General features: G+C 33.7%; 1 protein-coding gene across 1 annotated transcript; it reads left to right on the top strand.

Moving 5' to 3' along the window:
* The first annotated feature begins 26,454 nt into the window (after window positions 1-26,454).
* LOC145686167 (minichromosome maintenance domain-containing protein 2-like) lies at window positions 26,455-70,895 on the top strand. The gene is made up of 11 exons (XM_081759180.1): window positions 26,455-26,513; window positions 30,482-30,705; window positions 39,883-40,150; window positions 42,231-42,466; window positions 45,198-45,511; window positions 48,274-48,526; window positions 52,581-52,764; window positions 54,496-54,628; window positions 55,739-55,881; window positions 61,762-61,936; window positions 69,459-70,895. Coding segments are annotated over exons 1-11 (2,028 nt in total). The 5' UTR covers window positions 26,455-26,511; the 3' UTR covers window positions 69,555-70,895.
* Window positions 70,896-72,089: the final 1,194 nt, after the last annotated feature.

Below are 72,089 nucleotides of genomic sequence, written 5' to 3'. Positions count from 1 at the left end.
TAGCTGTCTCTAAGTCGGTAGTTGTTATGTAATCTTCTCCCACCATTGAAATTTCCAGAATTAAATTCTCTCGGATATCTGTATCCTGCTTGCCTATAGCTCAAGAAGTCCGTCTGACAACTTGTGTTCACTTGCGTGGTCACTGGTTTGTAAACCTTGGCCTGCCTAGCGAAATACTTCCGAGGAGGAGGACGTGAGTCAAAACTCGGCTTAACTGATCCTAATGCAGCAATTCGCGAAGTCAATTCTGAGATATCTTGACACAAATGCGAAGCTATAGCTCTAGATTCCTCAGGTGGAAGGCAATTTGTTACCAGATCCACAACTTCAGCTTGATTCGGATTGTCGGAAATGCTATAGTATAACTCGATTATTCTCCACGAGAAATCAAGAAGAGATGAATATTTGTTTTTATCATAGCGCATAAACTGGAGTGCGCGTATTTGGGCCCGCTCTATACGATCACTGCAATATGTTTCTTTGAATAATACTACAAAGTCATTATATGTTTTAATTTTGTGCTTGTTGGCTTGAAACCAAGCAAAAGCATATGATGTTAATGATTGCTCTACTATGTGCAAACGTTCTTTATCAGAAAAGGGATACATAGACAAGCAATGTTCAAGATTTCTCAGAAAATGCTTCGGAATTCCTGACGAAGTGTTACCTTCAAACTTTGGAAATTTGTCAAAATCTCCTATTTTGACTTTCGAACACATATACGGTTCCATTGTTAGCTGATTATTCGCTAATGCGACTGTATTTGTTACTACAGGCGACATGATAGGACATCCAGCAGAAAGAGTTACAATAGGTCTACCAGTCCACGGCTCCCCAACAGGAGAGTTACCACTAAATTTAGGAATATTAGTTCCGAAATTGGCACTTCCGACCCCAGATGTCAAATTCCCAAACCAAGAGGAATTAAGTTCCCTGTTTGGAATATTATACCTATGTGGAGCTGAATATGATACACCCACACTTGACACAGTAGTTGTAACCGGGTTCAGTTTCGGAAAAGTATTCACAAAACTAGTAGTAATTACAGAATCTAAAACCGGCATGGAAAACGATATAGTATCTTCCACTGACTCTTCCCTTATTGTTTCCATATACGGTCGTTTCTTTGAAATACCGGCCAGCGGTTCAACACGGTAAGTAGAATCTTTTATTTTTGAAGAATGTATTTCGTCGCTAGTTTGGATATATGGTTCCTTGTTTTGGTTTTGTAACTCAACCAGTTGCTGCCTAATAGTATCGTTAACCTCATTCACAGATTGAATTTTCACCTCTAAATTGTCAATGGATTCTTTATGACTAAACAATACTTGTTCACACTTCGCTACCTTGCCTGAGACTGTGCATGTTGACTCCTCTAATACACTGACCTTTTCATTTAACACTTTATAATTATTATCCGTTGCATTCTTAATATGAATAACCTTTTGCTCTATCTGCTCTATCTGATCATCAATTTTTTTATTCACCCCAATTTCAAATTTCTGCATACGCTCCGACAACTCATCCACCCGCGTGGATACATTATTAATCTGTCCCGTTAAGTGTTCTACCTTTTTATCAATCCTATCTCCCAGTTCCGTCATATCATTTCTTACTTCCATCATATTAGCATTCATTTCCGTTTTCATTCCCATCATATTAGCATTCATTTCCGTCATCAACTCCATTAATAGCCTAAATTCTTTACTCATTGGCTCCTGCTTACTTCCATTATTGTCGTCAAGTCCATTGTTTTCGCGAATAGGAGACTTATCTCCGCCCTCACCACCATTTGCTATTCCTAAATTTACTCGAGTGGACTCGGCCACTATTTTCTGAGGATCAATTTCCTCTAATTGTTCGGATGATCTTATAGTTTGCGAATCCTCCAAACGAATTCGATACTTAGTGTCACATCGTGGACATTTCCATTCTGGATTTCCCTCTAAATCTTTGGCCCGCTCAGAATTATCTGTAATATTAACACATTCGAAATGATACCAACAATTGCAACTGGTACACTCTACTTTACGATGCGGACTAACACGAGTGTCATTGCACTGGACACACTTAGTGTCGTTACCATTTGCATTAGCTATAGATGCGTTTACTGACGCCATTTCCTAGAATTTACGCTTGAAGAAAAGAACAAAAAATATTTTACCAAACAAACAAATATTAATAACACTTATATATATATATCACAATTACCATGTGAGTGCCTCAGGTGTATGTAGCTTGCTATTTCTACAACTCTCTCCTTATTTTTCTTTCCCCTATTACTTTTTACTTAATGCACTTGAATACAATCTCAATGGAAACTCATGAAGCAATTTATCTTTCTCTATATACACGATGATATAGGAAATGCCTTCTCTCTTTCTGGGTTGTTCCTTTATGAAAACTTTTTTTTTTTTTACTCGATCGCCTAAAGTTTTCTGTTACCAAGCCACTATGATCAAAATTTTCTATTAATCAGTAGATATTTTCATCACTATAACAACAAAATCTTAAGTTACGGTCGCCGGAATTCTAGTAACTCAGTAGCGAACGAGACGGTAAGAAATCCTGTCACATGGTCGACAAAACTCTAACCCCATTTCCCATGTCATCTCCATAGCAACGATTTCAGAAGAAACCATAGGAGATATTAACCGTGTGTTGAATAAGGCGGGCACTTCACCGAAGAAAAGAGAAATAAAAACATTCCAAAGAAATTGAAATGTCTTTAAAATGAGATGACATGAGTATGGCCGTTAGACTAGGAAAGAAAGAAAGGAAAAGAAAGAAGAAGAAAAGAAGAAAAAGAAAAGAGAAGAAAAAAACAGTATCTAACCTGTCCACATAAAAGAATAACCATGAGAGAAAACATTAAAAAAAGTAACTCTGCAATTTAAATTATTTCACTATTTCCCTTTTTTTTTACCCAGTCACCGTTTCAACGATTACTCCATCTTCTTCTGTGCGATACAGCACTGAATATATGTGTATATATCTAGATCATATTTAGAGGAGTAATAAGGTGATATTACTTCATAATTTCGATTGATACTGTTTTCAGTGCATGCCTAAATTGGGTATTGATTTTACTCTCATATATATATATATATATATATATATGTATGTATATATTCATTCACTATTGAAATATTCTTTATAACCAAATCGGAGTAAATCCACACCATCACATCAACCTAAAATACATAAATACACAAATAAATTAAAATGTTACTAAACTACCATTAGTTGCTAGGATGCATTGGTCTACAAATTACAGAAAATAAAGAAACATTTTTCCAGCTGGAAGTTTTATTTACATTTAATAATTTGACATATTCAAATAAAAAAATTATTAAACTCCGAAATAAACACATTAATATTTTCCAAAATGGAAATACCTCCGTCCACAACGGAAGTAAACATGGAAATGGTTTTAGCAGTATTTCACATAAAATTGCCGTATCAAATGGTTTTCAAAACAGTTAGTGGTTAAACAAAAAAAATCTTTTATGGCTTTACTAGACAAAGAAAGTTTCATGAAATTTTTAAATAACATTGAGTAAAATTGCACAAAAAAAAAATTAGCACAAAATTTCTGAACTTTAATTCTCAGGAAAGTGTTCCATCGCATTAAATATGTTGAAGTTTTCCATATTCTTCCAAAGTTATTGCAGAACAATGTATATATCTTTAGGTCAACTATTTGCAAAGAAGATGGTGTATTTATGAATAAAATTTAGTAAATCACAGTTCCTGTAAATTATTAATTCCTTGCCACTACTTGTTTCACTGTAATTTGGGCATACTTAAATTCAAGGTGATTCATAATCTATATATCTTCTTAGTACATTATTCCTGTCTATCCAAATTAATATAGTAATTTATTTCCGAACTTTATTTTGATTCCGGCATATTGGGATATCTGCGTTAACCTGTCACTATTTGCACTTCCAGAATAAATTGGATGTGATTTCGCACTATGGCAACTCCAAATGAATAACTAGGGAAACACTGTTCTATAAAGATGAACGCACTAAATTGACGTAAATTAAACTTTCAATTTGGGTGTTGGAGTTTTCTTTTGGAATGGAATGATTATTACGGATTCTTCACTGATTACGAAAATTTTCATAGCTCCTGAAGGTACTCTCGCCCATACAGAGAAATCATATACAAAAATATTGACTTTACATGGCAACATCGAATATAAATGTTAATATTTTAATTTTCCATCAATTGATTTCGAATAGAGGTTAAAATTTTGCAACATAGATAATTTCAGAAAATGTCGTCAGTATACCCATCGCTGATTAAGTGAGACGACGCAGAAAATTGAAATTGAGGTGCAAATAAGCAATTTACAAAATATTTTCTTATTTAATTAAATAGAAGTCTTAAACATAGGTATTACGATATGAAAACAAAATTTCTAATAATTACATTCAACAACAGCTGTACAGTCTCGGTCTAGTGAAAGGGTATATTGGGTTAGTTACAAATTATTATAGTAAGAGCTGGTAAATTCGCAATAACAGAAGCTTGTATATCTATACAACAGTATTCTCGTATGGACGATAAATATTAAAATTTAAAAATAATACACAAAATAAAAAAAATATTTCCACAAATATCCAACCCAAGGTTGTTTTTTTTTAATCAATAAACAGCTTTTCTTACTCATCCAGGTATATTTACAAAATAAAAAAAAATCATGTTAATTGCGTACGCAGGTGATTAATATTCCTCCTTATTGGTGATTAGCTAGGCCTAGCTGATGTTAAGGATACTATTTTGCTATAACTGGCAGAAATATAATCTGTGGAACCACTATGAATATCGGATTTCAGGTATATTTAATGGAGACTAATTTCTCAGCAATATGGAAACGACTTCCAAGATCATGAACCTATTTCGGAACCAAAATCCCAGAACTTCAGTTATAAGTCCCCTTAAATGAAATATATATTGGTAACATGTCTGTTAGAGATGTCTCTATTATAAATATTAAAAAAAAAAGTACTTATATCAAGGAATATACAAATGGCAAAAAAAAAATCTAGTTCGAGGAAAGAGAGAAGAAAGAAAAAAAAATCAAAGAGCGAACATCGAATGCCTCCAAGCCGATAAAATATCAAGTAACATTAAAATTTATCCTTTCCCCATTCCAAATAACGCTAGCTTCTTAGATTTTGAATAATCGACGTCTTGGAGTCATCGTTGATCAGAGATACAAGGAAAAGAACCGAAGTAGCAAATGAAAAACCGAACAATTTTTAGGTCGTCGAAGATGATAAAACTTGCAACCATTTGTTGACTTAAACCGAAACAATTTAACATAAACCCCAAAACGTACGGTCCTCACAATACAGACCGATTTACTATCCTGAAACCCGCTAGAAGTCTGTGACCAAGCAGAGATACGAAGGAGGACTACCGTTAGAAAGTTCCCCCTTAGTACCTGCGCCCTAGTTATTCCGTCTCCGCTAGACGACCTTCAGAATTAGAATTTACAATAAAATTTCTATATAACAAACAATCTTCGTTACCACCAAAAGTCGGTTAAAAGCAAAGAAGACAATAGAAAGGAAAATTTTCCAAAAAAAAAAATCCCGTTCAATAAAAATGTAAGTAAATTAGTAATATAATCAAAAAATGAACTAAGTAAATATATTCTTTTTCTCTAAATCATCATTATCAATTCTTCATCCCGACATTTGACATTAGATTAGCATTATTGTCAAAACAGTCAGAATGTCAGCCGGCTTCAATAAGAGATAAATTACATGTCCGGAGGAAAGCTTGGAAAATAAATCGGATAGTTATAGTACAAGTCCATCGGTGATGTAAAATAATGTTAAACTGTCCCACTGTGAGCTCACACACATGTCCCCCACCTCACGACATCGCTCTGCCCCGAAGGAACCATGACAAATGCCATGAAGTATATAAGGAGATGAAAACTTCTCACATGAAAACAAAGTAGGAAGAAAGTGCTTAATTCGTATATTAAAAAAACTTATGGAACAAAAAAAAAAAACTGGAAAATACCGAAATAAAAAAAATCTATAGGATGTGTTAACCTGTATTACTTTTTCCTCACCGAATCTTCTTCGTTATTGGAAATATTATAAAAATATAGTATAATAACATTACAAAATAATATGCGTACGTATTAGGAAGTTTCGCAAGATATCAATACGCATCGATATTATGATACTATTCGCCTTCACTTCCACACCGAAGTGCGACTAAATTCCACTCCACCCAATCTTATGAATTAGCTTTCCGAAATTATAATATTTGACGATAGGTCTGGGAAACTACGATCGCATTCACACACTCACTCACTTAATCTAGTGGCCTGTCATATGTATATTCATTACTGGGCTTATATTTTTATATGTTGGGTTCCTATTATATTCATAATATTCATAATCACAAATCAACATATCTATATTCTCAAGTACTAGTCACTACGGAACACCACCCAATTTACAAAATAGCCCATAGACTCGATAATCCTATACTATAATATGCTTTTATAAATATATATATATGCCACTATTTGTATCGTAATAAAGGTTGTCATATGTAAACAATACCACCGGGGTATTGTATACATATAAAAAATATATATAAATACTCCACGAAAACTCCCGTTCCATTCATCTAAACTAATATTATTTATCATTCCTACTACTTTCAGCTGCTCACATTTTACCATATTACTTCGAAAATCGCTAATTAAATTTCTGGCTTACCTTCCAATAAACAACGCATTACAGATTTATTGCGAAAGCTAACCGATGCGCACACTATTCGGTAAAATATTCTGCTATTTCTATCAATAACTTCTGTTGAATATTCTTGTATTTACTATCTATTAATTTGCTCTGTATATCAACAATCAGCTTTGAATACGACGCTGCTAGCGCCACATCTACAACTACGAACGGATCCTAAACTATGCAAGCACAACGAAGCGATTTAATTACTGCAATAGTTAACTATTGAAAGTTAAATTTTACGTAATAACAGGTAAAATTTTTAATGACACGTTAAGCACTCTCGAATACCACATTGGCCAACGAAAATGAATATTCAATATACACACAATGACTCGTTATCAAAATTTTCAAACACCTGGATTCCCTCACTAAATTACAATGGTTCACATCCCTTCGCTATCACTAAATTATCCATGATGCAGTCTATCACCATCCCCACGAGACAAAGAAACATCGCACAGCGAAGAAACACGCATGGGAACTCACAGTACGAACCAGACTAAATATCTATATACGGAAGTTCGAATTCAGAGTGGTTACTAACACGAGAATAACCCGGCACTAAAATTTCAATACAGAAGTGACCATGTCAACGGGCTAATCATATATAAACAAAATAAATATGAGTCCATTATAATCACTAGTGTGTATCCCAACCAAAGCAATAATAAATATACACTACAAACTTATACACACATAAAAATATTATTAACCAAATAATTATTAATCTAAGATGGATGGTGGGATTAAAAATTCTTGCTATTGTAAAAAAATATTATATGACGAAGCCATCTTTTAATTGTTTTGAGTAAATGACAAACATGCGAAAATGGGGAGAGAGAGAGAGAGTGTAGGTTAAGGTCCTACTATTTCATAATGTTCTGATGTTAAGGAAACAACAACACAAAACTCACCTAGGAACTGAAGGTTCCTAAGGAGGAAATGAAAACTTAGCCAGCTACATTACACCCTTTTTGGCACTCAACACCCTCTTTAGCCCCGCATGGCTACGTGTTCAATTTTCAGATAAGCAATACGTCGTACCATTTTGAACTTGAGTCACATAAAAAAAATAATAATAATGTTTGCTTTCAGTTTTACATAAATCAAACGTGAGCGAGAGTAAAGGTAAACCAGAAGACTTTTATAGTTCAACAATTAGACATACTCAATAATTTCCAAATATGGCTGTCCTTATTTACTTAATGAAGTCTGAGTATTAGATCGCAAAACACTATTTCTGTCTATCTGTGAAATTTGATTATTCGAACATATTTGTTGTACTTATAGTTTCTTCACTTCCACACCGAATTGCGAATAAATTTTATGCCGGAAACTTTTAAACTAAAAAAAATTTGATAACCAAAAAGGGCTTGATATTTCCACCACGGTATATGAAGAAAAGACGCTTCTACATCTCTTCCTCCCAGCTTCTAGAAATCTGGAAGCTAAAATCTGACCAATGACATTTCTTCTATCCACCTGTGGCAGATGTTACGAAGGAAAAAAAAATATCCGCTAGCATTTGCTAGTAATTATTTAACTTATATTTATTCAATAAATATAAAGGATTCTGTAAATAATATTCTGTACTATTATGGTCCCAAAAAAAAAAGAAAATTCGATACTACAGATCTTTTACGTTTAATTATTAACTGAAATTTCTGTTTTCTTGGTAAAGCGCTGATGCTTAAGAAAGCACAAAAAATCTATATGAAAAAAAAATAAAGGAAAGAGTGGGGGGGGTATGAAAAGATTTTTTTTAAATCTCCAATCACTGTAAGGATGTTACAGTTCTCGGGCCTGACCGAAGAAAAATTTTGATGTTGATTTACCGAACAGCAAAATTTTTCTTATACAATAAATATCATAACCCTATTAATATACCCGCGAAAATTATCAAACATCTTACATAACATTGCATACACACTAAACTTATTCTACTTTTGTTGGGAAACACACTATAATGATTACTTTGGATAATCCTTAAGTAATTGTTCGAACTTTTCCTGCGTACAATTAAATGTTTTTAAATTTTGAAAATTATGTGTTCCAGCACTATTACCCTTCAAGGTGTGTAAAACAGCACAATTTCTCAAAATCTTATGGACTAAAAATGGACCAGTATATACTTTCATCCATTTTGCTGTTTCATGTTTTAGAAGAGATGATAATGGATGGGTTTTTAACATAACCAAAGTTCCTTCATGTAGCATGAGACCTGTTTTCTGCTTGCTATCAACTTCGTTATCTCCGCCGGACACTACTATGTATCTCTTATTATTGTCTATTTTCTCCAAACTCTTTGGCCACGGGAAAGAATTGCGAAACGTCTCCGTTGCAGAATAGCTCAGGAAACGTTCTGCCGGTGCACATTGAATACTGGTACAGTAGGAATTATTTAGGAGGTGCTGAACTTTCGTCAAATACCGGATCCAATTTGCTTGATCATCGTGACACCATAACCGAAACAGTCTATTTAGCTCTTTATGGCTCCTCTCTGTTATGCCGTTCGAGTTTGGCGCATAACTAGAAGTACGTTTATGGGTGATACTATGCTTATCACAATAGTCCTTCCACATTTTGGACATAAATTGAACTCCACGATCGGAGATGAATTCACGTGGATACGGTACTAAATGAAAATACCTCCTTTCTAAAACGGTAATAATTTCCTTAGTATTGGCCTTTCTTAAAGGAAAAAAGCTGACAAACCGAGAAAATATATCTATAATGGACAGAATATAGTAGTAGCCTTGACTTGATGGTAATTTACCAATAATATCCACCCCTAGTCTCTCATGCGCCGCATTTGCCTCAAGGTGACAAATTCGTTTTGTTATTACACGAGTCGCGAACTTAGTTTCAGCACAGTCAGTACAGTTATTTATGTACTGTTTAATACTAGTCTTTTGATTTTTCCAATAGAAAAGAGATCTACATAATCTAAAACATTTTTGTAATCCAAAGTGTCCTACTGAATGAATAATTTTAATTACATCATCAATACAGTTACGTGGTATTACCAAGAGCCACTTCATCACTGTAACAGGTTTTATGTATATTAAATCATTGTATACTGTAACTTTATCTGATTCGCTCCGATTATCATATTTTTCTTTCAATTTTTGACAAAATTCATCGTTGGCTTGCTGTTCTTTGATCTTGGAAAAATCTATGTTAGCATACTCGGACATATTAAGAAAATTTATGTAGTGCATCTCTGGTTCAGCCAATATCTCAGGCGGATTTCTACTTAAAGTATCGGCTACGAAATTCTTATCACCAGGACAGTGCTGAAAAATTAAATCAAACTTTTGCAATTTCAGTAGTATTCTCGTTGTTCGAGGATCTAGTCCCTTAAGCGTGAATGCATGTGTGACTGCAGCATTATCAGTATGGACGTAAGTGGTCCTTCCAATAATAAATTGCTCGAAATGTTCGCAAAGGAACAATACGGCCAATAACTCGAGTTGAAAAATTGATAATGACAACTCATGGCTTTTAACTCTTCGGCTAGCGTATCCTAGCACACGCGGTTCACTCTCTCCTGGAGGATATTGCGCTAACAGACCCGCTAAATTTCCCATGCAAGCATCACACTGTATGTGATATGGTAGAGAAAAGTCAGGTAAACCTAACGCTGGAGGGTTGCTTAATATCTCTCGCGTTCTATAAAATGCTTGAAGTGTTTCTTCATCGAAGATAAATTTACTATCTTTCTTAAGAAGGTTAAAGAGCTTTTCAGTCAAACTAGAGAAATTGCTTGCGAATTTCCGCCGCCAATTTATTAGTCCAAGATATCTTCGTAACATTTTACGAGTTTTCGGAACAGGGAAACATCTTATAGCTTCGTTTAAACGGGGATCAACTTTTATGCTATCTCCGCTCACTACATGGCCTAAAAATTTAACTTCGGGTAAAAAGAATTTACATTTCTTAAAATTCAATGAAAGGTTTGCCTTTTTGAAAATATTAAAGGCTATTTCTAAATGGCTAAGATGATCGTTTTGAGTTGGACTTTTCACCATTATATCATCCAAGTACAAAAGAATGTAGTCTCGAGTTTCTTCGGTAAAGAACTGATTCATGACATGTTGAAAAATTGACGGAGAAGCTTTAAGTCCCTGAGGAAGCGTAGTCAGTACATACTGACGGCCTTTATATACGAAACTCGTGCATGGGTAAGAATCCTCGTGTAAACTTATACCGTAGTAAGCAGAAGACGCATCAAAGGTTGAGAACCAATGGGACTGTGAAATTCTACTTAAAAGGTCATTAATAGGTTCTACTTGCACTTGTGGTGTAATAATTTTACTATTAATAGCTCTTAAATCCAAAACTGGTCGTACGCCACCAGAAACTTTTCTCACAACATGAACGGAATTACGATACGGTGACATCTGTTCTTTGGCAATGCCAAGGCGTAACCACCTTTTAAGTTCGATCTCGAAATCCGCTTGTAGAGCTTGCGGTACAGGATAACAAGGACCTACCACGGGTTCATTATCTCTAAGCTGTAATTTGTAAGGCGGAGCGTTTACCTTGCGAGGATTTTCAGAAAATAAAGTACGAAAAGTAAGTAGCAGCTTACGAAGTCCAAGTTTGATATTCTCCGGTAAGTCATTTCGAGTTTCAATGTATTCATTGACATCCGCTTCAGTGACATTGCAATCATCATCCGAGAACAACTCGATGTGATCAACTCTTTGAACTACCTCACTCGAAAGAGGAGCAACTGCATTAGCAGCTTGGCAAAAAACATTGGTATCAAATAGCGGCTGGGTATCCAATGGTCTCCCCGGTATACTGATCGCAACCTCATCCGGAGGGATTTTAATGAACATCACATTCGGTTGATCTGTTGAGACTAATACTACATTTCCCGAACTATCTTTTAATTTAAGTTGTTTTCTTTCAATATCTACTACTCCACAAAACTTAGATAAGAAGGGACAGCCTAGTATTAAGTCCGTTCTCAGATACTTGATTATAAAAATAGGAATTTCAAATATGTGGTCTTGTATATTAAGACAAAAATTTTGCACCCCTTGGACCGAAAATTTCTCTTTTCCCGCGAAAGCTCCTAAAGTGAGACCAGTATAAGGTTTTAATTTCGCAGATGGAAAGCGTTGTTTTAATCGTTTCCACACTTCCCAATCCATCAGACACAATTCTGAGCCACTATCAATGGTAGCTACTAATTCTAAACCACCAATGGTTCCTCGTACTACTGGGGAAGTAGAAAAATAACGATCTCCATCCTGATCATTGGGTTCTTCCTCAACCACGAATTTAATATTAAATTTCAAAAACGGATCTAATTTAGGATCATTACTTACTGATTTTGGATTAAAACATGTTCCACTTTCGTTTGTTGTATTTGAATCAGAAAGAATAATTTTAATGGGGTGTTCTGTTGTTCCGCAGCCATCTTCCCCCATTTGACAAGACAGCTGCGATCCTAGTTTGTTGTTTTTATAGCTGTCTCGTTGCCAGTATAGTTCGGTACCCTAATACTAAGGTCGCCTTCTTCTCTATTAGTTTCGGTCCGGTTACTGTCTCTATTGTTACTATTACTCACATTGTTGGCATTACCACGACCTCTTCGTCCGTTTCCTCGCCTATTATCACTACCTCGAGAATTTCTGTTATTGCCATTATTGCTATTATCATTATTATTATCATTCTGGTTCGATTCCCTATTAGGTCGGTTGTAAGGTTGATAGCTGTCTCTAAGTCGGTAGTTGTTATGTAATCTTCTCCCACCATTGAAATTTCCAGAATTAAATTCTCTCGGATATCTGTATCCTGCTTGCCTATAGCTCAAGAAGTCCGTCTGACAACTTGTGTTCACTTGCGTGGTCACTGGTTTGTAAACCTTGGCCTGCCTAGCGAAATACTTCCGAGGAGGAGGACGTGAGTCAAAACTCGGCTTAACTGATCCTAATGCAGCAATTCGCGAAGTCAATTCTGAGATATCTTGACACAAATGCGAAGCTATAGCTCTAGATTCCTCAGGTGGAAGGCAATTTGTTACCAGATCCACAACTTCAGCTTGATTCGGATTGTCGGAAATGCTATAGTATAACTCGATTATTCTCCACGAGAAATCAAGAAGAGATGAATATTTGTTTTTATCATAGCGCATAAACTGGAGTGCGCGTATTTGGGCCCGCTCTATACGATCACTGCAATATGTTTCTTTGAATAATACTACAAAGTCATTATATGTTTTAATTTTGTGCTTGTTGGCTTGAAACCAAGCAAAAGCATATGATGTTAATGATTGCTCTACTATGTGCAAACGTTCTTTATCAGAAAAGGGATACATAGACAAGCAATGTTCAAGATTTCTCAGAAAATGCTTCGGAATTCCTGACGAAGTGTTACCTTCAAACTTTGGAAATTTGTCAAAATCTCCTATTTTGACTTTCGAACACATATACGGTTCCATTGTTAGCTGATTATTCGCTAATGCGACTGTATTTGTTACTACAGGCGACATGATAGGACATCCAGCAGAAAGAGTTACAATAGGTCTACCAGTCCACGGCTCCCCAACAGGAGAGTTACCACTAAATTTAGGAATATTAGTTCCGAAATTGGCACTTCCGACCCCAGATGTCAAATTCCCAAACCAAGAGGAATTAAGTTCCCTGTTTGGAATATTATACCTATGTGGAGCTGAATATGATACACCCACACTTGACACAGTAGTTGTAACCGGGTTCAGTTTCGGAAAAGTATTCACAAAACTAGTAGTAATTACAGAATCTAAAACCGGCATGGAAAACGATATAGTATCTTCCACTGACTCTTCCCTTATTGTTTCCATATACGGTCGTTTCTTTGAAATACCGGCCAGCGGTTCAACACGGTAAGTAGAATCTTTTATTTTTGAAGAATGTATTTCGTCGCTAGTTTGGATATATGGTTCCTTGTTTTGGTTTTGTAACTCAACCAGTTGCTGCCTAATAGTATCGTTAACCTCATTCACAGATTGAATTTTCACCTCTAAATTGTCAATGGATTCTTTATGACTAAACAATACTTGTTCACACTTCGCTACCTTGCCTGAGACTGTGCATGTTGACTCCTCTAATACACTGACCTTTTCATTTAACACTTTATAATTATTATCCGTTGCATTCTTAATATGAATAACCTTTTGCTCTATCTGCTCTATCTGATCATCAATTTTTTTATTCACCCCAATTTCAAATTTCTGCATACGCTCCGACAACTCATCCACCCGCGTGGATACATTATTAATCTGTCCCGTTAAGTGTTCTACCTTTTTATCAATCCTATCTCCCAGTTCCGTCATATCATTTCTTACTTCCATCATATTAGCATTCATTTCCGTTTTCATTCCCATCATATTAGCATTCATTTCCGTCATCAACTCCATTAATAGCCTAAATTCTTTACTCATTGGCTCCTGCTTACTTCCATTATTGTCGTCAAGTCCATTGTTTTCGCGAATAGGAGACTTATCTCCGCCCTCACCACCATTTGCTATTCCTAAATTTACTCGAGTGGACTTGGCCACTATTTTCTGAGGATCAATTTCCTCTAATTGTTCGGATGATCTTATAGTTTGCGAATCCTCCAAACGAATTCGATACTTAGTGTCACATCGTGGACATTTCCATTCTGGATTTCCCTCTAAATCTTTGGCCCGCTCAGAATTATCTGTAATATTAACACATTCGAAATGATACCAACAATTGCAACTGGTACACTCTACTTTACGATGCGGACTAACACGAGTGTCATTGCACTGGACACACTTAGTGTCGTTACCATTTGCATTAGCTATAGATGCGTTTACTGACGCCATTTCCTAGAATTTACGCTTGAAGAAAAGAACAAAAAATATTTTACCAAACAAACAAATATTAATAACACTTATATATATATATCACAATTACCATGTGAGTGCCTCAGGTGTATGTAGCTTGCTATTTCTACAACTCTCTCCTTATTTTTCTTTCCCCTATTACTTTTTACTTAATGCACTTGAATACAATCTCAATGGAAACTCATGAAGCAATTTATCTTTCTCTATATACACGATGATATAGGAAATGCCTTCTCTCTTTCTGGGTTGTTCCTTTATGAAAACTTTTTTTTTTTTTTTACTCGATCGCCTAAAGTTTTCTGTTACCAAGCCACTATGATCAAAATTTTCTATTAATCAGTAGATATTTTCATCACTATAACAACAAAATCTTAAGTTACGGTCGCCGGAATTCTAGTAACTCAGTAGCGAACGAGACGGTAAGAAATCCTGTCACATGGTCGACAAAACTCTAACCCCATTTCCCATGTCATCTCCATAGCAACGATTTCAGAAGAAACCATAGGAGATATTAACCGTGTGTTGAATAAGGCGGGCACTTCACCGAAGAAAAGAGAAATTAAAACATTCCAAAGAAATTGAAATGTCTTTAAAATGAGATGACATGAGTATGGCCGTTAGACTAGGAAAGAAAGAAAGGAAAAGAAAGAAGAAGAAAAGAAGAAAAAGAAAAGAGAAGAAAAAAACAGTATCTAACCTGTCCACATAAAAGAATAACCATGAGAGAAAACATTAAAAAAAGTAACTCTGCAATTTAAATTATTTCACTATTTCCCTTTTTTTTTTTACCCAGTCACCGTTTCAACGATTACTCCATCTTCTTCTGTGCGATACAGCACTGAATATATGTGTATATATCTAGATCATATTTAGAGGAGTAATAAGGTGATATTACTTCATAATTTCGATTGATACTGTTTTCAGTGCATGCCTAAATTGGGTATTGATTTTACTCTCATATATATATATATATATATATATATGTATATATTCATTCACTATTGAAATATTCTTTATAACCAAATCGGAGTAAATCCACACCATCACATCAACCTAAAATACATAAATACACAAATAAATTAAAATGTTACTAAACTACCATTAGTTGCTAGGATGCATTGGTCTACAAATTACAGAAAATAAAGAAACATTTTTCCAGCTGGAAGTTTTATTTACATTTAATAATTTGACATATTCAAATAAAAAAATTATTAAACTCCGAAATAAACACATTAATATTTTCCAAAATGGAAATACCTCCGTCCACAACGGAAGTAAACATGGAAATGGTTTTAGCAGTATTTCACATAAAATTGCCGTATCAAATGGTTTTCAAAACAGTTAGTGGTTAAACAAAAAAAAATCTTTTATGGCTTTACTAGACAAAGAAAGTTTCATGAAATTTTTAAATAACATTGAGTAAAATTGCACAAAAAAAAATTAGCACAAAATTTCTGAACTTTAATTCTCAGGAAAGTGTTCCATCGCATTAAATATGTTGAAGTTTTCCATATTCTTCCAAAGTTATTGCAGAACAATGTATATATCTTTAGGTCAACTATTTGCAAAGAAGATGGTGTATTTATGAATAAAATTTAGTAAATCACAGTTCCTGTAAATTATTAATTCCTTGCCACTACTTGTTTCACTGTAATTTGGGCATACTTAAATTCAAGGTGATTCATAATCTATATATCTTCTTAGTACATTATTCCTGTCTATCCAAATTAATATAGTAATTTATTTCCGAACTTTATTTTGATTCCGGCATATTGGGATATCTGCGTTAACCTGTCACTATTTGCACTTCCAGAATAAATTGGATGTGATTTCGCACTATGGCAACTCCAAATGAATAACTAGGGAAACACTGTTCTATAAAGATGAACGCACTAAATTGACGTAAATTAAACTTTCAATTTGGGTGTTGGAGTTTTCTTTTGGAATGGAATGATTATTACGGATTCTTCACTGATTACGAAAATTTTCATAGCTCCTGAAGGTACTCTCGCCCATACAGAGAAATCATATACAAAAATATTGACTTTACATGGCAACATCGAATATAAATGTTAATATTTTAATTTTCCAACAATTGATTTCGAATAGAGGTTAAAATTTTGCAACATAGATAATTTCAGAAAATGTCGTCAGTATACCCATCGCTGATTAAGTGAGACGACGCAGAAAATTGAAATTGAGGTGCAAATAAGCAATTTACAAAATATTTTCTTATTTAATTAAATAGAAGTCTTAAACATAGGTATTACGATATGAAAACAAAATTTCTAATAATTACATTCAACAACAGCTGTACAGTCTCGGTCTAGTGAAAGGGTATATTGAGTTAGTTACAAAATATTATAGTAAGAGCTGGTAAATTCGCAATAACAGAAGCTTGTATATCTATACAACAGTATTCTCGTATGGACGATAAATATTAAAATTTAAAAATAATACACAAAATAAAAAAAATATTTCCACAAATATCCAACCCAAGGTTGTTTTTTTTTTAATCAATAAACAGCTTTTCTTACTCATCCAGGTATATTTACAAAATAAAAAAAAAATCATGTTAATTGCGTACGCAGGTGATTAATATTCCTCCTTATTGGTGATTAGCTAGGCCTAGCTGATGTTAAGGATACTATTTTGCTATAACTGGCAGAAATATAATCTGTGGAACCACTATGAATATCGGATTTCAGGTATATTTAATGGAGACTAATTTCTCAGCAATATGGAAACGACTTCCAAGATCATGAACCTATTTCGGAACCAAAATCCCAGAACTTCAGTTATAAGTCCCCTTAAATGAAATATATATTGGTAACATGTCTGTTAGAGATGTCTCTATTATAAATATTAAAAAAAAAAGTACTTATATCAAGGAATATACAAATGGCAAAAAAAAAAATCTAGTTCGAGGAAAGAGAGAAGAAAGAAAAAAAAATCAAAGAGCGAACATCGAATGCCTCCAAGCCGATAAAATATCAAGTAACATTAAAATTTATCCTTTCCCCATTCCAAATAACGCTAGCTTCTTAGATTTTGAATAATCGACGTCTTGGAGTCATCGTTGATCAGAGATACAAGGAAAAGAACCGAAGTAGCAAATGAAAAACCGAACAATTTTTAGGTCGTCGAAGATGATAAAACTTGCAACCATTTGTTGACTTAAACCGAAACAATTTAACATAAACCCCAAAACGTACGGTCCTCACAATACAGACCGATTTACTATCCTGAAACCCGCTAGAAGTCTGTGACCAAGCAGAGATACGAAGGAGGACTACCGTTAGAAAGTTCCCCCTTAGTACCTGCGCCCTAGTTATTCCGTCTCCGCTAGACGACCTTCAGAATTAGAATTTACAATAAAATTTCTATATAACAAACAATCTTCGTTACCACCAAAAGTCGGTTAAAAGCAAAGAAGACAATAGAAAGGAAAATTTTCCAAAAAAAAAAAAAATCCCGTTCAATAAAAATGTAAGTAAATTAGTAATATAATCAAAAAATGAACTAAGTAAATATATTCTTTTTCTCTAAATCATCATTATCAATTCTTCATCCCGACATTTGACATTAGATTAGCATTATTGTCAAAACAGTCAGAATGTCAGCCGGCTTCAATAAGAGATAAATTACATGTCCGGAGGAAAGCTTGGAAAATAAATCGGATAGTTATAGTACAAGTCCATCGGTGATGTAAAATAATGTTAAACTGTCCCACTGTGAGCTCACACACATGTCCCCCACCTCACGACATCGCTCTGCCCCGAAGGAACCATGACAAATGCCATGAAGTATATAAGGAGATGAAAACTTCTCACATGAAAACAAAGTAGGAAGAAAGTGCTTAATTCGTATATTAAAAAAAACTTATGGAACAAAAAAAAAAAAAAAAAACTGGAAAATACCGAAATAAAAAAAATCTATAGGATGTGTTAACCTGTATTACTTTTTCCTCACCGAATCTTCTTCGTTATTGGAAATATTATAAAAATATAGTATAATAACATTACAAAATAATATGCGTACGTATTAGGAAGTTTCGCAAGATATCAATACGCATCGATATTATGATACTATTCGCCTTCACTTCCACACCGAAGTGCGACTAAATTCCACTCCACCCAATCTTATGAATTAGCTTTCCGAAATTATAATATTTGACGATAGGTCTGGGAAACTCCGATCGCATTCACACACTCACTCACTTAATCTAGTGGCCTGTCATATGTATATTCATTACTGGGCTTATATTTTTATATGTTGGGTTCCTATTATATTCATAATATTCATAATCACAAATCAACATATCTATATTCTCAAGTACTAGTCACTACGGAACACCACCCAATTTACAAAATAGCCCATAGACTCGATAATCCTATACTATAATATGCTTTTATAAATATATATATATGCCACTATTTGTATCGTAATAAAGGTTGTCATATGTAAACAATACCACCGGGGTATTGTATACATATAAAAAATATATATAAATACTCCACGAAAACTCCCGTTCCATTCATCTAAACTAATATTATTTATCATTCCTACTACTTTCAGCTGCTCACATTTTACCATATTACTTCGAAAATCGCTAATTAAATTTCTGGCTTACCTTCCAATAAACAACGCATTACAGATTTATTGCGAAAGCTAACCGATGCGCACACTATTCGGTAAAATATTCTGCTATTTCTATCAATAACTTCTGTTGAATATTCTTGTATTTACTATCTATTAATTTGCTCTGTATATCAACAATCAGCTTTGAATACGACGCTGCTAGCGCCACATCTACAACTACGAACGGATCCTAAACTATGCAAGCACAACGAAGCGATTTAATTACTGCAATAGTTAACTATTGAAAGTTAAATTTTACGTAATAACAGGTAAAATTTTTAATGACACGTTAAGCACTCTCGAATACCACATTGGCCAACGAAAATGAATATTCAATATACACACAATGACTCGTTATCAAAATTTTCAAACACCTGGATTCCCTCACTAAATTACAATGGTTCACATCCCTTCGCTATCACTAAATTATCCATGATGCAGTCTATCACCATCCCCACGAGACAAAGAAACATCGCACAGCGAAGAAACACGCATGGGAACTCACAGTACGAACCAGACTAAATATCTATATACGGAAGTTCGAATTCAGAGTGGTTACTAACACGAGAATAACCCGGCACTAAAATTTCAATACAGAAGTGACCATGTCAACGGGCTAATCATATATAAACAAAATAAATATGAGTCCATTATAATCACTAGTGTGTATCCCAACCAAAGCAATAATAAATATACACTACAAACTTATACACACATAAAAATATTATTAACCAAATAATTATTAATCTAAGATGGATGGTGGGATTAAAAATTCTTGCTATTGTAAAAAAATATTATATGACGAAGCCATCTTTTAATTGTTTTGAGTAAATGACAAACATGCGAAAATGGGGAGAGAGAGAGAGAGTGTAGGTTAAGGTCCTACTATTTCATAATGTTCTGATGTTAAGGAAACAACAACACAAAACTCACCTAGGAACTGAAGGTTCCTAAGGAGGAAATGAAAACTTAGCCAGCTACATTACACCCTTTTTGGCACTCAACACCCTCTTTAGCCCCGCATGGCTACGTGTTCAATTTTCAGATAAGCAATACGTCGTACCATTTTGAACTTGAGTCACATAAAAAAAATAATAATAATGTTTGCTTTCAGTTTTACATAAATCAAACGTGAGCGAGAGTAAAGGTAAACCAGAAGACTTTTATAGTTCAACAATTAGACATACTCAATAATTTCCAAATATGGCTGTCCTTATTTACTTAATGAAGTCTGAGTATTAGATCGCAAAACACTATTTCTGTCTATCTGTGAAATTTGATTATTCGAACATATTTGTTGTACTTATAGTTTCTTCACTTCCACACCGAATTGCGAATAAATTTTATGCCGGAAACTTTTAAACTAAAAAAAATTTGATAACCAAAAAGGGCTTGATATTTCCACCACGGTATATGAAGAAAAGACGCTTCTACATCTCTTCCTCCCAGCTTCTAGAAATCTGGAAGCTAAAATCTGACCAATGACATTTCTTCTATCCACCTGTGGCAGATGTTACGAAGGAAAAAAAAATATCCGCTAGCATTTGCTAGTAATTATTTAACTTATATTTATTCAATAAATATAAAGGATTCTGTAAATAATATTCTGTACTATTATGGTCCCAAAAAAAAAAGAAAATTCGATACTACAGATCTTTTACGTTTAATTATTAACTGAAATTTCTGTTTTCTTGGTAAAGCGCTGATGCTTAAGAAAGCACAAAAAATCTATATGAAAAAAAAATAAAGGAAAGAGTGGGGGGTATGAAAAGATTTTTTTTAAATCTCCAATCACTGTAAGGATGTTACATACTGGAATATATATTGGTTCGTTTAGAAAGGATTTCGTAACGGCGGGGGGAGGGAGGGGGGTGACATAAAATTCTCAAGGCCCAGGAGCTCGATTAATCTAAACTACTTTACTATCAACTTATATTGGTTTGTTAGCACGATAAAATGAGGATATGTTTGTAAGTATTTCAATAACAAACTGTGAAGAAACCTCGAGCAAAATAATATATAGGCCTATATATATATATATATATATATATATATATATATATATATATATATATATATATATATATATATATATTGAAAAAGATTATACAATATTTACGTCTTTCCTCTGTTTATTCAAATATAACACTTTTCCTTTCATTATGACCTCAACTATTATAAAAAGTACATATTCACTATTATAAGAAGTACATACTCAATAATGTCTTGTAAAATATTTTACAATAGTCTATCTGCGTTCCTTTCTTTGTTAAATCAAGTGTTAACAGAACTTTCGTTCCACATATTTTTTTGTTTTTATTATTCCGTCAACTACAGTCTGTTTTAAATGACAGGTTAAAGAAGCAGTAGAAAATTGTTTTTGAAATAACATGTTTGATACTGCAAGGATGCGATGACTTAAAATTATGATAAAAAAATGTCCACGCTATTACAGAACAGCACTATATGCTTTCCGAAGCTTGAAATCTTCCTGACTAGAAATTCTGAAAAATCGGTAACTTTTCTAGAAATTTCAAATTTCCTGACTCTTCCAGGATATCTCTCGCACTTCGCCACCATGTATTTCAAGTAATACAAATCTCCTCATAAGAAAAAGTAACCAAAAGCTTCATTATAGACCTTTTATATTTTTAACCTGTAGTTTATTTTTAACTCTGATCCTTCTTTTTCTCATTTCATTTCGTTTTATCCTTCCTTATTTTTTTTCATTTCTGGTCTCGAAAAGGGTGGGGGTCCGGACCCCCCGGACCTACGTGCCTGTAAAGGGGAAACGCAAGTGTAAAATTTTGATGGGGGGAAATCCCTTCCGTCCCCCCGGGGATTTCGCACCCTGTCCTTCAATGATGGGGGATTATTGTGGGGCCCTGTTAGAGAGTGCAACACTTCTTACAAAAGAAGAAAGCAGTGTAAAATTGTGTGACTCAATAGCAGTTTCATACATTTTGGTAGTTTTAATGACTTTTTCATGATTTTTTTGTATATTTATATTGTTGTTTATTGTATATTGTGATACATGTAAATTGCATTGTATTCTATTTTATGTCTGTGCTTGTGGCAATGAAGCAAATCGTTTTTTCCACTAAATCAAGAGATATAGAAGCATAGACATATAAATATGTTTCTTTATTTATCTAGACATAATAATGCGATTGTTCTAAAAGGTGGAAGGTTTATTGAGTATCAAGGTTTCTTTGGCTTAATTCTTGTGCTATTATTCGTAAGGGGACAAGAGCTTTGGTCATGAAATACTCGAAAAGGAAAATTTTGGGGGGAATTTCCAAAAAAATCCTCCGTTGCGGGAAAACTGTATGTGATGGAGAAAAACTGAATCCATATTCGAATTCAGCGCACAGAGCTCCTTCAAGATCAAGTGTTTTCTCTTGTGTTACAAAAACCTTGTTAACTATTGTAATCAGCAGAGGAAATGCTCCGACTGCAAAAATTCTTGTTAGGAGTGAGAGTGCATACAACTCCGACGTTGGTGTGGCAAGATAAGTATGTCAGATTTAAAAAAAAAACAGTCGGAGATATTAACCTTTCCATTATGTCATGTGGCATTCCTGTGAAAAAATAATATGTGATATCAGAAGATTGATTCAACTACATTTTGGAGCGGATTGACAGGATATTCCTTCGTTGAAATTCTGCATGGATATCAAATGTGATGATACTCTTAGAGAGGAAGAAGAAGCAAAAAATGATTATGCCGGAGGAAGAATGGAGGATTTGGAATATATACCATAAGTACAACGAGATGATAGTTTACACACGTAACATCTGAAAAAAAAAAATGGCAACTTACCAGATTACTATAGCACTGAATCACTTTGCACCGTTAAATCAGCTCTGTTGAAACATGGAATGGAGTCATAGAGCCAATGGAATTCGTGAATGGTAGCATGTGGAACATTATCCACGTCCAGTGCGTCGCTTAATTCCGTGAGAGAGAATGAAGAAGAAAATATGCGCTGGATTCATGTCTCGAAAACTGACTATATGTGATCAATTATTTTCATGTTTGCAAGGATTGGCTAGGTCAGGAGAGGTGCTCAACTTCATTCCGGCATTCTTCAAACACGCCGCAACAGCTTCAGCTTTGTATGTCCCTTATCATCCCAAAATACAACGTCATTGCCCGGAAACAAATATCTGAACCATAGGATGCACATGCTCCCGTAAAATGGTGGCATAGTCACGGACAACGACGAGATCGATAAGTGTCAGGACGTTACTAATCTAAAACCAGGATATTGCGACCCACAGCATCTCAGTCAGAGCCGCCACATGTTTCACTATTGAATTGATAATACGCTTCTTTGGATATCTACTACACAAACACAGCACATGGCTTGAAACAAGGTGAATGATGACTTATTCGATCATATCATGCGTGTTCATTTATCAGCGGTCCACGATGCATCTTTACGCCACCACCGGCGTCGTCCTAAACCTTTATAGCTCCTTATCAGCAGTTCTAAATGTGGAACCCGACATCGTATGTTCATGCCATATAACTAGCGGTGGTCTGTGATTGTCGACACAAGCTATAGGAGGTGCTGCTTGAGTTTCTTCGTCACTTGCACCGCAGTCCACGACGATTCTGAGTAACATTCCTCATTAATGCTCGCTGAGACTTGTCACTGAAGGTTTTCTTCCGATCACTTTTCTTTCTAGCTAGTATGGTTTTGCCATGAGTTTTATAGGCCGTCATCACCTTGAACACTGTTCCTCGCGACATACCCAACATACTTGAAATACGTTCCACTGTCATGTTCGCAACATATACTATATATAAACGAGCGCCAACAATTCACCCTCTTTGGAAATCATAGAGATGCCCCATTTGATTCTTTCATCGTCTGCTCAGTTCACTGCACATTGCCGTTCTATTGGTCTTCATGTAGTACGGATTTACCCTAACACACTACTACCAACAGCGCGGCGCCACAGTCGCCACCTGGCCGTTGCCAACCCAAACGTCTGACAATTTTAACTCCATGTGTCTCCATTTAATTGATATAAATAATAGGAGTCAAGGGCAATAGTGTTTCGAAGTTGCCGATTATTCGTAAGTTCTGATACCAAGTCTGCATTGACTTATATCTATAAAGATAATCAAGAAAGTTCTGTTGCTTTTTCTGGAGGTCTGTGTTCCATTGGCCCTCACACCGTGAGTTGAATCGGAATGAGATAAGGCGAAGGTCAGTTGTTGGTGTGAGCATATCCAACATACTACCTGGTTGTGCCAGTGGTTTTATAACACTCGACGGTGACGAAACACTCGAAGACGCACCACGTGGCGGAAGACCAACACATGTACAAAATGATCTGAGGTAGCAATTGAGGCAAACAGTGGCCAGATATGTGAGGAACTGGGACCACAATTCAGTGTGAGTGGAGAAACCATTCGGCAGCACTTCCATCAACTTGGGAAGGACTACAATTTGGGTCGATGGGTCTCACATGATTGGACTCCAGGCTAGAAGGAAACGCGACCATACACTTGTGTTTCTTTGTTATCTAGTCTGAGGAAGAAGCGATTTCTGGACGGGATGTTGACATGTGATGAGAAGTGGGTCCTGTACGAAGATCCACAGTGCCGTCATCATTGGTTAGCATCCCATGAACCAGTCCCAAAACAACCGAAACCAGCACTGCACCAGAAGCAGGTTCTCCTGTGTGTTTGGAGGACTGCTCGCGGCATCGTATATCGGGAATTGCTAGCAGCTAGTCAGAGCATCAATGTAACTGTGTGCTGTCAGCAGTTGAGCCGTGTTCAAGAAAAACTCAAAATTCTGGAGCCAACACTTCTGAATCGCAAAGGAGTCCTCCTGTTACAGAACAACGCTAAGCCCCACGTGACTAGGATGCCGAGACTCTGTGCCTTGGATGAGAAACACTATTGCATCCGCCATACACCCCGAAAATTGCACTGTCGGATTATCACCTGTTCCATTCCTTGGACAATCACCTTAGAGGACGCCAGTTTAAATCGCTAGTAGAGGTGCAAAATGCACTTGATAATTACCTTCTTCGCTTCACGGCCCACCAAGTTCTACCGCGATGAAATCCATGCCCTTCCAGAACGTTGACAGAAGGTCGTCGATGCTAACGGGGAATATTATTGATCTTCCAGGTACGTCTTATGGGGCGTTTACACTTGGTCGATTTAGTCGCACGACTAAATCGACTCGCTGCATTTGCCACTAAATCGAAGCAACTAGGCCGAATCAGATCGATGGATGTGTTCAATTATTTCAACCACAGAAAATAGAACGTCTTTCAATTGAGTTGCCAGTCGATTAGTCGCCTTCGATCAACAAGCGATTAAGTTGAAGTCCCGTTTACACGGTCGATTAAGTTGAAAGTGACGTCAATTCAACTGAATCGAACGCAAATCGACTAAGTGTAAACGCCCCATTAGGTGACATCAATGTTCGAAGGTGGTGGGTGAAAAAGCGACAGAAATTTCTTGGTTACATTTATACAAATACATTACGAACAGAAGAGAAATTATATAGTACTGGCCTTTTAATCAAACTCCTGTTTAATCTAACAATGTAAAATACTTGTACACTGTAAACATACACTAAAATACAGTAAATTCGAACAGTTTAATATTAGGACATTCAAATTATGTCCACTAGCTTACAATAATTATGTTATTATTGAGCTTTTTAATCCCGTGGAGACTGTTTTTTTGGTATAATAATAATAATTAATAATAATAATAATAATAATAATAATAATAATAATAATAATAATAATAATAATAATAATAATAATAATAATAATAATAATAATGCAGGGGATATAGTGTTGTTTAGGAACTGCTTTAAATAACCTAAATTTGAAACAGGTTTAATTTTATTGTGGAAACTAGTCTGAACTCATTTATTGTAGACATTATTTATTTTTTAAAATAAAAAATATTATGTAATTATTTATAATAGCACCATCTTAATTACGAAGAAAAATTGAGTATAAACGTAGAATTATTATTATTTGATATGCTGTGATAGAATTCTTCAGTATAAATTATTTTTAATGTTCGCTTTACGGGTGAGGAAAGTGGAAGAAAAACATACTATTGGAAATCGAATTAGAATTTGGCAACAGTGCTGTAGCATACCGTACAATTCGTCGACCCCTCTTTAACAGAGTTGGAGAGAAGTTAATTATACTAATGATAATATGTAATTATTAATATATCCTATATTTATATTACATGTATTTACCTTTATGTAATTATTTTAAAAATTTGTAATTTCATTTTCAATTTTACAGTCGAAGTGTTCTTTTCTATAATAAATGATTTGTAAATTCTGTTCTCTGTCTTATGTTTAGATTTAGTCACAACATGTTGTAACGTGACATTTACTCCAAATCGTTATAATTCTTGAGTGTTATTTGACTAAATATGAGTGATCGATAATACTACTTGCTTGGTAAAGTAGTTTAATATATATTTTGAATAATAATAATCGATTTAGAAAGTGACTGATTTGAATGTTTGACCGTTTTATGACAAATATTGAGGAAAAAAGGATAAAGTTATGTAAAATGAATCGTGTTACCTATTAAATGTTCGAATCAAGTTATACGAATTGTTCATTGGAATGCTACATGGAAGTTTTTAATCAAGTAGGAGTATTTATCAAGTATTTATCCAGTAAAGAACGAATATATCTTATTTCTTCAACAAAATATATGTTTTCATATCTGTTCGATACAATCAGTGGCATACACAAAAATTAATCAAGGGGATTCAAGCAGCCAAGCTCATATAGTTTCAGGACACGCGTAAATTTTGTGTCCATGTCAGTTAATGTTTATTTTTTGATATCTTTCTGAAGAGGGAGTTGAAACTGTCCGTCTTGAGGGTGATTCAAACCGTATTGAGAAGGCCAAGGGGGAGTTTGAGAAACATATGAATTTAATAAATTGCATACAAAAAAAAAAAAAAACGCTAAAATCTTATGAAGCTGGACAGTCTTTGCCCCCACCCTGGGAAAAATCTGAAATAACGCTACAGCCGTTTGCAAGTACACGCCACCGGATTCAATAGTACGTTCGACATTTTTTCTATCAGTAGCACATTTTAGGTTATAGGCTTATCTAACTTTTTCTATTAAGAATTTGGCTGTAGAAAAACTAAATAGCTATGATTTAAAACTAGCCTCTATCGTGGGACAATATTCTTTAAAACGTTGTAAGAAATAAATAAAACTTCTGTTCCTTACAATTTGATGGAAACGAAAAGTTTTATAGAAAAATAAGATGCATTTATGACCATAGAAAAATAATATGCATTTATGATCATAATATTACTAAAGTAAGATATTTTTGTGACAAAAAGCAAAATATAATTGTCTCTCCATGGAAGATCACATATACAGTAATTAAAGCTCACATGTCACCTCGGAAACCTGACATTTACGTTTAGGTACCTTGTATGCTCTCGAAAACACCAACCAATCCAGTACGGACTACACACCATATTACTAAAGATTGGCCGTAGAATTTACAAAATATCACGTACATTTTGATATTTTATAGCATCTGAAAATAAGGTGCATATATACGCTTTCAAAATGCAAGAGTCCAGCATAGCAAAATACAGGTTCATAAATGATATCTATATCTAGTTGTTTATAGCAATTATTTTAGCTTAACGTCCCAATGGTTATACTCTTTAGGCTAGCTAAAGGAAACGGGTGATTAATGAATGCGTATAAGCCTAATTCTGAAATTAAGCAAAAGGAAATTAGTTTTGATTGAACTTTTTAAAAATGATAAATTAAGCTGGATTCGAATAGCATTTAGCAACAATATGAGTGAGACATGAGCATATGTGTGATTTTGTTTTAAATAAAGACTAAGGTTCATTTCGTGGGTCTCGGATGTCAATTCCCCGTTGCATAAAGGGATTACGGATTCAGCACTTAAGAAAAAGAAAAGAAAAAAGCTCCATATAGACCTGCTTAGACAATATGTAGAATAACAAAATATTTATGTCATTACTTTTTCCCTACTTCACTTTTCATTATCATACTCGTTGATACATATACAAAACTTTTTAATTTTTTTTTATTTCATGACCAAAAAGAAAACAGTAAAATACGTAATGATTATACCAATAATATTTTCTTTTGTTACCGAAAATACCATGTATAGCGAGCATTTCTATGCAAGTTTCAATTTATTTAATGATTTATTATAAAAAATACTTAATTTTAAAATATACTCAAAATCATACATATATGGGCTGTTCATTTAATTCAGCACTCGCTAGTGTGTCGCGGGCGTACGTGAGTTGGAATTTCTGCCGAACAACTGATGGACCACTAGCCACTAGCCGTGGGCCGGGCTCGGACCTACAAAGCATGGATCACTTCGGGCTCGGACCTACAAAGCATGGATCACTTCGGGTTCGGGCCGAACTCGGGTGAACTTTGAAGATTTATGAAGTAAGCGTTATTTGGAAGCTGTATATAGTGTTTTTTTTTTTTTTTAACTAATTGAGTGATTTTCAATCTGTCCTAGCTCAGATCCCACACTTAATTAGTAATTTAAGATGCCATGGCATATTGATATAATTGGAAGGAAACCATTGCACATGTACTTATTATTATTATTATTATTATTATTATTATTATTATTATTATTATTATTATTATTATTATTATTATTATTATTATTATTATTATTATTATTATATTGGATGATATGTTGACAGCAAAATTAACTACTCTTGGCTGTTCAAGCTAGAATGTTAAACCTAAGGATGTTTCACTTGAATTCCAAACCCAAAAATAATTGAGAATCTGCGTTGTTAAGTATTTGCTATCTCTGTTTCCGCTGCATATCAGTGGGTTCTACATGGTACTAAAGTTAAACAAGAGCTTCATGGCATCAAAGTATATGAAGGACGTTTCACTTGAATTCCAAACCCAAAAATAATTGAGAATCTGCGTTGTTAAGTATTTGCTATCTCTGTTTCCGCTGCATATCAGTGGGTTCTACATGGTACTAAAGTTAAACAAGAGCTTCATGGCATCAAAGTATATGAAGGACTATTATTGGAGGTCTGTGTGGATATAAAAAATAGCATCCGCAATACTTTTATCCTTATCCGCAATACTTTGATCCACATCTGCTGGTAATGAAGTAACAAATACGTAAAAAGTTACTGTTGCATGGTAACTTAATTACAATTTCAAAAGCAGTTCTACCATAACAGCTCCTTTACAGTTTCGTGAATCCTATAATAATTCAAATTAATAATAATAATAATAATTTTTATTGTAAGTCAACTACGATAAATACAATGTAGTATAAATCATACAAATAGAAATACGATCATGCAAATAGAAACACAACAAATAGAAAACGTATCTACTTACTTAAGGTCCCCTCAAATGCAATTTCTGACAAGAATGTTATCAAGCTAGTAAAATTTTACGAGTGTGTGTGAATTAATTTTAGAGCAAATACTTTTTCCTTGTTTTTAAACTCACGAAACACGTGTCTTTGTTCAGAACGCAAAAGTAAAATGGAAATAAAAGACCATCCACAAAGAAGAATAACCCATCTCACACATATTGCCATAAAATCAGATAAGCACTTCACATTTGTTCTCGCGGTTATTTGTCCTGAAAATGTCACATTTTATTACAAGATGTAAATAGTTAGTAGTGTTTGGAAGAAAGATCAATAAAATTATCGCCTTTTCACGAATATCCACATTATTATCCACCATCCGCGCAGGAACTGGAAACATCTCCAAAAGCTGTAATGATGATATCTATATCCGCGCAAACCTCTAGTTATCGTCTAGGAGACTGCTTTCGGTTGAGTAATTTATGATCAGCAGATTGAATTCCATTACTATTATTTCTGGCTTTCTAGACCAGGATTGACTATCTGGGCTTTCCAATTGTCACATGATGTTAGGTCAATGTCAAAATTTATGTGTCCTCCAAGAAATCGAATCTAAAGCAAGCAGCACCAGATGAGATATATTCGAGCTCCTCTTCATACTACACAGTTGAAAATCGCTAATTTAGATATAGCTACCATATGAATTATTAGTTTCATGTAATATCTTTGGTTTGATTTGCTCAATGAATTGATGATTTTTATATATTTTTTTTTTTTTCAGGGAATCCAATTCTCAGACACATGATGGGACAAACACAAACACACCAATTCATTTGAAAGACGATATTGTAAGTTACTTCGATAAGTCAGGATGTCTAACAACACTGAAAAATGCATGTCAACGTTATCAATTGAAAATAAAAAAACGTAATAACAGTTCTGATCAACTTGTTCCTTTTAGATTTCCGTTAATCCTTGATTTCGTGAAGTTGGCGGATATTTCAGGTAGGAATCACATTATATGTTGTTCTTTTCCTATACATAAACTGTAGCAGTGGCGTAACTAAGGGCTTGGGGGCACCCTGCAGACAACCTGGAATGGGGCTCCTCTACGCCTTACTTCACGATCCGGGGGCCCCGTGATGGCTTGGGCCCTCCGTAATGCGGAGGTCTGCGGGGTCCTTATTTATGCCCCTGAACTGTAGTCTCTATTAAATTAAATGTAGTGGAGGATTGAGAGTGAAGCATTGCTGTACTTATAAAATAGTTTTCTAATTCGAGGGGCGATGAAGTCAATTTAAAAACAAAACAAAAATTAAAAAATAGTAAGCACTTCAAGTAGAGAAAATGGCATTTGTTTTCCCATAAAACTCCTTGTTAGAAGTAATGACTGGAAGGCTTTGGTATACTAAGGATTTTTTCACTACGTTTGAATCATTTTTGGACAGCCTGCTTCACTTTGTCACCACTGTGCAAACATTTCGACATATGTGATAATGCAATCCAGGATGTATTGGCCTTCCCCGCCTTAGCGATCCTGCAATACAGTGGAGACTTCAACTCATCTGAGCTGGCAAAAGAGCAAAGTTGTTTAGAAACCCAGAGTGCACTCACTTTTCGGAACAGCAAATGATCATGAGTTAGGGTAAAGGAACCTAATTTGGTGATAAATTTACATTTTTGTAAATAACCTATCTCTGAATGCTAATTGTTGGTGAAAAATTGGTGCGATGTTGAGTCTTTGATCCTAATCATTACTAATTAATTATACAGGAATGTGTGTGTGAGAGAGGATGTATATGCTTATATAAGACCATTGCTTTGTTACGGTACCTAAGTTGGTGATACGGGTTCTTAATTTGGCGATACATTAACACCGTACATAAATATTATAAATTGTTATATTATCACACACTTTTCATTACATATTTTAATTATAATGACATATGGGACATCGTACTCCAGTGGTTAGAGTGTTGGACTCGTCTGCTTGATCCCGAGGTCGATTCCTCGCCGGTGCTTGCCATTTTCGGCGTCCACCCAGCTTCGTAAGGCAACCTGGGGAGTCACGTGAAAACAAGACGTAACGGCCACTAGGTCTGGAATTCTCCTGATGTGTCGCAGCGCGCTGACCACGTGCTAGGTGCTAGGCTAGACGTAGTTCAGCCGGTCGCTAGCAGATGGCGCTGGAGCTGGCGTAGGCTCATAAATAGGCCAATACGCCGTTTTTTTTTTAATTATAATGACACATTATTTACAAAATAAGCCAAATCTAAATGTAACTAATTGAATTGGATTTTAGAAAATAATGAAGCTATAGAAATGTGTTTATTCCCATTTGTAACACCTTAGACAAATTGGAAATATGCCACATAAAATATGGAAATATAACAAATTCTCTTGGAAGGATTCTCATTACGATAATAAAGGTATAAACATTATAAAATAAGTTTCAAATATAGCTACATTCAAACACCCCTTATCATCTAAACTTATAAAATGAATAGAAAATATTTTCAAATGAGACATGTCCAACAATTCTAATAGATTCAGAAAGTTTCATTGGTTTAAGTAGACCTATAGAAATATGTAGTCCTAAATGCTTCTAACATTAATGATAGGGCGTGATATTGAACATAAGCTACGTTATTAAAAAGGATTAGGAATTAAATTTCTGGGCTGTCGACATTTAAGGCCATTTAGCCCACCACGTACATGAGGGATGACGTCCCTCGGCGAGCACACTATCTAGGGAAAGAGAAGAAAGAAAAAGTATTGGGGAAGGAAGAAAGCGGACTGGGACCATTATGTTAGGTACCATCCCGACATTTGCCTCGTGTGGATGAGGGAAACCCAGGAAAAACCTCACTCAAGATGGCTGGCCTGAAAAAGCTCTTACACTTTTTCGACCGAGTGGCCCCACTGGGAATCTAACCCGGGACCGCTTGCACCAAAGGTGAGAGCGTTAGCGAATACGCTGTATTTTTTCATAAAGTCGGGGAAAGGCACAGATATTTTCTGGAAGTGGGGAATTTCAACCCCGCGTTCCCTCTCACCTTTATCCCCTGGATCCAAGTTGATCAAAAACTGTGCTGCCTTTGGTTATTGACTGTGCAGTAGGCCTAGTTACTGACGGACGTGATCTGGCTATCATTTAGGCAGGGGTGCCCACAAAGGGGGGCTATGACGCAAACTGCGTCATTGAAATATTTGGGGGGGTTAAAAATCTAAATAAATATATTTGAGGGGTTGTAAAAATTAATCGAAAAGATTTTTTTAATGGTTTTTCTATCGATTGTCCTTGTTCTTGTGGACTTGTTTCTCACGTTCGGTAGTAGAAGCTTTAGGATAATATTTACTAGAGACGACGAAGTTCTGCTTTGTGAAGTTGATGGTTTTTCAATAATTAGCTTTAGTTCCGGATGCTCGGGTGTCTTAATAAGTAAGGTAGTTCCTGTGGATCCAGATGTTCGGATGTCCTCTCAAAAGTGGAGCTGCTGACTGTGGATTGGAATGTTGTCAGTATAAATGGAACGAGTTTTTTCTTGGGAATAACACGACCGTCAAGTGATATGATTCCATATGGCTTGAGAGCATTCTTTATATTTTGTGCTGAAAATGCTTTCACAAAAGGTATCTTAAAAATGCTGTGAAAAATCCGTTTTTCTATTTCTATGTTTTTGACCACATAAACTGAAAATTTTTCGCCAAACTGCTCTGACTGACAAATTAGAGATACAATCTTAAATGATACACCTAAATTGGTGATACAAATCTTGAGCGATACACCTAATTTGGTGATATCCTGTACGAGACTATAATCACTAAAAAAGGTTAATGGATGCCTGGTCTAACATTTTAATGCATTGGAAACTAAAATAAATAAATTTAAATGCATTCTTTAATTCTTCGAAATAATGTCTACCTGATAATTTTATAAATGTGTAGAAAAAGCTAATTTTTTTACTAGATTTCTAAGTCTATACAATGCATAATTATGAAGACTACACTACAAGGCAGTCTCCATATTATGTATACAAGCAAGCTTGTCTAACCTTAACCTTTCTTTAAATTGTTTCCGTATGTAAGCAAAAACATTATAATCTTCATTTGAACCAGTAAGTTTACATCTCTTATGAGCGTTTTCTTTCGCTTTAATTAATGAGATCAGATTCCTAGAGTACCAAGAAGGATATTTTCTAGATTTAGGTCTATTTAGAGGTATGTTCTTACTCGTACTGGATTTTATTAAATTTTCTACAACAATAACAACAGTATTAAGGTCGATTCAACAGAATATTAGTCCAGTCAGCTTCAAGAAGTTGTTCATAAAGGGCTAAATAATCGCTCTTATGATAAGCATAATGAGAAGATTTACCAACTAACGGAGTATTGAAATAAAAAGGAAACGCAATTTCAATAGGATAATGAAAGCTATCAGGCACCACAATCGGATGGACATTCTTGGAAGCACATAAATTAAAATTAGATATTACTAAATCTAAGTCAGATATGTTGTAATCAACATTGAGATTGAGATCATCCAGAAATGTAAATAAAATTTTAGCTTTACATTTAGCATAATAATGAATACCTGTTAAAATTGTTTCTTAGCTCAATCCACTTTAGGTACATTATAATCACCAACCATTAAAATGTCGTAATGTAGAATATCTATTTTATTAGAAAAGGCCTCAATGTTCTCCATAACTCAATGTTCTCCATGATGAGTCTATGTTTTCATTAATTTCTTCTATATTATTTGTAACATTTAATTTCTTTAGTTTTCCATAGAACGGACAAACTAAAATACCTTTAAGTCAAATTTCAGGATCACTTATAACATTATAATCAAACTCAGGGGCCTCAATATGAAATGAGGAATAAGAGTCATGTTTGGTTTTGAGTTTAGTACATTTGACAGATTTTACATAGGCCTATTCACTTAATGATTCTTCAAGATCATCAACGAAGGTGGATGGGCTAAATCTTGTAACAAACAAAACCTTTTTCCTTGCATTAGAAACCAATTCTATTTTACTATTACCACGACCAACATTCAGTTTGCGTAAGTTATTCTTTACTCCTATACCTACATTCGGATTTTGATTTAGGTTTACATTATCTTTATTAACAGGTTTACTTTTCATTTTCCTTTGATTTCTCGAAATTACTTCAACCCAACTTCCCTTGGAATCATCCTTCCGATTAGTCGTATCTGATGCTTGATTAACACTTACAAGCGGTGGAAAACTGTTTTCTTGATCTAATTCTTTAACCTGACTGCTTTGGTCATTTTGTAATTGCGATTTCATATTAGATACATGATCGGACATAATTACACTCTGTTGTAAAAGAGACCTCAACTCATAATTTTCATCACGTAAGGAAGTTATCTCAGTTTTGAGAGCTCTTATTTCTCTCAAGGAAATTTGAGTCATTTTATCTAAAGAATTATCAACTATCAAAGAAGGATTTTCATTTAGATTAAATTTACTCTGTTTATTCATTTCACTACTACTTTCAGTGTTATCATAGTCTTTTTGTTCCATACAATTTTCACATACTTAATTTCCTTCAGTTTCCACTGATATACATGACACATGACAATTAGTTGTACATTTCTTACATTTAACAGCTTTTTTTCTTCCGTAAACTGGGAGATCGCAATATGGATAATTTTCAGCTGAGGGTGGCATATTTTAAAAAATAACAAATAAAAACTACATTCATTAAAAATAAAAGAAAAGGTTGAACTCCGCTGGCCTAAGGAGCAAGACAAAGAAAAGGACCGTCCAAAACACGGACACAAAACACAAAATCGCTTCTCAGCACTGCCAGAGGATCTAAAAACAACAAGAAGACCTCACGACCCTTCCTACTCAGAAATATGAGGATGTAGATAACGAACAGATGGAAATGTCCCTCCTTAGCCGCTGAAGGCCCTGCAGCAACACACAGTCACTGCGGCATACTGTCACAGTACCGGTTGACTAACTGCCATCAGCGTTAACTAACCCCACTATAATAATAATAATAATAATAATAATAATAATAATAATAATAATAATAATAATAATAATAATAATAATAATAATAATAATAATAATAATAATAATAAATGTTCACATTCACAGTATAGTTGCATATTATTATTATTATTATTATTATTATTATTATTATTATTATTATTATTATTATTATTATTATTATTATTATTAGCATCAATTACCCGTTTCGTTGGGTTAAATTGAGAAAAAATAGTAATATGTTCTGTTACTCAGTCATTATTTAGAATTACTAAAGCGCTCTGATGTCGGTCATTTTCGATGAGTTTTATATATCCCCTCCCCACCCTATGTTGTGGGGCGCGGCATCTGCAGTGACATTGTTCATCTCAGCGAGACGGAAATCTATGAATTCGACACTGATATTGGTTATTTCGATCATTTTTATATGTCTCTCCTTACTCCAAGTTGCGGGGCCGAATTTGAATTTAAACAGCATCAGATGTGTCACTGTTAATCTCAGCGACTTAAAAAATTATAGATTCGCCACTAATACCGGTCATTTTTCGTTCTTTTTTAAATGTCGCTTCCCCTCGCCACCTCTTAAGTTACACCGTCAAAGTGATTCAAAGTGATATGACAGAAACCATCTCAGGTTCGAACTTCATCTAGGTTGGAAATTTGATCGAGATTGGTTTGGTGGTTCAAGAGTTTTTAAGTTATATATATATATATATATATATATATATATATATATATATATATATATATATATATATATATATACATCCCCCTCCCATTGCCCTCCCCAAATTCTCCCGTGAAAGTGAAATGATAAAAATCATCTCAGGTTCGAACCTCACATATGTTAAAAATTTGATCGAGATTGATTCTTTGTTTCACGAGTTACCAAGTTTTATTTAATCTTTTTAATTCCTCCCGCCCTCAACCATAAGTTATATCGTCAAAGTAAATAGATAAATACCATCTTAGGCCCGAACCTCATCTATGTTGAAAATATAATTGAGATCGATCAGGTGGTTCAAGAGTGATGAAGTCACAAAGACAGTCACTTTCACTTTCATTTTTTACATATATATATCTCCCTCTCCCCGGCCCCTACGTTTCACCGTCAAACTGAAATGATAAAAGTCGCCCCAGATCCGAACCTTATCTAAGTTGAAAGTTTGATAGAGATCGGTCTGGTGGTTCAAGAGTTATTACATTTCATTCCTTTTTATATATCAACCCTCCTCCTCTCCCGAAGTTCTACCGTTAAAATAAAATAATAAAAAAGCTTTACAGGCCCGAAACCTTATCAATGTTGAAAATTTGATCGAGATCGGTCGGGTGGTTCAAGAGATTACGAGCCACAAACATAGTTACTTTCAATTGTATAATATAGGTTATTATTATTATTATTATTATTATTATTATTATTATTATTATTATTATTATTATTATTATTTGCGTACCTTTGAACTTACACGGCGAAATTACTGCAAAATATGTTTTATTTCTCTATTTTTTCCCTGCATTGTATGTTTTTTCTTTATTAGTGGGCACTAATTTCTCTCTAGGCCGTCGAATAAATGAATTTCGTTGTGCACTTTGGTGCAAATAACGTTACAGAAAGAAGCCGGTTCGTTCCAAAGATCAGGGCTAAAGTAAGTAATATTTGGCTTGTAATTTCAGGTGGCATGATAGTGTAGGGGTAACTTAAAGGCCTTATGAATAGTACAGGTATCTAACAAAGGTTCAAGTCCTGTTCACGCCAAAGTTATTTTTTTTTATAAAGTGATTATGAAGAATCTACTAATCATACTGGACAAGCAATACGTAAGAATGTGGAAGAAAACACCTGTATCATGATAAAGACGATTTACGACTGTTGGTTGGGAAAGGGTAAGGGAATTACCAGAACATTCCAAAGACATCATTGATCTGCAGTATACACTTTTCGTATTAGCGTTCTCAGAAAGAACTACTACACCATTTGTTAAACAAAGTTTGGCTACAGCAATTGGTGGTGTAGTGGTAGCGTGCTAGACTTCCAAATGGAAAATCTTTGTTCAATTCTCCATCAAGTAGTACGATTTTTTCGCATAAAATAATGGTTGCAAACAGAGATTCATCTTCTGATGGAGAACATACAAAGCATCACTGGCGATAATTCGAGTGTGTGCGCTCGAGTGTGTGCGCTCTACATCATACACTGCAATGATAAGTATGTTTCATATTTATATTCGTCCCCCTCTCTTTTTTCTTGACGTTTTCCCTATCCTGTCTTTGCATCTTTCACTTCTCCCCCTCTCTCTCACACACACGCACGCACTTCCTGTTCCAAAGTTAAAACGGAGCAAGAGCGCGATATTCCTGGTCTGGAGAATCTAATTAACTGGGAACTTCGGCGTCGTCTTTTTCGTGCTCTGGCGATAACACCCCGTCCTGATCACCTCTGACATAAATACTGTTTAAACGCAAGGGAATAAGTAAATTCTCTTTTTTATCCCCTGGGTTATCGAGTCTCAGTCGAATTACCGGGTCACTACGGATTTCAATCCTCGACCCAGTGGTGGTCTATAACCTAACCAACATCATCCGACTGACACGATGATCCGTTTGAGCTTTTAGCGTGATCATTCTATCTGTGCAAATTACGTTATATCCGGAAGAGATTAAATCAATGCTAGATGTTCGGAACAGATACATCTTCGGAAAAGACTAGAAAATGGTAACCTCTTTAGTTATTTGAAAACAAAATTTTATTTATACTAGTTCGACACAAAATTTGTTTCCATCCTATAATTCAATGTGTTTTATTCACGATGAAATTTGAAACATGCTACATCTATGAGAAACATAAACTTTTTCTTTCGAACATTTGTAACTTTTCATTACGATGCAGTTTGGACTTTTAATATAGGGTATTTTTGATAGAAATTTAGCAGTAAAATAGCACTCTTCAATTTTCTCTTTCTTTCTTTTTTTCGTTTTGTTATTTTTTGTTATTATTTTTGTTTTTTTGTTCAGTTTGTATTACTAGTCTGAAATGGAGGATATGTCAACGCTATTCACTGAGTATATTAGAATGTATTTTGGATCAGTACGTACAATGAACACTACCGAATTTGCAATCGAACCACGCGGAAACAAAGCATGTGTGTTAAACTTTTGACATTATCCCAGATGTCTCGGTGATATACAGTTCTACTGGAAATTAAGTATGCTATCCATTATGAAAGTGACATCATAATGAATGTTTAAAGCATCCTCTATACATTCGAATAGTTCTGAAAAAATATGTAAAAACAAACGTTATTTCTATATTACGGTACTGTTGGATTTCTGGAAACGGAAGTTTATAATGTTAGTTTCTTTCCTTACTACGTTTGAATTCCACAGTTTTATCTGTTCTCCCTTTTCTTTCTCTTCTTCTCCTGTTCTCTTCTCTCTCTCTCTGCATCATTTTTGAATCTGTGTAATATACACCCATTAGTTTCAATTTTTCATTGTGTGTGTTTCAGTTTCTCCCTACATCAACCTATGAATCTTGTTTCGTCTCGGTTTTGTTATTTCATTTTATCAAAACTAATACATGTGTGGTTTGAAATTAGAATTGCGCTCATGTCATTAGAATTGTCAATTGAAAGGACGAGAAAGAGGGGGTCTCTTTACTTGACACGATTATGGGATAAGAATATGTATATTGGGTTGCCTAACTGCACGGCGTTAGCTGTCGCAATTTTTTTTATGCGGAATGTACATATTTTTGTATAGACCCTGTTAATTTGCTATTACATTTTATGTCAGTAGAATTTCTAATGATTATTTGTACTTATTCGTGTTTAACTTCAGATACTTAAAGGAGCTAATGCGTGAGCATTGTATGAAAATGTTGATTAATTATTATGGTTAAGGTAGTATTTTGATTATTTGTACATATTTACTTGTATTTGACTGTTACTATTAGGATTTATGCTAGTAGGATCTTATGGCCAATAGATTTATCAAATGCTAGAATTCAATAATTTGTGCTCATACTTCATATCCGCCACCTGGCTTAGTATAATCGTTAACTTCAAATATACTCGTAAATATGTAGTACGGTTGTGGCCAAATTAATTCTAGAAATAGCTTTAAAATATTTCCTTGTGTGTTGATTCTTTTACAGCTTCTCTTGCTTCGTTGATTTTAAATGAAACGCGAAAAGCTGAAGATCTCTTTGAGGAGACAATATATTGCATAATCACTGATAAAAACATAATACCTGAGTTGCGGCGATGCCAATTACAAGTACCTTTGAGATTTAAATATTCTCCAGTGCTTTTCGCACTATCTCTTTGGTCCAATGGGACTCATTTACGTCCGCTGGAAAATTGGCGAGGTCTCCTAAGTCTAAGAGGGGTACTCATCGCTAAAACTAAAGTAACCAAATACACGTAAGTCATTCTTCTCTCTCTCCTCTATTGTTTTTATGCAGTTTTGTTTTATATCTGTAAATATTAGGATACTAAAAGTAAAGAGAAATCAAGTAGTCGTTTAAGTTTCTAATTAGACTATTGAATATTTTTTTTGGTTTATTAAAATACAATTACAATTACGTTATTGGTATATTATCATCATGTCAAACATATTATGTAACAACATCAATGGCATAACTAACGGGCTCGCAGGTCCCGCAATGCCGAGGGGCTCACGGCAAAAGAGAACCTATTTAATCTTCAAGATTAACTTTATGATGTTCCACTTTTCAGGTTTCATATTATTTCACTTTTTTCATGTAGAATAGTGTCTTTTCATGTTAAATTGTTTAGCAACAGACATAGTATGTATATTAAACATCTCACCTTACCAATGTGATTTGTTATGAAAAATCATTTTCTCGCCACTCTTGATATACTCAACTTTCATTTTCTATTTTACATTTTTTCCCACTCATTTCACAAATGCAACGGACTCGTAAAACAAAATTAACATTTTTCAGAATGCTTGTCGTAGGATAAACATCTCACTATAATGGTCAATCATTCACTCCAGCAACTCAAAATACACAATTAATTAAAAAGTTGCACTCAAAACTTTAAACGTTATAGAACAGAATGCAGTATTGTTCTTACTAGTAATGAGCAGCGAAGCGAATATTAATCTGATTTTAAATCACACATTGTGTATGTAGTTACATTGCCGATTCCGTTGTTGCGTAGCTGTAATGAATAAATAAAGATTAAAAAAAATATTATCAGTAAAAAATAATATTAAATTAAATAAAAAATCCTAAAAACTTTGCAGCCCGCACAAAATGCCTTGGCAGGCCGCCATTTGAACAGTCCTGTTATACATGGAGTAAGAAAAATAAAGGTTCTGAAACAGACCGTTGAGATGTTCCAACATTGGTCACTCAAAGTTTAGAAATTACATTTTAAATGGAACCTAATTTAGTTGTTTCAATTGTGTAACGTGAAATGTATTAGATAGGTATTATTCAAATAATTAATAAGATTTGATTATAACATCTTATTCCTTGTTTGATTTCTAAAGTAGCACCTGATCAACATATTGTTTCTAGTGCTAGATTATTGCACGGATATAGGTTTCGATTATTTTACAATATCTATCAGCTTAATTTTTTTAAAAAAAAAAAAAACCTTAGTAAAAATCTCGTAAAGCAATAACAGGGAACATGGCCTGCTAGTTTAATTATATTATTGTGTAAATATGTAATGTTATCGGAGATGTTCTTACTCTGATGATATAGCATATATTTCATTCAAGATACATTTAAATTATAGTGATTGAACTAGAATTAAGCAATTCAAATTATATTGATTGTTTCGTTTCATTAGAATCATTCTTACTGTTTTAGAAAAATGTCTTAACAGTTCAGTAAGGAACTTAGTCTTTAAATTTAATATTATATTATATTATGTTATATTACTTGTCGTGTTCTTTATTCTGATATTACTCTATTTTCAAGGTATCTTGGTACTGTAAAAATGATGTAATTTTTCCTACAGCCAACTGATAATAATAATAAGTCACGTTTAATTTATTTTGTGTAATATAAATATAGAAATTGACTTCCGTTGTAACATAAATGTAGAAGGGTCACATTGATTATTTACGGGGATTTCAGATTAACACCAATACCTTTCAGACGAAATGCAATTTCAAATATACTGATTGATTCGTTTCATTAGAATCACTCTTACCGGTTTAGAAAAATGTCTTAACAGCCCAGTAAGGAACCTAGCCTGTAATTTTAATATTATTTTATATTATTTGTAGTGTTTGTTTTTATTTTAATATTACTCCATTTTCAAGCTATCTTGATACTATGAAAATGATGTAATTTTTCCTATAGTCAACTGATAAACAATAGTAATAATGGTAATAATAATCAAACACGTTTAATTTATTCTGTGTAATATAAAATAGAAATTGACTTCCATTGTAACATAAATGTAGAAGGATCACATTAATTATATATGGGCACTTAAAATTAGCATTGATGCCTTTCAGACGAAGTGCTCTTTATAAATGTACGTCATCAGACTGCGTTGGTGCCAAAGGTGTCAGAGTGGTGGGAAATGCCTATCGATCTCGACGATGCAAAATGTGTGGAGAACAAGTTAGCGAGGTGCCAAGGGCAAGAGATCTAGGGGATCAAATTGTTGGAATTCTGATAAATGTTGCAGCATTCGAGTTTTCCCGTCTTACTTTTGAAAGACATCAAGGAATACTTGTAAATTTCAGAGGTAAGATATTTCAAATTTATTTTAACCTGGCAATATACATATTTACAGTAACAAGGAGTTGAACACATTATCCTTGCTTTACTAGACTAGGAAATCTAACTAGCGTTGATACACAACTAGACTTGAACACTCACATTTCACAAATGTGTATTGAATATGGAAAATATTTTAAAAAATATATCTGAATAGGAGAATAGCAGTTTTCATTCAGTAAATGTTGCTCCGAGCTCAATTCCCTTTCAGGCTCAGTCTTCGTTATAGACTTTAGTTCATAAACCTGAAATACGGAATAAATATGCAATTACGTCAAGTGTGTGTGTTGATTATTATATCATATTTTACAAGATAATTTATTAATATTTAATTTATATATGATATTGCTGATATAATTTTGCTCCATTTTTTCTATTGTGTAGTAGTGTAGGTTGCTGTGAAATAATTTTTTCAATATTTATGTATTCTCTCCATAAAATAATCATAATCATTGTTCTATGCAATTTTTTACTTTTTATTACAATTTTTCTCTGTGTGTATGTTTGTAATTCGGCACCAAAAGACATTTAGGTTCTGAGCACATCGAATTTTTTTATTACACAATGTCAAGGAATTATATTATAATGGAATAGCATAAGTACTGTTACTATAATAAACAATAGTAAAGAAGTATATATTGTATTTAGTAAATTATCTAAATGAAGATTAGTGTTCTTACTTTTCAATCATTGTCTCGACTTAGAGACTCATGACCGGCTATAGCAACATTTTTTTCCAGTGCTTTCCTTCAGCTCCATCAGGGAAGAAATTGAGTACGGAATGGTGCCTTGAAGTATCCTCGATGACCAACTTCCTTCTTAAAGTTCCGTACTACTTCGTATTGTTAATGATTATAATATAAAATGGTCGTACGAATGCACTTGACATTTCCATAAATCTAACTACGTAATATATTAAAAAAACCGAAATAATAATGACTTGCTCATTACTTCGGAACCTCTTATCAAAATGAGATGAAATCTACTAGGATCATTATTTTTAACTCCTAATAGTTTCTAAAAATCTGTTTGTTTAAAACGAATTCTGTATATAAAATAAATAAAATATAAAGAAAATAGTAACTTTGCTTGATTAGAAGCATGGAGAAGTATAACCAGAACGAAATATTGTTGAGTTTCTATAAAAGACACAAATTTAAGTATTACTAAATGGCAAAATATTAAGCCGTAAAAAATTCACTTTATGCTAAAAATAGATTTGTTTGCAAATTACAAATAATTTTTTGCATCGTGCTTGCCTAGTTCTCAATCTCTAGAAACCGTAATTTAAATATTTCAGAAATGCAATCAACTGCTGTCTTATCACTGGAGATGTTAAACCTTTAAACAGACAAACTAGAATCTGAATTATTGACAAGATCAGTTAAGTAGAAAAATGTTATTGTCACCAATTTAAATTAGGCAATAGCTCTTCTGTTAATGTTTTTCAGTTTTTGTATGTCTACGACTCAAAAGGCTTGTAGCAAAACATTAAACCCAAAACCCGAAGACTTGCGCGAGTAAAAGGACGCTATTAAAAGGTTTTACTCTAAATTCGTAGATAATCAATTTCAAGAGATTGGTTCTGATTGGAGTGGTATAAATAGATACCATATCCAAACAAGGACTGTCAAATTTGAGAAACCAGTTATTGAATTAAGGGAATTGACACAGAGAAGAATCAATTGAAAGTTTTATATCATTCAAACATTCGACGTCGATCATTTCGTAACCGAGTGCCCCACAAGTTTATGTCTTCTGTAATTAATTGATTAATTTTATATTCATCTTACATAGTGGCTTCGACAATACAGATATTTTTATACATCAACAAGTAGTAGTGTTACGTGTACACCACGTGAAGGAGTTTGGTTTGCATGGCGTGATATTTTCTCAATTAATATTGAAACCTGAAGTAGTAGTAGATTCTGGTTATAATGAGAGATTAAAGTGGAAAATGAGACTTGGACGCTTGATTGCAGAAAACAGATTCTTTCTATCTATTACCGTTTTTACTCTATAGTGATCAACGTAAAAGCCGGAAATGGGATTTCTATCACTTCCGGTTTGACTATTTCATCTATCAACGAACTTGATTTCTAACTTTAGATCCTTTACATCCTGACCAAATTTGGTACTGATTCATCAAGTAGTTCTTTCGATTTTTTGTGTTCCGAACGGACGACGGACGAACATACGGACAAGGTAAACATATAAAGGAGTGTGGCAAACAACTCCTTAAAAATGTGTGAAGCAATAACTATTGAAGAACATTACAATTGATAGCCTATAAATAACATCAGGACACACCAACGTTTATTGTAGACATTATTGTACTTACTGTTAACTTAATCTCTAGCGGATTCAGCACTTAATTATTTCCCGAGCTCGAAGAACAGATTTCTTTATTTCACCACGTATTTTTAATCAGTTCAAATTAGAAATGATTTATGGATCACAACATAAAAATAAATAAATAAATTTAGAACGAAATAGGCTATAGTTCAAGAGGCAAAAAAAAATTCTTTATCAATATTCACGTGCTAAAGAACTTTCAAATCCTTTATTTTACTCATACGTAATGATGATATAAATTTCATTACATTTTTGAAAGTTTTATCTTTTGTTATATCATACTATATTTCCTGTCATTTCCTATTGCGAATGTTTCAATCGAATAATGTTTTATTTATCCATAGATGAACTTGCTTGTAATTTGGAACTTGGCCAAAGTTATACTGTGGCAGCCACCAGGGTGAACTTTTGTGCGAGTAGAAGTCAGGTTCATGAGTTGGATTGTCTTTCAGTGAATAAGTGGGAACCAGAAACTATTGTTAAGGCAAAAACATGTGGATCCCTTCTCACTCCTAATCTTCACTCACTCTACTGTAAGCTAAAATCTTCGCCATGTAGTTTTGTCATTGCGTTGGCTTCTCATTTATACTCTTCTTCTATACCAATACAAGCTTGCCTGCATTTAAAGCTTGGCATACTTCTCAGCCTTGCTTCTCAGGTAAGAGATATTTTTAGTTCTCAAGGTATTTTAAATTTATATCAGCTTTTGATATATCTAACATTAATGCATATCTCAAGTTTAATTTTTTTTATGAACAATGACTGATTGGATTGTTAAATGTTTCAGATATTGAACTGTTTGTTCTGATTAAATCTAAAAGTTTCTTGAGAAGAGTCATATCTAATAATATTTAATATTGTATTTTATTAAGTAAGACATTACAAAACGATATAAGATTGTTCTTATGTAATGTTATTTTATACTCCTACATCTACAAAGAATAGTCAGTTACTAACATAACAATTTGAAACAAATGTTTTAATTTTATTACAAAACTTATACAAAAAAAAAAAAAAGTTTCAAAACAAGAGTAAAATGCATATTGGACTTTACATATCGTGACGCGTAGGAGGAAAGATTCAAAATTTAATATGCCTTCTCACAATACAAATTTATATGAACAGTTGTATGTAATTATCATGACTCGAATTGTGTTGAGACAAAATCATTTTTGTCTTATTTTTGTTATTGTGATTATTTAGATCGTTATTATTATTATTAGTCCATTATTTTGTCGTATATGAGAAACCCTTTCAGTACACAAGAAAACTTAAGTGTAATTCTTTCAAAGGATAAGGCTCATTTCCCAAAGCTCAAACAAAGGCGCGAAAATTAAATTTGGAATTAGCATTAACGTCTATGAGAAAAGTACAAAAACAGGCACATATTTTTTTAAAACATTAATGTGTGGATTTTTATTATATATTTCAATAGTACCTAATAAGACCTTTAAAATGTGTGTAAACTCCTTGGGGAAATGTAACATTGGTGAGTTGTGGTCAATCAAAATATAAGTTTTGGACTTCAACCAGTTTCAATATGACTTAAATTGTTGTCTATGTTATACAAACAAAAGAACATAGTAATTTGTATAAAAATAAGTCTTTTACAACCACAAGTTCAAGACCTTTGGCATGCAGTCCAACTATGATGACCACTCGACATCTGTTTTATGTGATAAGCGCCAAGCTTTTATGTTTACAATATCATTTGGTCCAATTTTGATTGACCATGGTTCGCCTATGGTACATTTTCCTAAAGTAAATGTAGACTCATTTTAAAGGTCTTGCTAAGTTATATTGAAATATATATATAATAAAAACCCAAACATTGTGGTTTTTAAATAATGTTACACCTATTTTTGTATTTTTCCCATAGACGGTAATGTTAATTCCAAATTCTGTTTAACCGTTGCCCAAACTAATATGGTTTTTCGTATTAAATCACGTAGTAATTTAACATAAGTTTCATTGGATTATCTGCTGGGGACATGGCCTATGGGAAATAAACCTCATCCTTTGTTAATTTCAAAAATGTTAAAAAGTGAACTATGTATTACTTCCGAACATTTTTTTTAAAGTTTAACTTACGTGAGTTCAGTTTATTTTAAACACTTTCCAATTGTCTCCATTCACGTTAAACGTAATGTTACAAAATATAAGAAGTGTGGTAATAAATAACAGACGTTTATCTACTCAAGAAGATTTGCATATTGTTACGGTCACCTACTGCAGCTCAATATAAGGAATGAATTATTAATGTTACAACCTCTCTGAGACTTACTAGCGCATAATATTAAGATACTAATAAACAATGTATCCTCTTATATATTTTAAACCAGATGTAAAAATATACTTAAATGTGTAAAATAAAAATATAAACGTAAAATAAAAACATAAATATACCCTGACACGTAAAATAGAAATGTCACAAAGGCCATTTTTGCTATTTCTGTTTTAAATATCAGGGTACAAACTATAAAACAATTTTAATTAATTTTACGCCATATAAATATTATTTCTTTGAAAATTTTGTAATTTTTAGAGCATAGTTCTCGATGAAAGCAACATAAATGGATGTTTAAAGAGTTCTGAAAATTTTAGGATCAATTTTAAAGATTTTTAGCATATTTTCACATACTATTTTCTGTACTTTAAGGTAAAAAAAAATCAATGATTCGATTAAACAATGGAAAAAATTTGTTAAGCTCGTTAACAAAATACAAAACGCCTCAAAATTCTAAGCAATTTGAAAGATATACTTTGAATTGAAACTCATTAAAGTAACTACCAACCAGGTCTTTTAATGTTATTGAGTTTTTACGTGATGTTTAATGCAACTGACTATTACATTTTCTCTTAAAGTGAGATGAGTTTATTGTATGACCACCTCAAAAGACTGTTATTATTATTATTATTATTATTATTATTATTATTATTATTATTATTATTATTATTATTATTATTATTATTATTATTATTATTATTATTATTAATAATAATAATAATAATAATAATAATAATAATAATAATAATAATAATAATAATAGCTAAATAGAATAAGACTAAATAGAATTACTGAGTTGTTTCAGATGTAAAATTTAAGATTATTTTAAAATTTATGGTTCCACTATCTAAAACATACCAATAATGCCAACAAATCTTGGAAGAATTTTAAATTACCCTAATCTTAACTTGTTTTTGAGTAGAATTATTAGGGGGAAAGAGAGAATTACAGTAAAACCTGCCACTTGTTTGACTTTGTCTCATATCTCTGGAACTATGAAGATATGATATGTTGGTATTGCTTTATAATGCTGCAACTTGTATTAGCTGCAACTTGCTTTAGAGGGGATCAGCAGAATTGACAATGGTGAGCACAATAGTTTCACTGTTATGAAATAATCTTAATTTTTTCAGGGTCATCAACCTATACCGATTTTGGCAGTAGGTCAAGAACAAGATATAGCTCATCGCTTGATGAGTTATTGTTCTCTGTTTGCTAAAAGACATGTAACTCATAGCTCATTAAACTCCCTTCTGGGAATCATGAGGAGAGAGGAAGGTGCAACATGGCATGAAGCAGGGTCGCTTCTGCTCGCTTCCGGTGGGGTCTGCTATATAGGAGATTGGGCTAAATACAAGAGGGATGTTCATAACATTATTCTCCAAGGTAAGAGCAGTATAAACTGCAACAAGAGTGTAGTTAAGATAGCCATTTTCCTCCAATAGTTACACTAGATAACTGATATAGGCATCGTGGAGTTCAACGTTTCAGTATAGAAACTATGATATTTAACTGTACCATTCTTATTATAAGATACACAATAACTCAAATTATCCGAACTTTACTCATCCAGGCCGGTATGAGGAAATAGATATTTATATATATATATATATATATATATATATATATATATAATGAAATCTTTGAGTTTTACGTCCCACGGTTATGCCGGTTAGGCTAAAGGAGACGGTGATGATGAGTAATGTATGAAATGGTGGAATGAAGAAAGTGGGAGGAAACGGGAGAACCCCGAGAAAACCCACGCACATGGTGTTTGTCCACTACAAAGTTCACTTGGCGGGGGCTGGGATCGAACCCGGAATCCCAAGCACCAGAGGTGAACGCTCTACCACTGAGCCACCGTGGCCCCTATATATATATATATCAGGTCTCAAAATTTCCGGTCTCTAGTCGCCATTGGCGACTAGAAATTTAGAGCTGGCGACCAGTGTTCAGTAGGAATGATTTCTGCATAAACTCAAAAGGGCTGCGCAGTTTATGTTTCGCACAAAAATAATTGTCACTGAGTGGGAGGAAACGGAGTGTGAAGTCTTCACAACGGACATGGAAAGCAGTCTTCACAACGTTGTAATTCGCCCTTCCTTTCCCACGCTCAATTGAAATGGTCACATTTTGTGCAGTTTTTCCTGTGACTACTGCTTCATGTGAGAGAGACTTCAGCAGTCTCAACTGAGTTAAGACTGCATACAGGAATCCATTTAAGACTGACACACTGGACGATTTGCTCGCAATTTCCATCAGTGGCCCTTTACTTAAGGACTTTGATCCGAAAACTGCAATCGACAACCGGTACTTCTGTGCAGAGAGAGAGAGCGTTACACAAACGTGAAGTCTTAAGGTAAGATATTTTTTAACATGTATATGAGTTGTCCAATTCAAGTTGATTCTGTTTTTAAAATTTTATGTCCTGATGTAATTTCTTTCTTTGTCAAAGTAAAGGCCTAGGGGGGGGGGAAGGAAGGGGCTCTCATAATTTGTACGTGAGAGATATTGGCGACCATCATTTTTGGATTGGCGAGTGCGTCTGATTTTGAAATTTTGAGCCCTGATATATATGAAATTGAAATGCGAACTGTATGTATAGTTCGTAAAAATATGATTTACCTTAAATTTTTACTTAAACCAACGTTAAAATATTCACATTAGATTGGAATTTTCGAAATGTATATTGGGATAATACTAAGTCGGAATCTAACCAATTTCAGAGATGTATTTCTCTATTCTCACTTTCTAAGAAAATGAACTAATAGTAAATTTAGGTTTTAGAAAATTGAAACTGGAATTTCAAGTGAGAAACAGGCAGGGTTGAATATTAGGTCTACATTTTTATTTAAAAAAATGATTTTAGAGAAATTTTTATTTCATAACAACCGTTTTCTAATGATTGTCTCAATTATGTGGATTTCTGTATATCTGGATTTCATTCAGAACTCGTTAATCGGATAATTGAAGTTATACCGTATACAATGTCTGTATATGAGATAAGTTTATCATAACACTATCTCAAAAGGATAACAACAAAAATAATAACTTCAATTGCTAAACTAAACAGAATAATGAGTTGAGTAAAATGTAAAATTTAAGATTATCTCTAAAATTTATGTTTGGATATTCTTAAACATAAGTTGCTGATGTTCTCCAACTATTTGTAAAATATAACACGAATCTTAAACCTTTGAATAACTTAAAATTGCCCTAATTTTAATCACAAGTGCTTCCAATATTAAGTCTTACTTGTTAATTTATAAAGGCATTTTACAAATATCTCTTCATTTCTTTACTATTAGTCCATTTTCATTTCCTTTGGATATAGATACTTCCGATTTCCGTTATTATATTTTTATACATTGCAAAATCACATTTTTCTACATGGACATCACATTTCCTTTCTCTATTGTACTAGTTAAGGAAAGAATATTTTTGGTAACGTACCGGCACGGCTGGAGGCCCAGGTCTTAATTGCAGTCCAGTTGCGTATCTTTTCGTTCTCTCTGTATCATTGAATTCGCACCTAAAGAGAAATTTGTGTGTTATAAAATAGGTTATTTCCTCCATTCATCAATGTAGACGGTTCATATAATTAAACCGTCATAGGTGTTCTGTAATGTAGACAATGGATTTTCCAATCACAACAGGAGTCATGGCACAGTCCATGTGGTCTGAATGGCTGTGAGCACCAACTTCAAGAGTGATAGAATGTATGGTTGTTGAGGACGCGAATTGTGTAGCATAATACATACACGATTTTTTAAAAAGAAATTGCCATAAACATATGAAATAAATCTGTGAGTGGAAAAAGAACAATATTCCACACCACCTTGATTTTGGAAATCGAAAAAAAAAAAAAAATACCAGAATTACCGTTGCTTACACAATAAAGTATTCGTATTAGACATTTGTGGCGTATGTTAAGACCTTTCATTTCTTAAAATATCAAAAGTGTAATGAGATAGGATATTTATTTATACAGAAATTGCTGTTGTGAAATATTCTCTTTCTCCACTCAATGAAAATATTTGATAAAAGAAAAAAATACTAATACAGATAACACCAATATTTTATTGTATAAAATTATGTCAGAAACAGTTTAAAGGTATAAAATACCTCCTTAAACAGCAAACCTGCTTCGTTCTAGCGAATTTCCAAAATACCTTGTATACGATGTTATTTGATAATACATTAATACCAAAATGAACGACCATTATTTTTGAATCCAGATGACCAAGACAAACTTCTATCAAGGTCTCAGGTTTAAATCTTACAATGAAGTCTACCTCAATATCTCACTTTTTCCTATAGAAGAATATAGTAATAATATTATTTACATATTTTATGCTGTGCATCAAATTATCTTTCATGAACATTTGTTTTGGTAAGCTGAAATAAAAGATACTTAAAAAATGGTGAATGAAGACTGAATAATGTATTTGTGATTATGGAAATGCTCTATTTGTACATATTGTCTTTATGATCTATTCATTGTCATGACCACTGTTTGCAGCATTGGAAGTTGGCAATTGTATAACGTTATCATAAAACGCTTGAAACTCTTCAGACACAATGTTTCACTTCTGAGATGTCGAAGTTTTTTCGTGTTTATTGCCATTTTAGCCGTATGTGCTTTGTTTTCCTGGAAAAAACATTTCATCAGTTCCTTTTCTGCTTAATGTAAATTAAACTTACCTCTTTTCCTCATAGGCTCATAAGCAGGGACATTCATAGGGGTAGATGCTGGGGGTTCGAACTTTCCCCTCCGAAATCCCGACTTTTCTGCAAATTGAGTTTAATTTTAGGAGTGATTTTTACAAATTTTAATATAATTTATGCTGATATTAAAGCTGGACCACTCCTGAAATAAATTCCTGTGAATGTGCCTGCTCATAAGTATCATCTTCTGAAGAAAACATCCTTTACTTAGGTACATTACTAAATGTTTTAAGTAACTAATAATACAATAAGAAAATTAAACACAGCAGTGCCTGCTCATAAGTATCATCTTTTGAAAAAAACATCCTTTACTTAGGTATATTACTAAATGTTTTAAGCAACTAATAACACAATAAGAAAATTAAACACAGCAGTTATGGTTATAACAATCTACATTTTAGGTTATAACAATATAAACGAAATACAACTGTCTTTTCTGCATACTAACGACAAGCACGCACCAGTGGTCGAATCAAGGAACTAGATCGATTGAGTGAAAAAAAAGGAGAAATTCCTGGAATGTTATCTGTCTTTCACTCAACAAATACTTAAACCCACAATCTATCCTACTCTCAATAGATGTATCTACGGACACAGCACACAATGATTATTTCAATATTTTTTCTTAATTTTTGAAATATTCTCCTTTTTCCACTCACCGATTCAAATATAATAACTTTGGGTCTTAAATAATAATTATTTATCTTTTTAGCTGTTGAAAGTGGTCAAATTACCTTGGAATCCAGCACAGGTCAAGAGGATGTACCTGGCCCTGTTCCTGTATTACCAAGTTTCGCCTTAAAGTCTGCTGTATGGACTTATTGGAATTCCGAGTGTTCAAGTCGTCAGAAACGTGATCGACAGAAACTACTGTCTCAGATGAGACCAGTGATCAAGTAAATTTGCTCCCTACTTTTTAAACAACATTAATATTTTATTTTAGTTAAATTAAACATTAAATAAGATATTACATAATGGTGTCTATAGTGTCCCCTCTTTTTGGATAACACCACATTTTTATGTATTTCCTGTTAATTAGAAATGTTTCTGTTTGTAGAGCTGGGGAAGTATAAACAATCACGTCTTGCCGTGATGTTGCAGTGCAACAACAATCTAATATCATCGAAAAATGTATAAATGTGATATTTAATATACATTAAATATTATTAAAATAACAATGAAGGTTTCTCAAAGTTTAATATATAATAAAAAAAAGTATAGCAAGAAAAATCGCCAGTTGATCAAGTATCTGAGCATGATTTTTTTTTTATATTTCTCTATGAGAAAAAGTACAAATTAAATATATATATATATTTATTTCCTATTATTTACTATTCTTGTTCTGGCTTCTATCTGTACTTGAAATTTAAGAAACAACATACATTTTAAATACTTTTGTTTAAAATATACTGTATGTTGAAGTCAAACTATCTTCTTAGACATTTACTTATATGGACTTACGTATATGATATTTACATAGTTAAGCAACTTTAATATCTGTAATCAATATTCTCTTCAGTTTAACTAAATTGCATTTCTAGAAGTACATACGAGAAAAAATCAGAAACTAAGGTTACAAGACCGATATTTCTGGAGTTTCATCTGTTATAGATGAATGAGGGGTGTGTGGTAATTTTAATACATGGAGTTGGCAACCGAGCAGTTTCAGAAACCCGTCACCTGCGGCGCTATATGTAGATAAACACAAATGGCGACTCGTTTGGAAAATTGGTCTCATGAAGGAGTCCGCTCAGTTATTCGATTTCTGTGGAGGAAAGATGTAATCGCGGCTGAAATTCACCGGCAGCTGTAGAGGTTTACGGAAAGACTGTAATGTCTCGTCAAAATGTCGCAGAATGGTGTCGAAAGTTTGCGGCTGGTAGAAAAGCCCTTATCGATGAGGAGTGCAGTGGCTGATCCAGCACGGAATCAACATATTTGAACACAACTCGCATGGAGGAACTAATTCAGGACAACAGGAGGATCAAGTTACGGGACCTGATGGCAGAATTGGGAATATCGTTTGGATGCCTTCGTCACATTATGCGCGCTATTCTGCAGTACCGGGGGTGAAACACTTCGTGACAACTGGGTTGAACACGCAAGGACAGGATTTTTACCTGGAAGGAAGCTTCAAATTCATCCCACAATGCGAGAAGTGCTTCAACCGATAGGGAGACTATGTCGAAAAATAATCTAATGTATGTACTATCTGTTGGCTGCATTGGTTGTATGAAATAATATATACACGTTTCACTGCAGGCTTTGTAACCAAATTTTCTGACTACTTCTCGTATTTTATGATGAAGTTGTGTGATACGAATAAATGCTATAAGTCTGAATAAGAAAATGCTCTCTCTTCCACTAAACTTGTATTTGTTTGTAAGATTTAACCAAGAGTGTGAATGTCTACGATGATGTTTTTTTAAAGAATGAACACAGATTTTGATTTGAAAAACCGTTGAATTTGCATGAAATCGGAGCCATAGGAACTTCGTAACTTACACAACATCCTTATTGTAAGCCCATTATTATTATTATTATTATTATTATTATTATTATTATTATTATTATTATTATTATTATTATTATTATTATTATTATTATTATTATTATTATTATTACAGTGTTTTTGGAATGCCATATTTAGCAGACAATGAAGACACCTCATTATTGGAATCTCAAATTTTGTACAGTGCCACTAATGGAGGTCAAATAGAACACACGGGAAAAGTATTCTCAGATGAGGAATTGAGAGAGGTAACGTTTATAATTAATGAAAGTGATATAAATGATGAATTATTATTTTAATGTAATTGTAGTGACCAAGATGAAAATGAAAATTAAACATATACTACTCTATACATAGTACTACCACCTATAGGAAAGCTATCAATTCCCCAATATGTATTATAAAATTGAAAGTGACTATGTTTGTGACTCCTAATCTCTTGAAACACCCGACCGATCTCGATCAAATTTTTAACATAGATCAGGTTTCGGCCTGGTGTGGTTTTAGCCTATTCACTTTGACGGTAGAACTTAGAGGAGGAGGAGGGGTGGGAGATATAAAAAAAATAGATAAAACTTAATAACTCTTGAACCAACCGACCGATGTCGATCAAATTTTCAACATAGATGAGGTTTGGGCCTGGAATGATTTTTATCATTTTACTTTGACGGAGCAACATAGAGGAGAGGGAAGGGGGATATATATATATATATATAATGAAATGAAAGTGACTGTCTTTGTGACTTAATAAATCTTGAACTACCCGTCCAATCTCGATCAAATTTTCAACATAGATGAGGTTTGGATCTAGGATAATTTTTTCATCATATCACTTGGACGGTGCAACTTAGGGAAGCGGGAAGATATTAAAAATGATTGAAGATGATTGATATTAGTGTCGAGTCCATAGTTTTCGGGGTCGCTGAGTGAACAGTGACTCTTCCGATGCCATTTAAATTCAATTCAGCCATGCAACTTGGGGAAGGAGGAGATATATAAAAATGATCGAAAATGACCGATATTAGGATCGAATCCATAGTTTTCGGAGTTGCTGAGGTGAACAGTGATACTTCCGATGCCGTTTAAATCCATGCCACTAAAAACAAGAACAGCATATTCCATGGGTATCAACACATGAGTTAATATAAAGAGTTGTGCATTTAAAACTATTGTTTTAACTCAGCGAAGCGGGTAATCGATGTGTATAATTAAGATAATGTATAATTAAGATTTTACCCACATTGCTCCTTGCTACAAATTAATAATATAGATATGTTCTACGAAATTCTCAAATACAGAATTTTTCTAAAAGTTTTTAATTAAATAAATTGAATATAATTTTATTCTTCTTTCTTAAGTTCCTGATGGTGATCTCTACAAGGGATGTAATTTTAGGCAAGGAAGCTGAGAAACTGATACGGGAATATTTTGTAGCCTGCAGAAGAGCCCAAACCATAAATGGAGGAGATGACTGTTTACCAATAGGACAAATTCATACATTGTAAGGATATATTCTTCCGTTATTTATGAAACAAAAATTCTGTAAAATATTTCTGTCTCTTTATCTCTCTTATTTAGTTAGTTCTTCGGATAAAATCTGAAAAAAAAAAAAATGTTCACATAAAATGAGTTATGCAAACAAAATAGCAAAAAATGAAATATTAGAAGAATAGAGAAATGACTATGGATAGAGTTTTCATTAAACGGACAGAATTTTAACGAATGATTAAAATCAAGCCATTTTCTTTTCTAAAAAGTGTACTTTGCAACCTTGGCTATGTGTATCTATGGCGTTTCCAAATCTTTTCCAAGTCTAATTGGTTCTTTAAAATTACGAAACTAATAATTTATTTTTTAAAGAAGGTATCTCCTGCTGTAAGTTAAGTATATATTTTAAGAAAGGAAAAGAAACATATACATTTAAATGCTATACTTTTTTCTTTGCGGTAGCCCAATTTTAAGAAATCTTGTTCAGATACTGTTGTCGTATTAATGAATTATCTGTTTACGACCTGCTAGTTACTTGGTATTTCCTGATGTTGCACTATCACTAGCATATGAATATAGATACAGTATATCGAAAATTATTGAAGAATTTAGATTTAAAATATAAGAAATATTGTCATTTAGATTTAAAATATAAGAAGAAATCTGATTCTTACTGCGCTCTGTTGCAACTATATATTACATTTTTGGTGAAAAAGAATTATCGCGAGATATTCGAATTAACACTTGTGCATGTATTCATCATTTCATGGGAAGGGTTAAATTACTTAAATAGCTAAATGTTTATGTATTTAATTAGTTTTTTCGTAGATATTTCTATTGTGTTGGGTGAAGAAGTAATGTGAGAATTGCGTGCTAGAATGAAATTAAGGGTTAGATTGGTAGTAGATTGTTACCAAAGGACCGTTCAAGACTGATTGGATTAAAAGTATCCTGGGAGAACGCAGTTCTTCCTGCAATAAGTTGGTAGAAATCCTTGACATTGTACGTGAATTTTAAGCGTGGCCAGAGTGATGTTTTGGTGGAAACACTGTAGTATGGAAATCAAAGAGAAACTACCACATTGGTTTCTTAGATTGTCGGAAAAGAAAGAGAGTGAATTGTGTATAATGATAAAATTACGTGTGCATACCTCGGTAATTCTCACAGTTCGAAAGTTATATTGAAGCTATTAATATAATTCCATATGCTCCACTATAAACATTATCAGTAGTTCAAATGTGAAATATATTATCTGACTCGTTTTTAATTTCAATTCCTGAATAATACTTGAGCTTTCAGTCTTTCGACCCTACCCTTGAGCTTTTGTCATGGAGAAAGGGAAAGCCAAAATATTGAAAGAGGAAGGATTATTCAGAGATTGAAATTAAAAGTGATTGAAAAGATCGACATGATCTTATACTGACTAAAGAAAATACTAAGCGAGAATCAACAAGATGCACATACACATTCTACAATAGTGGTTTTCAGCATATCAAATAAGTGTGAAATGGTATTTCACAAGGCAAAATATTTCGGAGTTCAATAACATATCACCACTCCCAACCCCATTTATACTTCTTGGAGAAGAGTGTCTTCGACGAACTACTAGCTGAAAGAGTAACAAGTGGGAAAGATAGCTGGGGGAAAATGAAATCTTTTCTTTGATACGAATTTGTGAAATTAGAGAGAAGGGAAATCGGGAATTGCGAACGAAGAAAATAGGTTGTTCACTTAGATATATAAAAATCCGTTGTAATAGCACAGGAGCAATTTCGGATAACTGCTTGAAACGAAAATGTAATGTAAGTAGGATTTATTTATAATAGAGTTACGATAATAAGAATGATCTTGTGCCTCGTCGTAGCCGGATAAGTATTGCACGTGTGATCCCAGATCCAATTCGCGGTGCATTATTTGCATTGCATACAAACCTAAGATGTAGCTCGGATCCCACTTTAAACAGCAAGCCCCATCTCGTACAGCCTCGATGCTGGAAGGGAAGTATTAAACTCCAAAGAAGGATCTTGTGATGATATAGACATATATTCTGACCTCTGTACACACAACTGAAAAAATATAGGAAAATATGAGAAAAAAGAAGAAATCATAGATAGAAAGGATTTGTGACTACTTGTAATAAGAAAGAAGTGTTGTGAAAGAACAAAACGCTGTCGAGTTGGCAAATATGGGTTCAGTGGAAGGAATGAGAAAGGGGAGAGAAATTGACTAATTGTTGTAGATAGAACTGACCCCTAATTGAAAATATTTGGTTTCAACAATACAAGAGGAGAATGTTTATGAAGAAATGCAGAGAATAGGTGATAAATGGATAAAACAAATAGATTATATTATTATTCGGGGAAGATGTGAGAATGGTTTAAAGAATGGAAAACCTCTTCTAGGATCCGACAATTTCTCAGGTAATATGTGTATTTTGCTGGCTGAAGTGTAACTCAAACCTGAAGCAACAAGAAAAGAATGAAACAAGAAATTGGACACTGAAGAAGTGAAAAATGAGTAAGCGAGAAATCGAGGAAATATGCAAGGAAGTATTCAAATGTGGAGAAAGTAGACGCAGGTACTAACAGCCGGTGGAACATAACCTATTTAACTTTGCTCTCATCAATAGGAGTGGAGTGCCGCGAACAAAAACAATTAACAAGAAATGCTCCCAAACTGTAAAAAGGGGTTAAGAAAATCCGAAAAGTAGATTTAGCGGTCTCATGAAAGCATGACTTTGGAAGTTATAATACTAATTGCCAAAAGTTTTGAAGTTATGGAGCAATAAATTTTTGATAGTCATGAAGCCATACTATGATAATATTTTGAGATTAATTCAAATATCTTCAAATGAGCGTAACAATCAATTACCATAATACAAACTTAAAGGCTAGTTTATCACCAATGTCATAACTTTAAGTAATGTAGTGTTACCAACTCGGTGGAAATTTATGTTTTCAAATGCCACTTGGATGAGTTAAGTGATTTACGCTCTTAACCTAAGTACAAGAATCTAAAACTCACATTTTCAATTCCAAACAATACGTCTGCTATGCAAAGAAAGCGTAGGTCGGTGTATGTTTCACTTTATTTTCATTTAAATAAGTTTCTCTTCTTTATTTGTCTTTGATCTATTTGCTCTTTAAAATTTCCTCTTTCAAAAACAAAAAATTCCAATTCTCTCTTTCTTATAATACTTACAAGTCAATGCAAAACGTAACCATTGTAAGTTCCATATGGAGATCACGACTTGGAATCCAGCGAACCAAATACTGGCGGAAATACGTCGACTGCAACCTTCTACGTCGAACCATTGTTCGATCGTTCACGCACACTCGCGTTACGGAAATACGGGGAGGGTCCAGCAGAATATTTGTCTACTCTTTTTTTGTCTGCTTGCTGACTAGGATTGTCAGATTTAACTAAAGGCAAGTCCGGAGACCAGGGGGATTTATGTAGTTGGGTACATAAATTTGAAACTGAATATTTTTGCATGTTATTCCTTCCATTGCTTCTAACACTAACAACTATTTCTAACTATTTTACTAGTAACTGAACGTATTCTGATGAAAATAAAACATTAGTGATTACAGATCCTTACCTTATTATTCATTTATTATATTATTATTCTTATTTAAAGCTCCAAACTACGCGTTTGTAGAAATCTTGACAGGTCATTTTAAAGATCATCTGAACACAAATTTCGGCCATCAAAAGTGCAGTTGACAATCTGCTTATATTATTTCACTAAAAAACTTTAATTACACTGAATACTCGTTTGACATGTGCATTTTTAACTGTTATAGCGAGAGTATATTGCAATATTTGGAACAGGTTTTAGCGCTGTTTTGGGGGAGAATTCACTTCATAATTTACAACTATTATCATTATTCTTGTTATACTGTAGATTGATACTGTAGATTGTATAGTTCATTTCCATCGAGACTAATTTTAAGTTTTATCTTCACCTCTGTCAAATGATTAAATCAAGAGGATATTGGTGCCGCCCTATAATACAGTAAACAATGAAAAGAATTAACTTATTCTTTTTGTTGCAATAAAAATGTAGTTCTTGTAAATTTTATTAAAAATACAAAATATTTTAAAATTTAAACAATTTACATACTTTCGATCAAAATTTGTTGAACAGAGAATATGTATAATGTATAAATTACACAATATTGGAGTAATGAGCTATGTTAGTCTTTTCCTAGACACACTAATTTCATAATAATTTACTACATTCACTTTTCTGTTAAATATAGTATTCCTTTCCAATTAAGCTGAAAAACATGTAGAAGATTTAAAAGTAGAGATCTGACTACCGATTAAGTACATAAAATGTGATTTGAACATAATACCATGTTTTCTTTAAAACCTTAGTATTGGTGAAGTTTTACAACAGGCCATCACACTAGGACCATCTAAGATATTCTTGATTGTATTAATTTTAAAAAACATTAATTTTAAAATTTTAACAATAACTGATAATCGATTTCGATATCATTGATAAGTGAATCTTCATTTTTATGACAAAATCACTATATTTTTTTATCAAAATATTTTGGGATTTATTTTAAATAAAATATAAATAAATAAAATAAATAAAAAAAATTAAATAAGTTCTTGTAAATAACTAATAAGTAAGAACTTACAAGATACAGTATATTGTAAACCATAAATGTTTAATTATGGTAATTTAATATTTAAGTCTTTACACTTAGTGTTTTACCCGTAGATGGTATTTCGAACCTGGGCACTCTTGGCACAGAGCTCGAAGATTTGACAACCCTATTTATGATAATTGGTGTAGCATTGATATTTTAATAGACGACGGACAAAATTCATAACAGAAACGACATAGAAGAAAGAGTCCTAGAAAGTAGCACGGTATATATAGAGAGTAGCGAGCGCTGAGCTTACTCGAAGATCAATATTCTCATAATAAACATAAAACTCTCTGTCTATGCGCCATATTAATCCAAATAATAAATAGTCACATTAATAGATTAAGCTCCCTGCGCCATTGTTTGTCTGTATATCGAAAATCTTTAATAATTACACAAATATAGTATGGACCTTGGGGTGATAGATGTGCAAACTAAAAAAAGAAGAAAAGTTAAATGTAAACAATTAGTTTCGTATTAATTAAGCACGATTTTAACCTTTAGTGTATGGCGGGCCGAAGGCTGGGTGGAACAACTAGTTAAAGTTAATTAATTTTAATATTAATTGGATGGTATCCAGCCAGACTAGACAAAGTATAAATTTTTGAAAAATTGAGTTACTCGTACCAAAGTACAGGTAATGATGTGAATTTTTATCTGGCAAAGTAGACCAGCTATACTGTTATTCAAATTGTGTCTAAATAACAGTATAGCTGGTCTACTTTACCAAATAAAAATTCACATCATTACCTGTACTTTGGTACGAGTAACTCAATTTTTCAAAAATTGATACTTGGTCTAGTCTGGCTGGATACCATCCAATTATTTCATGTTTCTTTTTTTAAAAAAAATAAATGCTGTTCTTGTGAGAATTTGACTTTAAGCTCGATTCATCAACGAACAACAGGAAGTTAAAACCATAAGTGGGACTCGAATTTTCACGACAGACATGTTATGTAAACGTCAGTCTAACATCTCAGATCACGGGATAATACCAGCGGTCCTGCGATACGTGCGATGCTTTTTCTGTATTTGTGAACTATTCCTCAAGCTCCAAGTAACTAGACCACTTTTAGTAGTTACATAGAGAATTGACTTCTATTAGCAAGTAATAAATTGGAAGGCTTGCTCGCCTTAGTGCAATGAGATACTCATCAAAATATATATATTTCTGAAACATATCTACTTCATGTATTTAGTATCTTCATATCAAACTTTCATTTTAGGACAGCTTTGGCCGAAGCTCACGCACGTCTTTCCCTGAGAACGGAAGTGATATACGAAGATGCATTGGCTGTAGTGAGCCTCTGCGAGCAAGCGGTTCACAGACTGTTTGGAAATATTTTTGTGTCTGCGCCTCCAACTCTAACGTTGCAAAAGGAAAAATCTTTTGTTCTTCAGGTAAGCAGCATTATGTTATTAGTATTATTATTTTCGATCTTTTTTTTTTTTCATAATATTCTTCATGAAGGTTTCTTTATTGATGGTTTTGTAACCATAAGAACTCCTTACTACCGTAACGCTAAGCTTCTACTCTGGAATCTTCTATCTATAAAACTATTGATACTGTAAATAAATTTTATTCTATTCTATATACTTTCCACACTAAATTTGCTAAAGTTCGTTTAGAACTTATCAAGTTCTTTCAGAACCTTTAATGTTACTTATTTTGGTTATAACCTTATATCGTTGTATACTTCTCAATCAACCCTCGTGTTTGATGAGGATTTCTTGGAACTGCTGCGCAATAGTATAAAAATTCTTAGAAACCGAAATGCTGTGAACTCCTTTGCTCATACATTTCTATGTATATATGTGTGTGCATCCACCCACCTATTCTCCTCTTCGTGCGAACAAATACGGACAAAAAATTCAACTCAGCTTAACATTTCTCTCCCTCCTACCCAAAGTTGAATTCCGAAGTCAAAGACACAGGTGGATTATACGTCATAATGTGTATTTTTTACTATAATCAGTTATTACTTATGTAATTATGTGTTTAAATGTGATTAATATATTCCCAATAAGACAATATTCAATTAATCAACTTTTATCAGCAAAAAATTACTTAAAAGTTGAGTGTTATGTGGGAACTATCTTTTATTCCACTAGTGTATTCATACGCCATCAGAGCGACTACAAGGCGTAACGCGCAAAAAAGGCGGCAGGAGTTTCACCCTAGAAATGGAGACCTAAACACGTAATTCTTTAACAATCCCTCATAGTTGCTAATATTTTTTGAATATTGGAATTATATGTGCAAAATGTGCAAACAGATACCTCCAGTAAAATTTAAAAGTTTTAATAACAATTGCATATGTAAAATGTCATAGTGAAATTATCAACAAGCAAAAGGATGTGTGAATATATATTTTTTTGCGACGTTGAAAGCCATGGAAAAAGGAAAGAACGTCCAAGGACCCTCATAAAGGAATTGATTCGTCATATGGCCATAAAAGAAGAATACCTGTCTTCTCTTCAAGAATTATTGCGTATTTGAAGAAATCCCTGAAATCGTGATATTCGTGCGTTCTTATCGGCACCGTTTTCGTGCGCGTCTACGGTAAACCGTATTCTTGGGCCACTATTTCCTTAATGAGAATATATTGTGTTTGTGTTATACAAATGTGTTTCTAATTACGTAAAGGTTAAAATATATGCATTAAAAATATCCATTGCGTGTGTTAATCTCTAAATTAAGTGACAACACGTTAAAAGTGCTATTGTACATATTTCATAGTGTTATTTTTTATTATTTAACAGGATAAGTATTATAGTATATTGCATGCATGTTTTAACATTTTATTTTTATCGTAGTTACAATGTATTTAATGTAGTGCAGTGCAAAGCTACATTGGTCCTTCTCTGCAACCATCCGGTGCTAGTTTTACCTTTTGTGCTCCTCACGAGTTTTCTTTTGAGGCTATAGGAGACATTCTGAAATAGAAATACAACTTATATGAGACTATGGATAAAAAATGTTCTAACCCTACTCTTGCAGTGTGATTGACCCGCCTGCGACGGTAGGTACATGACCAAGTCTCTCTTTATTAATTCAAAAGCACACGAACATAGAGACAGTGAGTGTATATTGTTCCCTTATAGGAACATGAACTCCGATACCGTCACAAAATGTTTTCCCAACCAGGGATGTTGGGAATACGAACCAGGACTGTGATAAATGGCTTATCCCAAATGGGAATACATTAGGATTAAACCCAGTACACTCATAAATGGCTTTCCCAAACAGGGACATGCAAAAATCGAACTCTGCTACTGTCATAAATGGCGCCCGAACAGGGACACGCAAGAATCGAACCCTGCTACACTCATAAATGGCGCCCGAACAGGGACACGCAAACATCAAACCCTGCTACACTCATAAATGGCTTTCCCGAACAGGGACACGCAAGAATCGAACCCTGCTACACTCATATGGTATGGTACCATTTGAGTGTTTTTTCTTTGTAAAGATTATTAATTCTTAATTTTAACATCTCTCTCCTTGTTTACTTTCATCTTTTCTTTTTCTTCTAGTTTTTTTCATGATTGGATACTGCATGATCTAATTTTATCTTACCCGGATGTACTTGAACCTGAACCCACAAAGTATGAGTGATGTATATATTTCCTGAAAGCTTGGGTCAAGGTAAGATCAAAACCGGTTACCAAAATGGTGGAGGTCTCATGCATTCCGCTTGGGGGCAGCACTTCACTCATTTTTATTAAGATCATTAAGCCTGTCTATAAAGTCCGTTGTAACCCCGAAAAATTTGAAACGGTGAAACATGAAAATAGGAAAACATGTCTTTCATCATTTCAAAAGTACAACATATGAAAGTAAAATAAATTGTCCCAAAGTCCCCGCAGGTTCCCGGACGGGGTCCAACTCAAAATTTTTAAATGGAATGGGGAATCAACTTGCATATCGTATGAAAGTTGATGTTAAATGAAAGAAGATGAAACACGTCTCGACTCTTGATGATAAGCTTGTGCAAATGGCGGTGAGTCAAAATGTCAACATAAGCGTGTTGAAACTTCTAGGTTTTTTCCCTTGTCTCAGTTTCAGATTAATAGTAGTGAGCATAAACTTTTCAATAACGCCTATGTTGACAGTGGTTGCACCGCCATTTTGCACAGGCTTATAATCAAGAATCGAGACCTTTTCATCTTTCACTTAACATCAGCTTTCATACGATACTCATCTTGAACCACTTTCCCATTTCAACATTTTGAGTTGGACCCCGTCAGGGATCCTGCGAGGGAACCTGAAACATTTTTTTATTTTGAATCATTATACTTTTGAAATAATAACATATCCATGTTTTTGTTTTTACACTTCTCCCACCATTTCAGATTCATATGAGTGGTCATAGACTTTGCAATGAAGATTGTATTGATATTTTGACCCACCACTATTTTGCACAGGCTTATCGTAGAGAGTTTAGACTTGATTTATCTTATTTCATTTAACACCAACTTCCATATGATATGCAAGTTGTTCCCTCTTTCCATTTAAAATTTTTAAGTTGGACCCCGTCTGGGACCCTGTGGGGGATCCCGGGACAATTTATTTTACTTTCATACGTTGTACTTTTGAAATGATGAGACATGTTTTTCTGTTTTCATATCTGTCTCACCGTTTCAGATTATTCATGATTGCAACAGACTTTGAAGACAGGCTTAAAGATCTTAATAAAATGAGTAAAGTGCTGCCCCAAAGCAAAATCCATGAGGCCTCACCAATTTTGGTAACCGGTTTTGATCTTACCCTGATGCAGGCTTGTAGAAAATATATAAATCACTCCCACTTTGTGGGTTCAGGTTCAAGTACATTCCTAGTTAGTTAATATGCGTTTTTATTTATAATATTGTCGCATGAGAACCAGAGGAATGTTACTCCATTTTCGTAGGTTTACAGGCGAGAGAACAAAAATATTATTTTCTTAGAAAGATGTGTTTCTAATAAGATGGTAATTGAGCTACATTACAACAGATGATCGACAAGGAAAACAGATGGCGTTACGTTCCATTACACCAAGTCGGGCTTTCAAAATTATGTCCAAAGATGAAGAAAACGAAAACCGCATTTTTTGGAGTTATGTTCCTCTGGTTCTCATGCGACGATATGTCATATTTTATCCCAGAATGTAATCATTTTAAAATTTCTTATATATTAATTTTTATGATTTCGACTGCGTGTGCTGCTTATATGTTGCAAGTGTAATTCGCCTGTTCTCAGATGTATTCTGTGACATTATTGTATGGATTTGGTTGCATGTGTTGATACAATTATTGAATGAACACTATATTTGAGATGATTTTACAAGGCAGAAGTATTAATGTATGGATTGACTTTCAAGTTAATTATGGCAAATAACGTGATTGAGGTAAAAGACAGCCACTGAGTTTGACTAAGAGAATGCCACAGTCTGGAAGAGGTAGCAGCGTTTGTTCTCATCAAGAAATAGCGGTGCATTGCAGTAGAATAAGTATGGACTCAACCAATATCACTGGCGGAACAATGAGCGAAAGTCGGCCATGACAAATCGAGTTTACAGATATTTTAGGAGAGTAGTAATCACTAATTATCTCTAGCCCTTCCGCTGGTCTGTTGGCTAGCGCACGCGCTTTTCGTGCACGGGGTTCCAGATTTGATTTCTGGTGGGAGAGCACTACATGCATTGTGATGATTTGGATTCCACTTTGAACTTTTCGTCTGTCTCATATAGCCTCAGTGCTAAAAAGGAACGCTAAAGTTGAATAAACAAAGAAAACAACTAATTGTTTCCAAATTAGTTTAAATTGCTGCAACGGTACAATGATGGACTCAGTCTAACGTTACTGAAACGATGTCCAAGTATACTGTATTAGATTATTTTAACAAATCCAAAAGTTAAAAAAAAAGGGCATGTGTCAAACCACACTGTCTTCGACAGAGCATATGTTAGACCGGACTATAAAGAAAACATCTGAATATCTTACAAATTTGACTATTCTGAAGGATTATTTACTCATGAATTAGTTGTTAAGCTTGATGCGAATGTGATCCAATTATATCGATAGCATGCCAAGGAATCGGAGATGCCGTTACAGAAGCTGGTGATGTGATTTCATGTTAAGTCTAAAACGAGTATTTCGTATTTTGTCCGTTGTCATTATTATTATTATTATTATTATTATTATTATTATTATTATTATTATTGAATACACTCATAATTAAAACACTTTTATATATAAGCTAAAATCAAGTATATTTTGTATTACCTTTGCGTACCCTTTGTATGGGAACTTGAAAAATTGCATATTTAATATTAAAGGGATTAAATACATACACACACACATTTATACTAAAGATCAGAGTAACAATTTCAATAATACTTTTTTTCATATAGTTTAACATCCTATGATTCTTCTCCGTGGCTAAGGGAAACTGTGATGATGATAATGAACGAAATGGCGTAATGAAGAAAGTGGGTGGAAACGGGAGATATCCGAGAGAATTCAAGCACACAGTCTTTGTTCACTACAAAGTCCATTTAAAATTATTTTGTTTTGTTTGTTTGTTTGTTCCTATTGTAAATCCTAATAAACAACACTGCTGTTATTTTACAATTCTTGCCAACAATAGAATGTAATGCAAACTCCAACTTAAGTCGCAACACCAAGATTCCTAATAAACCAACTACTTCTGTACTTTGGAATTTTGCAGTATAGTGAATATCATGATTATCAACCTTTTTTTTAAAAAAAAAGGTAAGAAAAAATGTTTACTGATCTTGAGGGAATTTGAACTCTTATCTTGATTCATCGATGGATAAAATGCAGTTAAAACACCCATATCTAAGTGTGGGACTCGACCTCAATGGTGAATATCTGATTAATATCTCAGATCACAGGATAATGACAACCGCGACAAGTTTTCTGCATTTGTGGGTTACTTCTTAATCTTCAAATGATCAGACCGCTTTTAGCAGTTATATGAAGAATTAACTGACTTCTATTCTACAGTAACAAATCAGAAGTCATCTTAATTCAAGGAAATGTTCATCAAGGTGTAATTTCTGAAGCTTATATATTTCATAGATTTAGTACCTTTCTTTCAAAATTTTAGACAATAATCACTTTTCACAATTTTAGGTTCTTATTTTCATGAACTCTTTAATAATAATTAGTTACTTTTTGTTTACATCGTACCAAAAGTATAGTTTCAAAATCGACATTAAATCCTGTTCATATATAGGTATCTCGAGAACGCAAATGTTTGTTGTCTTGTAGCTATAGCACTAAACAAATGGAATACGATTCAAGGCCGATTAGTGTGCTGAGTCAATGCAGTTTTAGTTTATCCTATATTACTAAGAAATGAATTAAATTTAGAAATTATTTCATCTTTAAAAGGGATATATTTATTCCTTTGTACTTGCGCTTGGTATTCAGTTTTATTTGTTATGTATATCGATTTCCATATTATTGATATTTGGTAAAAATATGTTATTTATGTGATGGTATAGAATGTTAATTTATGATATTCATGGTACAATTGTGTCTTATGAGCAAGTTTTAGTTACTTCTTTACGTGACAATTAATATTATTTTAATGTTCTGGAGTTTAGATAATGACAAGAGTGCTATATTTGAGTGAAAGTACAAATACACGATAATCAAAACTTTACTTTTCTGTAGAAAGCTAAGATCTATTCTAATCTGTGAATGTACTTACAATCAACATTAGAATTATACGCACGCACGTTTACTTGCACTGTTTTATACAAAAGGTTCGCTTACCTTTAAAGAATTAATATCGCTTATACTATGTTTCGGGTTACTTCTGGCCTCCAGTTGTTACCAAAAGAGTATATAACAAATAAAAGGGAATATTATGTGGGGTGTACAATTAAAATTCACTAGATACGGTAAAACAGATGAGAATCACCTCAAGTCAATTCACAACTTAAGCAGGCTGCCACCATATTCATGACCAAAGTTGCCATTCCCAATAACTTTGCATGCATTCTATATACTGAATACTTGAAAAACGAAACATGACAGTACTCTTCTCAATGCCATTTATATTTTGGACCAGCCTGTAGTTACAAACGATTAAAGCTAAGTGTCTCTTAGGAATATTAGTTGAACTCGAGTTAACCAGTATACGAGTGAATTTCATCACAGAAATCTGGTAACTAGTAGTTTCATCAGTTTTCAAAGTCATGAAACATTGGCTATGGTAACACGACAAATTAAAGGGAATTGAAGATTTCAAGATTGGAGAGCATATCATTAACAAGATCACGTATGCTGATGATACGGTTATTATAGCTAGAACCGAAAAAGGGTTACAGGAGATAATAAACACAATAGTTGACACTGGGAAACAAAAGAGAGGTCAAGAATTGCCGTAGCGAAAGAGATCACTCTTAAGATCACTCAGAGAACTTCAAAATGTGGTGTTGAAGGAAGATGAAGATGATAAACTGGACGCAGAAAGTAACAAACGAAAATGTTTTCGACAAGTAGAAGATAATTATTTGACAGGTAGAAGAAAATATTGGGAGTTAAAAGAGGAAGCTGAAGATTGAGGAACGTGGAAGAAACATTTTCAGGCTCGAACCTACGACGACGAAAAACTCATTAGTCCCAGGATCTGCCGACAGGCAGAATAATTAACAATAATAATAAATAATAATTAGATATTTAAATTTAAACAAATACCATGTGCGTGGATTTTCTTGGGGGTTTTCCATTTCCTCTCACTTTCTTCATTTCACCATTTCATTCATTTCTCACATCACCGTCTCCTTTAGCCTAGCCGGTATAAGCATGGAACGTAAAACTTAGATTTTATTTCATTTAATTTTAAATTTATACACATTATATTCTGCTCCTTTATGTTTTTAGCAGACTTATTTATTTCTTCCAGATCAACTCATACATGGAACAATTCGAAAAATGGTTGAGACAGTTCATTTCTTCATTTATTGGAGACAATATGAGTGATCTGCAGCGAGAAGAGTAAGATGAGGATCTTAGTTAATTTAATATCACTCTCAGATATTGCTGTGTATAAATCATGTTTTAACCAATAAACTTCTTTGTATTCGAAATTTAATTTGTCTTCGAAACAAACTTTTCAATCACCACTATGTTTTAAAATTTTAAAGAGAATGTCAAGTGTTAAAACTTGTTTACACTCAATCATCGCTGAATTTAAAGATGTTAAAAGAGAATGTTAAGTGTGTTAAAACTTGTTTACACTCAATCTTTGCTGAATTGAAAATGTTATGTATGTTAAAACTTGTTTACACTCAATCATCACTGAATTTACGATGTTAAAAGAGAAGGTTAAGTGTATTAAAACTTATTTACACTCAATCATCGCTGAATTGAAAATGTTAAAAGAGAATGATAAGTGTGTTAAAATTTGTTTACACTCAATCATCGCTGAATTGAAAATGTTAAGAGAATTTTAAGTGCGTCAAAACTTGTTTTGCACTCGATCATTGCTGAATTGAAAATGTTAAAAGAGAATGCTAAGTGTGTTAAAACTTGTTTACACTCGATCATCACTAAATTGAATATGTTAAAAGAGAATGATAAGTGTGTTAAAACTTGTTTACACTCAATCATCGCTGAATTGAAAATGTTAAGAGAATTTTAAGTGCGTTGAAACTTATTTTGCACTAGATCATAGGTGAATTGAAAATGCTAAAAGGGAATAAATGTGTTAAAACGTGTTCACTCAATCATCATGCTTTTTAGAATGTTAAATAGAATATTGTGTTGAAACTTGTGTATATTAATGCTTTAATATAAAAATATTTTATGTACGTTGAACCCTAATCTTCGTTTTATCGTATTCCTTATTGTATCATTATTGAAAATGTAAATTTTATCATTAGAACAGTCATATTACATGATTTGAGCTATTGAAAGAGTTAGTTTGAAGTTAATTTTCACCCATAGGTGCCATTATGTCAGAGATATATATGACTTTTGTGGAGGAGTGAACGAAAAATTGTGAAGAATTTCTGTTTTGGCTCTACACTTCATATATATACAGTCACAAACAAGTTTGTCGGTGGTAAACAACATATCAAAAACAAATTTTCATAGAATTTCATAAATGCTCAGTTGTAGAATTGTGCCTTCTCTTAGGATATTTATTTAAAATATTTAAATTTTTGTTAAATAAATAGAAATACTGAGACAAGATAATTTTCTTTGAAATCCATATCCTCATACCTCAAGTAACTGTCTTACCCTTATGCTAGGAGTCAAGTAGGTGGTTAAGAAGACCTTGTAAAATGATCGCATAACTTCTGTTCGTAGCTGAACAAACTCGAATAAAAGCCTACGAAATTTGATTTTATATCCTTTCATTATTTCTCAATGACATTCATTCTTAACTCGATTACTTAAGCTCTTTCTAGCCATTGGAACTTCGTTTAAACTGAACATCTGAATGGATCTACGCATGGAAATCAAACGTATACGTAGAAACGCTTAACATTCGAAGAACTACTTTATCTAAATACATTAATTAAATGTATTCTCATAAAAGAAGTTTATTACATACACTAAGTGATGTCAAATAAGACTCTAGTACGGCCGTAAGATTTAGGATTTAGATTTTTGGGCTTTCGGCATCTAAGGCCATTTAGCCCGTCACGATTTGAGGGATGACGTCCCTCGGCGAGCACACAATCCGGGGAAAGGGAAGGAAGGAAGCGGCCTGGGACCTATAAGTTAGGTACCACCCCGGCATTTGCCTAGTGTGAATGAGGAAAACTTAGGAAAACATCATTCAGGGTGGCTGGCCTGAAAAAGCGAGTTACACTTTTTCGACCAAGTGACTCCATCGGGAATCAAACCCGAGACCGCTCGCACTATGACCGTAAGAGTACCTAAATGTCTTATAAAATAGGAAATTATCGCCTGCGGTTCTAACGACTGAAAAAAAAAAAAAAAAAAACTGCAGTGGTGTCTCTATATACGAGACTAATGAGTTTCATAAAGACCCGTACTAAAGTACCGGTCTCTTAAGACCCGTACTAAGAAACTCACACTTGTTGGTGGTGATTAATAAAATCTCGCAGTTAACAGTAAAACTGTTTCAATAACCAAAACACTTACTGACATACCTGCTCAGAGTACGCCTTCAATGAATTTATCTTTAGGTATGTTTCTTCCATGAACAACTTCAGCTCGACGATCTGGTACAATCCGCGGCAAAAAACCTGCAACATGAGGATGTAAGTTTATTTTGGAACTACGACTAACAGCACAGGGAATGAACATAACGTCTAAGTGGAATGAATCACGCCAGGATAAACCTCGATCTCCTCCCGTGCACACTTATTTTGGAGCAAAAGACTTCGTCATTTCACAATAAACTTATATGTTCATGTTGCAGGTTTTTTGTCGCGGATTGTACAAGTTGTGGTACCTCATTTCAGCTGCTATGAGATCCACTTCTGAATCTGTAACACTAGTGATTCATCTTCCTATCGAATAGGCGTTACTTCAATGGCTCATTCAGCTGTTCTAGTGA

The sequence above is a fragment of the Thermobia domestica genome, chromosome 5, assembly GCF_964235325.1.
Source record: "Thermobia domestica chromosome 5, izTheDome1.hap1.1, whole genome shotgun sequence".
NCBI classification, from domain to species: domain Eukaryota; kingdom Metazoa; phylum Arthropoda; class Insecta; order Zygentoma; family Lepismatidae; genus Thermobia; species Thermobia domestica.
Note: the sequence above shows the minus strand (reverse complement) of the source record. Positions and strands in the feature narration are given on the sequence as shown.

Coding starts and splice junctions, on each gene's coding strand:
- LOC145686167 (XM_081759180.1), top strand. Junction 40,151..42,230: donor ACTAAAGTAACCAAATACAC/GTAAGTCATTCT, acceptor GATGCCTTTCAG/ACGAAGTGCTCTTTATAAAT. Junction 61,937..69,458: donor AAAAATCTTTTGTTCTTCAG/GTAAGCAGCATT, acceptor TATTTCTTCCAG/ATCAACTCATACATGGAACA.